Raw genomic sequence first — 72,089 nt, forward strand, 5'->3', positions numbered from 1 at the left:
CGATGATCCGCCCCAGCAGATTTGAAGAGAACTCCTCCAGGAGCGTTGTGGTGGCCTTCGATCGTCAATCTGGCAACTGACGGGACTGAAATTGAAGAGGGATGAAGGAGAGGCCATAGGAGAGAGAGAGAGAGAGAAGAAGGTTTTCCGTCGATATTTCTGCGATTAACTGAGTTTAGGGCTATTTATACTGCAGGATTTGTCGACGAGCAACATCACCTTGTCGACGAGTCTTGTAGAAAGTTCGTCGACGAACCTGCCCCCTTGTCGACGAATTTTAGACTTCCCAATAATCCTCTCTCGGTATCTTCTCGTTGACGAGACGGGACCTCGTCGAGGAGATCCTAAAGAACCCTCGTCGATGAAACCCCTGTGTTCGTCGACGAATGCTTGGAAAATTTTTGGGGTTATTATATCCAAAATGCAATGTCATCGACGAACGCTTCCTCCTTCTGTTACTGCTTCCATATCTCTCCCTCTTTATTATTTAACTAACATTATTCTTCGGGTCACTACATTCTCCCCTCCTTATAAAATTTTGTCCTCGAAATTCACTTATTCATATGATCCTTCATTCTCAAAGGTAAATGCTCTACTTATTTTATTACTTACTCTCACTTATGGCAGAAGAATACCATGATTACATGGATAGTCCTAGGATATTACAACTATAAAAGAAAATTTCCCCCAAAACCAAAATACTACCTAACCTATACTCTACATTACAAATACACTGAACTCAACAAAATAAAATTACCATCCTAGCATATACATCAATACTATAATTCATCAAACAAGTAGGGATATTTCTATCTGATTTCATCTTCAAGCTTCCATGAGGTTTTCTCAATCGCATGGTTTCTCCATAGAACTTTTACTAGTGGTATCTTCTTGCTGTGCAGTTCTTGTTCTTTTCTATCTAAAATGTGTACTAGCGCTTCTTCAAATGCTAAAGTCTCACTGACTTCCAGTCTGCATGGCTGATGATATGGGAAGGATCTAGGACGTATTTCCTTGGCATAAAAACATGAAATACGTCATGAACTCGAAATAGAGATGGCGGTAAAGCTAACTAATAAGCTACTAACTCAATCTTCTCAAGTATCTTAAATGGGCCAATAAACCTAGGGCTCAACTTACCATTCATCCCAAATCTCAAGATCCCCTTCAGTGGAGTTATTCTCAGAAATACATGATCATCTACTTCAAATTTCAATTTTCGGCGGCAAGTATCCGCGTAACTTTTCTACCGACTTTGCGCTGCATTGATCCTGTCTCGAATAAGTCAGACTTTATCATATGCTTGTTGAATTATCTCTAGAACCAAAACTCTTCTTTCACCTACTTCATCCCATAAAAGAGAAGATCGGCATCTCCTACCATATAATGCCTCGTAGGGTGCCATGCCGATGCTAGTCTGATAACTGTTATTATAAGCAAATTCAACTAGCGGCAAAAACTGAATCCAATTACCTCCAAAGTCTAGCACACAGGCATGAAGCATATCTTCTAATGTCTGGATTGTCCTCTCAGTCTGACCATCGGTCTGAGGGTGGAAAGTAGTGTTGAATGCTAACTGAGTCCCCAAAGCCTTCTGTAGACTCTTCCAAAACCGTGATGTAAAACGAGGGTCACGGTCTGAGACTATGGATACCGACACTCTATGGGGTCGAACAATCTCCTGTATATAAATCTCTGCTAACCTGTTCATAGGGTAGCTAACTTTAATGGGTAGAAAATGCGCTGTCTTCGTCAACCTATCACCCACCACCCAAATAGCATTCTGACCATGCGGCGCTGGCGGCAACCCAGTAACAAAATCCATGGATACGTGGTCCCACTTCCATTCGGGAATGAAAAGTAGCTGCAACTGACCAACTGGTCTCTGGTGCTCAGCCTTAACTTGCTGGCACATCAAACACTGCTGCACAAATTCGGCTATTTCCCTCTTTATGCCACTCCACCAGAAATACTCCCGCAGATCCCTATACATTTTCATACTGCCTGGATAAATAGTGTATAGAGATCTGTGTGCCTCTTCTAGAATCATTTTTCTGATGTTGACATCCACAGACACACACAATCTGGTGCAAAATCTGAGGGCCCCATCATCGGCAATATGGAATTCCTTTCCCTGACTATCCTGTATTCTGGCAAGCACCTCCACTAACTCTGGATCATCTCTCTCGGTAGCTTTAATTCTCTCATATAGTGGAGGTTGTATCACTAAACTGACAATAAGCACCTGAGGATCATCCTTTACTAATTCCACACCGAACCTTTCCAAGTCCATCTGAATCGAGTGCTGAATTGCTACTACTAACTGCGCTGTATCCTCTGCCTTATGGCTCAAAGCATCTGCTACCACATTTGCTTTACCTGGGTGGTAACTGATGGTGCAGTCGTAATCCTTAATGAGTTCCAACCACCTCCTCTGCCGCATGTTCAACTCTTTTTGTGTGAAGAAATACTTTAGACTCTTGTGATTAGAAAATATCTCACACCTCTCACCATAAAAGTAATGCCTTTAGATCTTCAGTGCGTGTACAACCGCAGCTAATTCCAAATCGTGAGTAGGGTAGTTCTTTTCATACTCTTCAAACTGCCTGGACGCATATGCTACCACCCTACCATGCTGCATCAGTACACAACCGAGCCATTTCAAAGACGCGTCACTGTAGATAACATAACCATCACCTCCCGATGGAATCATCAGTACTGGTGCAGTGACGAGCCATTGCTTTAATTCCTAGAAGCTCCGCTCGCATTCTTCATCCCATACAAACCTGACATTCTTCCTGTTCAAACGCATGAGAGGTCCTGATAAAGCTGAAAACCCCTCAACAAACCGACAGTAATAACCAGCTAGTCCCAAGAAACTTCTGACTTCCTGTATGTTCTTCGGCCTAGTCCAATTTACTACTGCATTGATCTTGCTAAGATCCACTGAAATATCGTCTCCTGAGATCACGTGGCCTAAAAATGCAACTTTCTCAAGCCAGAACTCACACTTCCTAAACTTGGTATAGAGTTTCTCTTGCCTGAGCATCTGCAGTACCTACCTCAAATGCACCTCATGATCCTCAAAACTCTCGAGTACACTAGTATATCATCAATGAAAACTACTACAAACTGATCTAAATACTGGTGAAAAACTCTATTCATCAAGTCCATGAACACGACTAGGGCATTTGTCAAACCAAAAGGCATAACGAGGAACTTGTAGTGCCCATATCTGGTCCTGAAGGCTGTCTTCGCGATGCTTTTACTCTCACTTGATGATACCTAGATCTGAGGTCGATCTTGGAATATACCTGTGTACCCTAGAGTTGATCAAATAAATCGTCTATACGGGGTAGAAGATATTTATTCTTAATAGTAACCTTGTTGATTTTTCTATAATCGATACACATCCTCATAGACCCGTCTTTCTTCTTTATGAACAACACTGGAGCTCCCCACGATGATAAACTGGGTCGTATAAACCCCTTGTCCATCAAGCCTTGCAACCGTTCCTTTAATTCTCCCAATTCGTCTAGAGCCATACGGTAAGGAACCTTAGAAATCAACGTGGTCCCTGGAGGTAAATCTATAGGAAAATCCACCTCACGCACAGGAGGCAACCCAGGTAACTCCTCTAGAAAAAGATCTGGAAATTCTCGTACCACTAGGGTGCTGTCAATCTTCAAATCATTTTTGGGTACTTCTTTCACAAACGTTATAAACCCCTGACCTCCGTCCAGGAGTAATCTGCTTGCCTGCACGACTGACACCAACTGCGTTGGAGCACGTACCCGTGAAACAATGAATCTGAATTCCTGCGTACCAGGGGGTCTGAAGATTACCTCTTTCCGACGACAATCAATGCTGGCGTGATTGGCAGCCAACCAGTCTATACCCAGTATTATTTCAAACCCACACATATCAAATACAATCAAATTAGCTGGTAACACTTTCCCTTGAATTTTTATCGGATAGCCCCTAAGTACCCTCTGACATCTAATCACTGACCCTGATGGTGTAGCTACTGACAATGCTATATCTAATGACTGGGTCTCACTCTTAGATAATTTAACATAAGATGCAGAGATGAAAGAATGAGTAGCACCTGAGTCAAAAAGAACAATAACTGGATATGATAAAATAGTAAATGTACCTGTCACCACATCCGCAGCAGCCTCAGCATCACCTGGTGTCAGAGCGTAAACTTGCGCTGGGGCTACATTCCTTTGCTGGCCTCCACAAGGCACCTGATTTCCTCCCCAAGCTATCTAATGTCCTCCCCGATAGGGCCTGGGAGCTGGAACCTGGTGCTAGAACCCTGGGCATGCACGTGCCATATGGCCGAGTCTCCCACATTGATAGCATATGCCTCTCCTTGCCAGGCACTCCCCCGAATGACGTCTCCTACATGTTTGGCACACTAGGAAGGTTTGCATACCCCGATACTCCCGAGGTCCTACCATCTACCTCTGGTCTCCTCTATCACGGCCTCCTCTCCATGGACCCCTACTGGAGCCAGCCTGGAAACCCTAAGGTGCAGGCCTCTTCCTTTGATTCTGAGCCGCTATACCCCTATGTATACCACTCTCAATGATTGCAGCTCTGTCTACAACCTCCGTAAATGTCTGAGCTCTGAAGCCAATCACCTGATCAAACAAGTTCTGCCTCAATCCCTCTTCAAACTTCCTAGCCCTTTTCTCTTCATCAAGTGCTAGATGTGGAGCAAAACATGAGAACTCAATAAATCGAGCTATGTACTGGGATACAGTCATCTGCCCCTGTACTAGATGCAGAAACTCTGTTGCCTTCGTGCTCCGAAAAACAGAAGAAAAATATCGCTCGAAGAACAGCTCCTTGAATTGATCCCAAGTCACCGGCACTGGAATCGGCTTCTGCTCCTCTATCAGTCGCGCTGATCTCCACCAGCGATTTGCCTCCCTTGTCATTTTAAATGCCGCATATACCACTTTCTGTTCATCTATGCAAGGAAGCACAACCAATGTCTCTTCAATATTCTGGACCCAATTTTCAGCTATAATCGGGTCATCTCCTCTAGCAAAGGATGGGGGCTTCATCCACGTAAACTGCTCGATCGAACAGCCATGCTCCCTAGAGCTCCTGGCCATCTCAGCCATCACCTGCTGAGTGACACTGCGCAGAACGACATCAGTATCAGCACCTCCCATATTGGAAGGTCCTACTTAATCCCTCCCAGCATTCATACCACTACTTCCTAGATCCATCCTGAAAAATAAAAACACACTTGAGAACCTTATCTTCTGCACATACCCTATCTATTTCATGCTACTCAAATCCTATATTTATAATTAACTACTCTCCCCAATCTTAGCTCAAAATCCAGTTCTGTAACTTAGACACACGACCCGACGATAGTTTACTATGATTTTCCTGAAATCGTCACCCTAGGAAAAACACAGAAACCACCATGGAAAATCCTGTACCCAGACCACTGAATAAACCTCAAATTCTTCCCTATACTCTGGTATTACTTCCGTTGTACTCTAAACTCTACAGAACCTAGCAACCTAGGCTCTGATACCACATTTGTAACAACCTCCTTATAAAGATAAATTCTCTACTATTTTAAATTAAAACAATTTCCTACACAGCGGAAAGCAAGTAACATGAAACACAACCTTATATATATATATACAATACCGAAGTGTCTAAATATTCCAAAAATATTACATATTATAATGTACTCTCAAGAAATGCTCATACTAATACCAGGGTTAACAAAATTAAACCCCAAAACACTCACCCTTAAAAATGGCAGACTAATAGCTCCTCTATCTGCGAGCCTGCTTCGCTTGCCTAATTGGCTCACCTGAAAAATAATTCAACACTAGGATAAGCCAAAGCTCAGTAAGACGAAACATGATATCACTAGTGTGTGGCTACTGAGATGTAGATCTGTAAAAATTAATTCGAGTTAAGAGTAGTACAAATAACTAAAACTGAAAATGCTGATACTATATAACATATTATAAAACCTTTAACTACATAATTTAACATATCAAGCTGTATGAAATTTCTTTTCATAATAATACTACTATTCTAGAAAATCTGATAATACTATAATATCTAAGAATATTTCCTTGATTGGCTGTATGTCATGATTTAACTCCTTATGACAGGGTTGTGCGGCGTGAAGGCTGGATCTATCTTGGTTGGCCTACCAGGATAAACCACTCTACTCCTCGGTTAGATCGGCCCTCGTCGACCCATATCTGATGAGGAGCCTGGCCATAACTAGGCACGATCGACCTCATAACACTTACTATCCGAGTTAAGTGGTTGCACTCTGAATTGGATATCTGTGTATCTGTAGCTATGGTACCGTGCTCTACTGGCTGATCCATCAGGGTCTAATACTATATAATACGTTTCTATATATAACTAATTATTTTACCATGATTCTATAATAATTGTATCTTTCTGAGATAAACTGTAAATCTACCTGTTATGGTGTTGTAAAATTGTAAAATCATGGTATTCTGAAAGATACTGTAAACGCATTTCATTGTCTATATATTTTGTAAAACATATTCTTGAAAATACTATATAAACATGTTTCTATACTGTATTCATACTCTCATGCCACACAATAATTTAAAATATTTTAACCTCAATAATAAATTACATAAATTTCTGCTCTGAATAATAATTTGGTAAAAACATAAGCTTTATATTGAAATCATACTAGGTTTTCCTAGCATAGTATGTTTCCCTTACCTAATTGTCGAAAAGCCCTTATCGTATATTGGTCCTACACCCGTAGGGCATCCTATTCCACACCTTGAAAACCACATTTGCCAGAACATAATATCAATATTTCTTGACCTACATCATTTCTTATAACTGCCAGAAGGCCAAAAATTGAATAAAAGACCTTAACCTGATTCTGGGGAGAAATTTTACTCAATCCCACCAACGATCCGCCCCAGCAGATTTGAAGAGAACTCCTCCAAGAGCGTCGTGGTGGCCTCAGATCGTCAATCCAGCGACTGACAGAGCCGAAATCAAAGAGAGATGGAGGAGAGGTTGTAGGAGAGAAAGAGAGGAGAAGGTTTTCCGTCAATATTTCTGCGATTAACTGAGTTTAGGGCTATTTATACTGCATGATTCATCGATGAGCCAAGTCACGTCGTCGACGGGTCCTGTAGAAAGTTCATCGATGAACCTGCCCCCTCGTCAATGAATTTCAGACTTCCCAATAATCCTCTCTCGGTATCTTCTTGTCGACGAAACCCCTGTGTTCGTCGACGAGTGCTTGGAAAATTAATGGTGTTATTATATCCAAAATGCAATGTCGTCGACGAGCATGAAGCGTTCGTCGATAAATTCTACTACCTCCTTCTGTTACTGCTTCCATTTCTCTCCCTCTTTATTATTTAAATAACATTATTCTTCGAGTCACTACACCGCAGCAGTAGGAGAGCATTCGCATCTCCTAACACTCCACCCGATCTCCCGAAAAACCTACCTCGTAAATCCTCGAGGCACAGTAGGAGACTCGTCATTGGCAGTTTCCTCGGAGCCACTTCCCAGGTCGTTATCCTTGGGCTCCATGATGCAACACAATAGAGTTCTATCAATACTCCTATAACACGTACAGACATATAGTTAACACAATTATCTATCCCTAATCATGTTAACTAGTCTCTGTCAGGTCCAGGTCTATCCCACCACACTAACACGGAAGTCATCAATGGTTTGCCCTGCTTTTACTGAAATTGCCATTCCAAGAAAAACACGGAATACTGCCGACCAGTCCCGGTATAGCAACGGAACAACCCTCAACCAACTCTACCCACATCCAACATTCTACTTTGGTATGTACTCACAGCTAAGCCGAACCAAGTCTACAAGACCTAACAACCTGGTTAGCTCTGATACCAAGCTGTCACACCCTGAACCCGATAATTAGACCTGGGGGTGAATTAGTAACCTAACTTGTCCCTGTATCATACAAAATACCATCGATACAGTACAATGAATGAGGGTCCAACTCAGTGGGGTTCCCAGGCACCCTATACACATCCATACACAACTGAATATACGCAGCGAAAAAAGGTCTTTCTATATACATACAGTACCATACCAGAGTCTATACTGTTAGCTTTAGAGGCTATGTGAGTTTAACTGCATTGTTTTGATGATAACAACCCATTAGTGGTTCTAGGTAAGCTTATCTTTGCATATCAAGCCATGATTAGTATAAATATAAATGTAAAAATTAAGTATATTAGTAATAGGTTAGACATCATAAAAAAGGGGGAGAATGTTAGCTTTAGTGGCTACACCATCATTGTTTAATGTGTTTTGATGATATTAACCTATATGTTGTTCCTAGTGTTTTCCTATCTTTGCAGATCATGTTTAGTACAGGTACTCGTACATGAATTATTGGATCAAAGGCAAAGATCGGACCGAGTAGACGTCAAGAAGGAAAGATCAAATGGACACGTACTCGGAATGACCCAAGCACAACCAAAGAAAGCTTAATTGTAGAATTATTTGTAATAAGAATTGTGTGAGGTAGTATGTTTTGTAACTCTTGCGAGTGTGTTTCTTGCATAATTTCTGAGTAAGAGTTAAGCAAAGCACATGCATACTAGGACACATGAGTTTATAGGATTGCATTAAAGACATAAACACAAACTCACCTTTCATAACTTTCTAAGTTAAAACAAGAGTTTGTCAAATGAATCCTAAAACTCAAATATGTTTTCAAAGGGACAAGTTTTTAACATCCTAGTTTTAAGAACATTTTTATACTTAGTCCCGATTGTGTTAAAACAAGTTTAATGTCCTAAAGGTTCAAAGAAAGTAGAGTATATTTACAAAAGGACATACTAATCATATAAGATATCAAAATAGGTTTTCAAACGTGTTTTATTAATTAAAATATCTTATATTCAAAAAGAAACTCATTTGGACAAGTTTTAATCTTCATTAGACTTAATATATTTCATATAATTTTGTCCAAGAATGATTTGAGTAATTAAAACACTTTTTGACAAGGAAAAACAAAGTAATCGTCACTGCCGTAGTGCAGTCTTGAGTCATGAACACCTTACGGTATTTTGGGCATAACTTTTTATAAAAAAAAGTCCAAATGGGACGATCTTGGTGTCCTTGAAAAGCTAAAACAAAATTCCACAACTTTCATTTTGGTGACTTTTTCTGATTCAGGGACCTCGTCGATGAAATTCAGATTTCGTCGACGAATTCTGGGCAGAAGCGCTCCAACAGGCGGAAAACGGCTAGTTTGCCAAATAAAATATTTTTTCTTCCCCCCAACGGCTAGTTAATGGCTCCTAAGGTTCTTGGGCTATAAATACAAGCTATTAGAATTGTATTAACAAGGTTTTGAAGGTCTTTGATCATTGTTAGTAAAAAACATCATTTTATACAAAACCTAGCACATTGCATATTAGTTCTTCATTACATGTGCTCATACTTTCTTGCTCACTTATTGTGTTTGATTCAATTCTTGAGAGAATAGTGCGAGGTTTGAGTTGTAAATCATATTTGCTCATTATAAGGAGCATTCTTTGTAATCTTCCATCTTCTTGTGAAAGGTTCTTTGTGAACCAAGTTGTAAGGTTCTTTGTGAACTGAATCGGTAAATGCTCTTTGTGAGCGGTAGGGATTTGTTCTCAAGTTTGTAAGGCTTGCTTCGCTGTGGAAGGAGCGATTATAGTGGATTGTAGAATACTTGGCTTGGTGCTAAGGGGTGGATGTAGGCTTGGTGCCGAACCACGTAAAAATATCGGTGTTGTTCTTTCTCTCCCTTACACTCTTTATTTTATATCTTGTGCATGATTTATATTTATATTGCGATATAATTTCTTGTATCTTGCCAAGAGTTTTTATTTTGTAGAAAAATACGTATTCCGCGAAAAGAGTCTATTCACCCCCCCTCTAGACTATATACTCCGGGTTGGGACTTCCAACATATACAACAGGAGTCCAAGCTCCATAGCCCAAAACATAACCTGGTTATCAACTATACTCCAACACGACAACCCGAGCACAAAAGTCCTAACACTTACCTAAGCACTATCCACGGTACACCAACCACTACGCTCCTACACCAAGAAGCTTGCTCTGGTTACTTGAAGGACTTGAAAATATGTACGTACAGCAGGGGTGAGATACCTTTCAGTAAATAAGAATACAGGTTATATCGGTGTGTGGCATTCGAGTGTTATCGTGATACACAACACATACACAGTTAAATGCAGTTCCAGTACTAGTTTCACAATAATGCATACAAGCACATGCACACATGATCAAGCAACTCGGTGTCATCACACCCTTTGGCCAGTAGCCGGTCCGCGATACCTAACGTCAGCCCGGCCGACCCACAATACTTAGCGCCACCGGCACAAGGCTAGTCCCAAACTCCCATGGCATCGTACCGCACAAACTGGTGGATGTGGCCCTTCGGTGATCAGATGGTAAGGCTCATGCCCTTAAATATAGAGCCAGAAACTCCTACCAAACATGGCCTAATGATTTCATTCGCCCACGGATATAGAGCCGGACACTCTTAGTACCTGGAACAACTTAGAACCAAGTTCCAATTGCATTCCACAAAACATGACTATGCATGTTCATATAACCAAACATACCACACCCATTTGGTAATCTAAAAATCATGGTTTTCTAAACATATATAATTTAAATAAAGTCAAGCCACAGCCATCCCTATTACACATTATAAATCATCATATACATACGGTTTTTCCAACAAAACCAGGGATGCAACCCAATACCCCCTTTTTCCAAAAACTGTAATCATGAAAAACTCATAGTTTTACCTGTTAGATCCTCCCAAGTGAGTAATCAAAACGTACAGAGGACCGTGAACCACAGTTCTACCTAGTTCGATTTCAAAAATAACCAACATAAACATAATTCCCCTTACCTTTTCCCCAAATGGCAAATCCCGAACTCCAAGGCCCCTAAACAGGGAACCGAGTTCCAAAACCTACAACTTACAGTACAGAAAATACTCACAACACTATTCTCTACAAAACTACTAGATCAGAATTGAAAATCGAGCTTTACCTCAATTTTTCATCAAAACCCGAGAATGCCCGAACCGAAAATCCGATCCTTAGAACTTGTAGAGAACCCTTCCATGATCCTCGTGGTAACTTCGGATTAACGATTCTCGTGATGAACGACAAAGAAATCTAGAGAGATGGAGAGTAGGAAGAGTTTCTAGAGAGTTAGAGAGAGAAAATGAGATTTCTTAGTTGAGAAGTAATGAAAATATCTATTTATAGCCTTTTGACTCGGTCACTTCTCGTCGATGAATGGCGTCCTCGTCGACGAGACCATATAGACAACTCATCGACAAGACGATGGCCTTGTCAATGAGCCTAGGATTTCTGATTTTTTCGAAACCCCTCGACTTTCTCCTCGTCAACGAGCCTCTGAATTCATCGCACTCCCAAAAACCTCTCGGCTTCTCCTCGTCGACGAGAAATGTGAGGCCTTCGTCGACGAACTCAGGCTTCATCGACGAAGCCTGTTCAATTACCATCTCGCCCCTCTCTTAATTAATTAAACCCACCTATCATGGTTCGGGTTCTTACAGAGGAGATTACAAAAGTTCTTATTAGTTCAATTGATTCTTTTCAATATCTAAAAAGCTAACACAGATTATTGAAAAAAAGGGGAGGACGAGGGTGTAACAATCCCAAAAATATTTATACAAAATTAGTATAGTATATAAGAAATATTTATATTATTTTATAAATATTCCCTTAAAGTAATTCACATTTCACCTTTATTTTATGGTTCCAATAACCACATTGAGTGATAGTTGTGATTATTTACATTTCACATTAAGTGCACTTGATGGTTATTTATCCAATGAGTGCATGAATTAATAGTCTTATTAGTGATAAAGTTACAAACTCTTCATATTTGTTCCTTAATGGATGGAACTAATGAGGGAGCTCAAAAGTCATAAGAGTTATGTGAAGGGTCCCTAGTCTTGCCTATAAAAGGGGTTGTGTATACCATCAATCCATCCCATCAAGTCTAAGCTAAAGACTAGAAGACACTTCATAAAATTATAGTTCTCTTTTCTAGAGATTGAAGTAACTCTTAGTAGTATATTTACAAGTCAAGCACAATGGACGAAGGTACAAATTTTTCCGCTACTCATGTTTTTTACATGTTATTCTGTTTGATATTCTTTCATTTGGTATCAGAGCCAAGCCTATTAGCCTATACTTGATTTGTAATATTGACTCTATTTGGAATTGTTTTGGGCTTAAATTTTTTTTTCACCCAAGAATTCCTAATCAAATATAAATGTCATGTGGCTTGATTTAAAATTTCGGGAGTAGCCATAGCATCCCAATAAAGCAAATCAATTTAAAAGTTTGTGTTACAATATGATTATTGATATCAAAAATTGTAATTAAGTTATGAAATCAGTGACCTGACCTTATGGGAAAGTTGTTGATTTTATAATTTAGTTAGCATGAGAAAGTAAATTTATCAATGTGGTGAGGTTGCCCTAATGCCCTTACGATAATGGGTAACTCTTTGTCATATTAATTAAATTTATTTGTCTTACTAGTAAATTTATGCGTTTTGCAACCTTGGCCCATAGGAAGGTGGAGTTTACTATATAAAGTTTTAATATTTTATTTCATAGCATTAAAGTCATTTCTTGGTTTTGCAGTTTTTTCTTTAGTTAATAGTGCACAACATGTTCCAATGCTTGAAGATAATAATTTTTCTGACTAGAATGATTCCCTTCTGTTTACTCTTGGGTACATGGATCTCGATTATGCACTTTGAGAAGTGAAACCATCTATCCCTAAAGATGGTGACGCACAAGAAGTCCTTGATAAGCATGCATGGTGGGAGCAAACCAAATTGTTTAAGTCTAATGATCATAAAGCCCCGTATGGGAAAGAGCATTAGAAATGCGATTGGTGAGCATTAACATGTTTTGAACCTCAAAAAAAAAAATTCTTTGTTTCACGACACGAGTTATTTGATGAAAATCAACACCACTTCAGCTTGTCCAAACTCGTGCTTTCCGTGACAAACCATAAAACTCAAGACAATCACAAATGTCTTCCTTTCTTCTTCGATGCTCAGCTGCCTGTAGTGCCACAACCAATGTTGTCCGATGTGCAAACCTCACCGTTGCATTTGGAAAGTTCACCTGCCATCATTGCCTCCTCCTTAGGTAATTTTGAACACCCTCATGAAAAACTAAATGGTTCTTCAAATTTGCAATTATAGACTCATGATTCAAACCTAGGTCCAGATCATAATTTCCCAAACCTGAATTCTACAACCCTTCGCGAAACAAATAATCCTCCCCAACGCACACAAAACATATCCACAAGATCAATGAACCAAATTTTCAAACCCAAACAAATCCATACCGTGTCCAAATATCCTATTCCCCAAACCATTAAGCCAACGAGTGTGCGCCAAGCAATATCTCAACCTTACTAGCGTGAGGCCATGTCCAATGAGCTTACTGCTCTAATGAAACACAAGATTTGGGACTTCGTTTTATCATCTTCAAATTGTAAACCAGTGGGCTGTAAGTGGGTATTCCAAGTAAAACAGAAAGCCAATGGATCAGTGGATAGATTCAAAGCTCGTCTAGTTGCTAAGGGCTATAATCAATGTCCTAGTGTTGATTACAGAGAAACCTTTAGCCCTATAGTTAAACCCGCAACTATTTGAGCTGTCTTATCAATTGCAGTCATGAATGGATGGGATTTGAGGCAAATGGATGTCAACAATGCCTTTCTAAATGGTGAATTAATTGAGACTATGTTTTTGGAGCAACCCCCAGGGTTCAAAGATTTGTCCAAACCTAACCGTGTTTTCATGCTCAAAAAGGCATTCCGTGGGCTTAAACAAGCTCCATAGGCTTGGTACATAACACTTAAAAATGCCATTATTCAGCTGGGTTTTTCCAACTCCAAAGCAGACTCCTCTCTCTTTATTTACAGACAAGGATCAACCCTTTGTTATTTCCTGGTTTATGTTGACGATCTTATAATTACGGGAAATAATTCAACTTTTGTAGCCTCTATTATTAAGCAGCCAGGTGACATGTTTTCTCTCAAAGATATGGATTCCCTTCATTTTTTTCTTAGGAATTGAAGTGATCCCTACTCGGGCAGGATTATTCCTATCACAACATAAATATGTTCGTGAACTTTTGGCCAGCACAAGTATGAGTGGTGCAAAATATGTCTCAACACCTCTCTCTACAACTCAATCTCTTCAATTAGTTGATGGCACTACTGCTGTGGACAGCTCAGAATCCGTAGAATCATTGGTAGCCTTCAATACCTTTCCCTGACACACCCAGATATCTCATTTGCAGTCAACAAACTATCTCAATTCATGCACAAGCTGACTACAAATCATTAGACAACAACCAAGAGGCTCCCCCACTATTTAAAACAAACCATTTTTCATGGTATTCAGATCACCAAATCTAGAACTTTGGTATTGAAGACATACTCCGACACTGATTGGGTTGGAAATATTGATGACCGCACATCAACCTCTGCATATATCATCTTTTTAAGATCTAATCCCATTTCTTGGAGCTCAAAGAAACAAAAAGCAGTTGCACGATCCACAACAGAAGCTAAATATCGGGCACTAGCAAATGTGGTTTTCGAGATGATGTGGTTGTCCACTCTTTTCAAAGAACTAGAATCTCCAGTCAAAGACTCCCCTCAGTTGTTATGTGATAATCTCAGAGCCACACATCTCAGTTATAACCCAGTCAATTATTCGCGCATGAAACACATTCAAATCGATATTCATTTTGTGCGCGACTTAGTGCAAAACGGAAGCCTCCAAGTCAGATATGTACATACTCAAGATCAACTAGTTGATCTGTTAATGAAACCCTTGTCAAAACAACACAAGGAAATACTCCGCAACAAGATTGGTCTTGCCAATGGAAGCTCAATCTTGCGGGGGTGTATAGGGGAAGAATGCATGAATCATAATCAAACCAAAACAGAGCATATCTAGCCTAAAATCATGTCACATATTCTGTCATAATTCTATATTTGTGTAGTAATCCAAATCCAAAAAATAAAAGAAAAATAAATAAAAAGAAAAGGGAAAATAAATAAAAGAAAAATTTCAGGGCTGCATAGCAGGACCTCGTCGATGAGTGCCCTATGCTCATCGATGAGGAGATCCCGAGACTAGGAAAATTACAGGTTTTAATTGATTCGTCGATGAACCTAATGTTCTTGTCGACAAATGTCCTTCTTTGGTTCGTCGATGTACCCTTTAGACTCGTCGACGAACGCCAGCCTATAAATGGTTCTGAAATACTTTCTTTCCGCGAAAATTTCCTCTCCCTCACTTTCTCTCTCTAGGTTATGGCCAACCCACCTTCTCTTTTGGTTTTCGGCTTTGTTGTAACCCGATTCGATGATGAAAAACCACCACGAGGTTTCCTAGGGCAATTCTCTCCAAGTTAACCGGAGTAGAATCTTGATTTGGAGTTATTGGGCACCACTCCAAAACTAGGGTAAGGGAATTATTTTTGAGATTTATTTAATAGTATGGGCTAAGAAATATTAGAATATTAGGCATTCTGGGGTTGAACTGACTAAGTGAGGATTTTTGGAATACAGGGTCTTGTTTTCTGTTCGATTTAGGCAGAATTTCTAGGAACAGGTAAGGGGAAATAAATTATACCAGGCTTTATTTTAATTTTAAACCGGTTACCTTTGAGTATAAAAGTTGTATATTTATAGTATGATTTTATGAACAGTTTAGCAATTGAAAAATAAAGTTTTTGATTATACTATATATATATATATATATATAGGAAAAACTGTGTGGCATGGGAAAATCCTTTATAATTAACTGGTTGTTAATAACTGTTGGTTCAGAATACCGTTGCTTGTGAATATTGTTCAATTGAGAATGCTTGATTTAGAATACTGCTTGATTGAGAATACTGTCTGGTTGTGGTTTCTATCTGGTTGTAAATACTGTTTGGTGGTGAATGATGTTGTATATGTCTTGGATTTGTAATGTGGTTCATGTAAATTGCGATATAGCATTGGTAGTGGTATGAGAAGGTCATTATATCGTACCTGATATAAATCACCATATAACGTTGACAGTGGCATGAGGAGGTCGTTATATGGTCATTTATATAAAGGGGGTAAAACATTGGCAATGGAATGAGGAGGTCGTTTTACCGATTTACTATGAACAGGGTTGTGCATGTGGAATGGTAACTTGTGTGGTTATGAATCCTGTGTGGATATAGACCCTGAGTGGGTGTCAATAAAGTATGTAGTATCCTGTGTGGATGGGTGAATCTTGTGTGGATGTGAATGGAATGTATTGTATCCTGTGTGGATGATTTATGTGGAATGTGATGGATATTGGAATATGTGTAAATACTAGTATGTGTATTTAATTACATGAATATTTATGGCAAAGTAAAACTCTTCGCCCAAGGCCTTACTAAGTAAGGTAAGTGCCCTGATCAGTATTAGTTGTAGTCACGCCCCAATTAAAGGGTAAGGTTACAAACGGTATCAGAACAGAGGGAAGGTGCATGTATGAGCATGTTATCTTCCCTATCCTCGGTGTTGGCCAAACGAGGCTTTTCAATCTTATTTTGATGATAAAAAATGACACTGGTATAACTTGCTTGTTGAGTGATTTTGTTTCAGGAATATATATCTCAACACAAAAGAAAGAAGCTATGAATTAAAGTATCATCAAGAGAACAAGCTGTGCATTTTTATCATGTCAAGAGAAGGCTTCAACAAATCTTTTCAAGCAGTAAAGAAGAAGACTTGAAGCCTCAATACTTAAAAGCTTAAAGATAAAAAGGGACTTAAAGTCAAGAGGCTTATCAAAGACTTAAAGCATCATGTTTAAGAAAAGCTTGATGTAAGTACTTCGTATCAAGTGACAATTTAGAAAATATGAAGCTCTTTAAGGGACCAATATGAACTTAAGAAACTCATTTTTAATTCCTGAAATATTTTATGAAGAATCAAATCATAGGTGTAAAGCTGAAATGAAAAAATCAAAAAGAAAAACTAGTTTTTTGTCTGCCCAGCAGACTAACCTAACCAAGGCAAAATTACCCAGTCAACTGACAGTCAGCCGACTGACTCAAAATGAACTATGTTTTTCCAGCCGACTGACAATTTCTTGAAATAATTATTTAGAGATAGAATGGTGCCAGTCGCCTGTCCAGCCGACTGACCCTGTGATTTTTGAACTACCCAGTCGCCTGTCTAGCTGGCCAACTCCACAGATTTTATTTTTTAAACCCCAACGGGAAAATTTCAAAATTTGATTTTTCAAAATATGAACGTTGTAAAAACTTGGAAACTACTCAAAGACTCTTGGGGAACAAGGAAACTAAGCCAAGAATGCCTATAAATACTCCTTTAAACTCAAGAATTCAATCATCCAAGCAATTACTCAGCTCTCTTGAAATTAAAGCATTCAATCTCTCAAAGCTTTCTATTGCTCACACTCCATCTGGGAGAAAAGTTCTGAAACTCTGCTGAAATATCAAAGCCAAGATACATACTCTGAGTTTGATTATTCAAAACAAACTCTGGGTAATCTCTAAACACTTGAGCTCCATAGTTTCTTTATTATTTATTTGATTGAAGCATTGATTGTGCTCTAACTTGTACAACTCTACTCTGTTTTGAGAGTCTCTTTTGTACACAGATCATTATAGCAATCTCTTTGTATTATTGACGGTTCAAGGCTTGTTTGGATTGTTGTACCGAGTGAGGATTGTTCACTTGGAGAGGTTTCTCTACCTTAAAAAAAAGAAATTTTTGTAAAGGCTTGCTCTGCCCAGTAAAGAGCTTACTTAGTGGAATCCTTTGGTGGAATTGACCAAAGACGAGAACGTAGGCTGGGAATAAGCCGAACCTCATAAATCTTGGTGTTCTTCTTCTCTTTACTCTTATTACTTTCCGCATTATATACTGTGTAAATCAAGTGCAGGTTGCAGGGCTTATACATCATATTCAAGGAAGTCTCTTGATTTAAGAAAGTACGTTTTTATTAACCATTTGCGGAAACCCAAAAGGGAGTACGTCGGTTGATTTGCGGAAATCTTGGTTAAGAGAAAAAGCAATAAAAATTCATTCAAAACAGGCTTTGCAAAATAGCTGCAGGACTTCTATCAAAGGAAAAAATTATTCTTGAATGATTGGTTGAGTTTTATATTTGATTGGATTGTATTTTGTTTTAAGTTTGTGGTGTGATTTGGTTTAAATTGCAAATTGATTAATTAACTTTTAGAGTCTTGAATTACAACAAGTAAGAATAAAAAGAAAAATAATAAGTTTAATCTAAATAAACCAATTCACCCCCCCTCTTGGTTGCGCCCAAATTAAAGGGTAAGGTTACAAACGGTATCAGAACAGAGGGAAGGTGCATGTATGAGCATGCTATCTTCCCTATCCTTGGGAACTTTCGATATAAATATTGGTTATGTTTGTATGACTATAGACTATATGCACCTTGCTAGTTGTGTTGATTAATTAATGAATATATTTTGTATCTACTAAAAACCATTTTGCCACACATTGTTATAGTTTACTTCTTTTTTACTGAGAGGTGTCTTATCCTGGCGTATTATTATCATTTTCAGGTTCTTCAGGTGATCGAGCTTAGAAGGTCCGGGCAGGGTTGGTTTTTTGGTAATTTTGAGTGGTGGGAAGATCAGTTATATGTATAGTTTATGTTTTTATTTTTCTCGGGTGATGTAATATGGAGAATTTATTATACTATATTTGGGTTGTAAATATATAGTACTCTGGTATTTCTTTTGAGGTTGTTTTATTATTTCCGCTGCGTGAATGGTATCAGAGACGTAGGGATGGTCTCATCACACCCCGGGTTCGGGGCATGACAATTTGTAACTGATTCTAAGTTTGGATTCTATAATTGTACATTGTAACAGTAGCATAGGTTTAGCTTCAACGTTTGTATAATTCCTAAATTAGCTCCTCAACTATTGTGTATATAAGATATAATTGTTATCAATGAAATGTGTGGAAAATTATTCATTGAAACTACCACAACATCTATTTCTTTACACTTTCCATCCATCTTCTACATTTGGATTTTATCATCCTCAATGTATGTACCTTCCCTTTGTTATAGCCATACTATTTGAAAAGCTTTAAGCTCAAAGTAATAACTTGGTTTTCTAAAACCAAACAATTCATCACTTTAAAGTTCAGGCATAAATCCAAACTCCCTTTTTAGAATACAAAACTCAAGGCTTGAAACCCCCTCTCGCCCCAACCCCAATTACCTATAATAGATGACAACTCTCTTGGGACAAACTTCTTATCGTTTGAATGACTTGAAAGCCTATTCTATTTGTGTAGCTTGGAATACTTTGACACTATACCATTTTTGACTTTATATCAAGGAGGAATTAGTAGCTTACCTTGCTTCAAGCAAGGCGAATGTGTGGTTGGAATGAGACATAAGGTTATAGAATTGGAGATTGGTAGGTTTTGTGACAAACAAACTTTGAGCCTTAACCACTACAACAAGAATGCTCTGTAGTGGCAATTATTTAGCAATGATTTCTCAATTGCTACTAATTATAATATTAAACGATGGATATGACAACAAAATAAATAATTGTCGCCATTTAATAACTTTTAATGGCGATTACTATAAACTATCCCCGACGAATTGCCACTAAAATCCTTCATTTTTATTATTTTTGGTTTGCCCACACGATGTTTTACTTTCCCTCTGAATCCCATGCCTAAGATTTCCTTTTCTCTATATATATGAAGCTTGCCTCAACATATTTCCCCTTTCCCCTTTATTTTTGTGCACAATCATACCATGTAACCTACCTTGCTGCCATCAAGCTATAACTGTGAATAGGGTTGCAAACAAGTCAAGAGTAGCCAAGCTTTAACATATTCAGGCTCGGCTTGTTAAAGTTCAACTCAAAAGAAAAATAGCTCGACTTGAGCTCAAGTTCAATTAATTCGAGTTGCAAAACTAAAGCTCCAGCTCGACTAAAAAATTTATTCATTGGCTCAAGCTCAACTTGAACTTGGCTCGTTTTCAACCACTAACCAAGGTAGCCCAGTTTAACATTTGAAATTTTAGAGGCCATTAATGGCAAATTGGGCTTAAAATTAAGTACTCAAGCCCATCATGAAACAGGACCAATATATAACTTAAAAAACCAACGAGGAACCTATAATCATATAAGCCCACAACATTAATTATACAATGGCTATGCAAAGTTGACAATGTGCTGGTACGCAACTGTGTAGGAAGGTGGATGGAAGGGGAAGCTAGCAAGGGATTTTATGAATTGTTAAGAAGGCTAACATTCTTTGTATTTCCGAAGTAGGACAAAAATGCAGCCTCCAGTTCTTGGCCTCTCTCCCCCATGCTTTCTCCCCACTTCAACCCCTTATCTTCATATCCCACATCGGAAGATTGAACTCTTTTTGGGTCTCTCATCTTCTATATTAGACTCATTTTCCACATTTGCTTAACTTAAAAATAATAAATAAATTAATAACTAGTAGGTGTTATGAGTTTTTTTTTTTTTTAAATATTTGGTTGATTTTTTTGTGAACCAATAGTTAACTAATTAATTTTAAAAAATAAAGAATGATGTTTTAATTATTAAGTATAAAATCGAGCTCATTATTGAGCCTAATGGAGTTGCTCACGAGTCAAATTGAGTGGAGCCCAATTGTGTTTAGGTTCGATTCGTTAATTAATGAGCCTAAAAATTAGGCTTGGGAGTTGCTCATTTAAATAATAAATGAGATCTTACCGAGCTTAACTACCAAGCAGCTCATAAGTGGCTTGGTTCATTTGCAGCCCTACCTATGAAAACCTCTCAGCCATCTAAGCAGTGAAGCCCTCGTTGCCCTTTTTCCTCTCCTACACACAATCCTTACCTATAATTTGTTTTGAAGCCTTGCCATCTGGAATCCACCGTGAAATCTTGCTGCCATTAAGTTAGCACCATGAAGCCCTCTTAACCATAATCTCTCTCGATCATGAAGTGCCCTCTCAGCTATAAACTTTTGTAGTCATGACCCTTGAACATGCAGCTGCTACTTAAGGTGTGTAGCCCCAAATTCAAAGCCCTAAAGAGAGATACCCTGTTTGATGATCTAATGACAACAAGGAAAGAAGAAGCAAACTTCAATCTTCTTCCTCAAGTTTTATTTCTCTTGTGGAGTCTTCTTTAAGAACCAATAGGATGGAGAAACTTTCTCTCCAAAGTTTGGACATTTCTTCGTCTTATCTCTCTATTTGTTTGTTTTTTTTTGGTTGCACTCTCAAATTAAGTGTTTAAGCAATTGAATGCATCTCCCTTCACTTGAACATGTGTGTCCTAAATTAAATGTGTCTATGTGGGGGTGGGGGGGGGGGGGGGGGAACCCTTAACTTCCTTCTTTATAGAGAAAAAAAGGAAGGCGAGGTGTTGCCCTAATGTCCTACTTCCTAAAATGTCCTTTGAAGACAAAGAAATCCTTCCTTCTCTTATAAAAGGTATTTAGAAGCAAATCCCTTTCTATCATAAGGGAAATTTTTAACTCAATTAAGGATAGCTCCCAAATTAAAGCAATTAAAACCCTAAAAGTAGAAATTGAGAGTTCCAATTTTGAATTATACAAAAAATATCCTAGAGAAGGGCAAAGAGACATCAATCAATTGCTTCACAACCAATTAATATATTTTGTATCCTTCAATTAACTAAGAAATTCCAGAGCTTAATCAAATGGCCCCATAAAAAAATTAGGCGTCTATAATGATAATGAGCAAATGATCATGCTATTTATTTATTTTTCCTTCTATATTTTTAATTAATCTCATAAATTTTCAATTCTAAGAAACTATTTTCTTCCTATATATCTTATTCTCTAATTTCCATTAGAAAGAAAACACAACATTTTTCTTCATAGATCAAATATAAATTCTATTAGGTAGGGGTGAGCATAATTCGGGGAAAACCGAATTAACCGACCGAAATTGGTCGGTTCGGTTCGGTTAAAAAAACCAGTTCGGTCGGTTCGGTTATACATTCCAATATTTTGGGGAATCGGGTTTCGGTTCGGTGAATAGAAAACATTAATTCGGTTAACCGATTAACCGAATTAATAATTAATTAAATTTTAAATTTAAATTAGAAAAATTCTTGTTATCTTCTATATTTCCATTCCCTCTCCGCCTCTCGGCTCTCACTCTCCGTCTCACTCTAAGTGCTCTCAGAAACTCAGAAGTCAGAAGGCCGCCTTTCTCTCGCTCACCCGAGCTCAATCCACGGCAGTTCGCACCACCATCTTCACGCGATGCTATCGCCGGCGACCATCACCATCGTCATCGCTGGTCATCGTCACCGGCACACAAGCTCCCTCTCATTCTCATTTTTATTCTCTCACAGTCTCGCGCACAGAGCAGTTCACTGAGAACCACCCCGGCTCTGCGGCTCCTCCTCACTGGCATCAAGCTCGCCCGAGCCCAATCGTCTCCCTAACCAACCACCTTTCCTCCACATCAATCTCCACGTCTCAGTTCTCCGGTTCTCCCTCTTCGCGAATCGCCTCTTCCTAGCTTCGCAGCTTCACCTGAGCCCCTCTTCCAGTCTTCCCAGTTCGTGACCCATCCCGATCCCGAATCCCTCTTCGATCGGCTCTTCCCTCGCGTGGGCATGGCGATGGATCAACACTCAGTGACTCAGGACTTCAAGGTTTCAACCTTCCCCCACCTTTCCTTGTTTAAGACGGATACACAGTCCAGTACACCTTTCCCCCTTCCGTTCCTCGTTTCACGGTTAAAATCGGTTAACCGAATTACCCGAAAATAAATTCGGTCGAGTTCGGTTCGGTGAGACCAAACGGTTCAGTCGGTTCGGTTAACAGGATTCTTTAACCAAAATTTTCGGTTAATTCGATTAATTAACCGAATTTAGCCGAATCGACCGTTTGCTCACCCCTACTATTAGGCATATTATAAGCATGCCCTTAGAAACAAAGAACACTTAGCATTCTTGCTTCAAAAATATTATAGAAATTATAAATTTAGATAATGTACCAAATAGTACAAGATTTGTAGATGTGTCAAACCTAATGTGTTTCTACTCTCAAAACTTTTGGAATCAATTCAATCATTTTAGATCATGATATGCCAGCATAGAAACGACAAATGCTTGTGCAGAAATGATAAATTTTTTATAGTAAATATTACACTTGAGCACATAAAATATGAAAAATAAAAGTGGACTCCCGGAAGAATCAACACAGTTAATAAGATAATAATTTAAATAAATAACAAATTTAAGGGTATTTTTCTTTTTTTTCTTTTGGGCACCTCATGCTATTCAGTTGTTCCACACTAAAAGTTGGAGAATACCTTTTAATTATTTTCTAAATTTTTTATTTCTTTTCTCTACAATTGGAGGCTTGAAATTTAAATATTAGATTTGGAATTTACATAAATATTTACAAAATGTGATATAAAATCATATTTAATTTATTCTAAATCTATATAAATTCAATTTCAAACGCAAAATTCATGTCCCAAATACTACCTTGTATATATATATTTTTTAAAAATCAAAATAATTTTTTTTGAAATTAATTTTAAATTTATGAATAAAAAATATTCTGCACAAATAATAAATATTTTATTTTTTACTTTTTAATGCCAATATTGAAAAATTAAAATCTAATGTGAAATTTGTATTATTTTTTTTAGAAAAATGGAAATAAAAAAATAAAACTATTTCCTATAATTAAACGGGCCCCAAAAGCCAAAATCAGCTCATAGTTATACGCCCAATCTATATATAGGCTTGCAAAACCCTAACCCTAAATTTTTCTCTCCCTCGCGTGCAACTGTAGGAAGGTCATTCTCTCCCGGAATAGTGCGAACTCTTCTGAAAATCAGCAATGGGTAAGTTCAGTAACCTTCATTCGGATCTCTGATTCAGTGTTTGATTCAGTTGTTGGGCTGTGAGATTTGTGCCTTTTACTTTCTTGAGTCTAATCGTCTCGCTAAATTGGGGTGTTGGTCCAGGTAAGGTTCACGGATCTTTGGCTCGTGCCGGTAAGGTGAGAGGGCAGACCCCGAAGGTGGCCAAGCAGGATAAGAAGAAGAAGCCCCGTGGTCGCGCTCACAAGCGCATGCAATACAATCGCCGATTCGTCACTGCCGGTAAATTTTTTCCCTTTTTTTACGATCTATAAATCTGGGTTTGTACCTGTTAAATCTCTAGCATTCCTATACTTGAAATTCGTGAGTTGAAATTTCTGAAGCATGGACTGCCGTCTCTTATAAGTTCATATGAGCAAATTTAAGATTTATATTATATTAGACGTGCTAGTTCTGAGGAGATTTTAATTAAAATCCTTCCTGAAGTTGCAAATTAACCCATTATCAAGTTATTAAAATTTCTATTTTGAAGATGTTCGAGTCTTTTTGCATTGGTTAAGTCTGTTTGCAGAAGTCTTTAGTTGACAAGAGTGTTACTAAGAGCTTATGAGCCCCTCATGCTAGGAAAAATTATAATTTGATAAGATTTAGAATGTTCTAGACTTCTAGTTTATTATTGAAGACATTGTTGTCTAGATTCTTGTTTTTCTACATCTTCGTTTGTTCTTCATTCTCTTCCAACGCTGTGTTCAATGCATAACTAGAAATAACTTATTTTGTTTGTAAATCTAAAGCACAGCTTTCAATCTTCCATATTCCTCTGCAAGCAGAAGTTCTAATCTAAATGCTGTTCGCATGCTCGAACATTTATTTTTAATGATAATTTCAACAAATAATTATTTCCAAAAATTCAATTTTTTTAGGAATTAATTCCAACAGCTGATTACCATCAAAACTTTAGCACAACACAATTAGGTTCTATGTCATACCCTCAAAAGACCTCAAGCATAAAGCTACTATATGGAAACTGAAGAACTTGAAGAGCTTTTTTTCTGACCTCAAGAAATGACTTATAATGTTAAAATCAATGGAGGAAGTTCAGTTAGATCTTTATACAGCGTAACGATATGGCATTATCTCAGACTTGTTGAAATACAGACTGTAAAATAATAAGCAGGGAAGATGAAGTTACCAAAGTTTTGTTCAGGAACATGAATTTTGAGTATTAGATTTGGATTTGTGTTTATTTGCAGGGAGCTTAATACAATTTTGTATTACATTTTATTGAAATACGCATAAGTCCAACCCTAGGTCTGAAATTTAGGCTCTCAAAAAAATGACAAATTAAATTATAATCTAGAGTTCTGCAAATTTTGACCCCGTATTATCAAACTATGAAATGCTTTAATTTGGTAATTTGCAAGATTCAGAATGACACTCACTCCACCTGTTGTGTTTAGAAAATGCATTACTGCTAAGCAAGATAATATTTGGTTAGCGTTTCAGAAATAATTTATATTGAGAGCCATAAGTGTGATTAAGTGCTAACCAACTCTACAGTTTGAAAATTATTATCATTATTATTATTATTATTATTATTATTATTATTATTATCAATTTGTGCAACCTATCATAGATATTCTAAGTGTTACATTTTCTTGGTTTCTGTTTGTAGTGGTTGGCTTTGGGAAGAAGAGGGGACCAAACTCTTCAGAGAAGTAAACCTTGATAAGATGAGCTCTGAGGGTGCATGCTAGTTGGATCTTCCCATGAATGGACGTTTTGAATATAAAATGCTATTGGCAATGTCTACATCTCATTCCTATTGCATTTTCTTCCCCGCTTTTTTGGGACTGAACTATTTTATAATTGTGCCTTTTATTTCTTAGAGACAAGTAGCCTGTGGTCATACATGTTTATGTTTAAGTTTAATCTGCGTTTGGATTCTTAATTATGTTATGCTTAGTATTTTGAACAAATCCTTTATCTGTGTGTGTGTGTGTTTTTGGAATTTTAGTCTTTTGGATGTGTTTTATGGATTGACTTAACAAAATGGCACTTGTAGCTTATGACTCAAAACATAAGCAATATTTCTTGGCCGCAGTTGCCATATGTGACTCAAATGAGTAATATCCTTGGCTGTTGAAATTAAAAAAATGTTATTTGAATCAGAAGTTGCGTGCCTCAATTTTATAAATAATTTCAAATAAGAACTCTTCGATTTTCGGCTGCTGGGGGCTGATTTGGTGAGGAGAGATCACACAATGGAGCCCTGGTATTAGATGGCAATCCTGTGCTGTGTTTTACCTCTGTTAAGACGATTTCATTGCTGTTGGGAATGGCTCTGTATGATCAATGGCCTCAATGCACTCAGCAACCAAAAAGAGTTTAGAAAGTGTATTCTTGGTAGCAGTGCACCGATTTTCCAGAAATAATTCAAAAGGAATACAATACGAAGGGTAGTTTAAAGGCTCCTTTGACATTTATATTGCCCTTCATTTGCAAGAGATTCATATTTCTTATAGGGGTTACTAATTAACAAATGAGATAAGATGTTGAGAAGAGAAAACGAAGCAAGAACATGACATATTTTTACATGTTTTAACAATTTGTCTTTCTTTGCAAATTTTCTATAGAAGCAATACTGTTTTAAGGTTTCAACTTTCAGCCATTGTTAAAGGGATCGAGGTCCGTAAACCATCAAATAAATTGTGTTATTCGCCAGCCGATTGAAAATTCGGAATTCATTCGCATTGAATATGAGCTGCACAAAGCAATTTCAATCAGTTATAGAGAGAATTGTCCCAGAGTCTTAATTCTCCATCCCAAGGAAGAAGAGGTAGCCTGGAATCACCTCCGTGAAGAATGCAGAGTCTTCCGCTCTCATGGACGGCTGCACATCCCTGATGCTTTGGGCACCTAGCAAAGCAAAGCAGCCCCCACACTTGGGAACACTCTTTTTTTTTTTTTGGATTACGCATCGGGTATCCACGTGTCCGTTTTACGGTCTGTGTGACTAGTTTTGCGCCCATTGAAGTTGATCCCACAACTCCAAAGGAAGGGTAAATTCAGGAGTCCAGGGGTGGAAACGAGTCCGAGAGGATTTAAACACCTGACCTCGTGAGAGATATTCCCGCTGAACCACACCCTGGGGGTAGGGAACACTCTAATTCCTCTTATACAAAGCAGTTAAAAACTGGCGCTAAAATTAAAATCACGAAAAAATTTAAAATGTTAATTGAAGAAGTTAATTATGAAATTTAATTAATTTGCTAATTAGAACATATTAATTGTAAAATTGACTAATTTTTAATTATAAAATATTAGAATGTTTATTAAAGGTGTTGAGTAAAAGTTTTATATAATTTTTATTAGTACACAATGTTGAAATTTTTTACCTAAAATGTAATTAACATAAATATTAAATTATTTTTAATTAGAATATATTTAAAATTTTAATTACAAATACTAGTAAGAAAATACTAGTTAAAATTATTAGTATTTTGTAATTATGATTCGTAATTAAAATTTTAAATATTTTATTATTAAAAAATAAATTAATATTTATGTTAATTACATTTTAATAAAAAAATTTCAATATTGTGTACTATTAAAAATTATATTAAAATTTATACAACTTTTAGTCAACACCTTTAATAAGCATTTTTGTTAGTCGTCCCACCCGAGAGTACATATAGTCCAAGAGGGGGGGGGGGTGAACGGACTCTTTTTGCGTATTTAAAATTTTATCTACAAAACGAAATTGTTGGCAAGATTCAAGCAATTAAATCATAATATACAAAATATAAATCATGCATAAGACAAATAAAGTAAATTGTAGGGAGAGAAAAGCTTAACATCGATAGTTAACGTGGTTGGACAATGAGCCTATATCCACGTCTTAGTACCAAACAAAAGATTCCACAATTCATTATAAATACTCATTCACTAGCGGAACAAGCTTTACAATTCGGGAACAAATCCCTACACTCGAGAACAAATCTCTACCCGATCACAAAGAGGCTTCGGTTCACAAAGAACCTTCACCAACAATGGTTCACAAAGAACTTTTACACTAATAAGATGATTTACAAAGAGAATGCTCCTTATTAAGCTGATATCAAATACAATTCAAACCTCACACTACTCTCTCAATGAATGATTCAAACAAGATGAATGAGTAAGAGAGATTGAGCACTTGTGAATAAAAGACAAAGATGCATAGTCGTAAGTGCTTAGGTTTTGGATAAAATGATATTTTTCACCAATATGATCAATAATGCTTAAAACCATGTCTAAACATATATAATAGCTTATATTTATAGCCAAAGAGCCAATATGAATGTTAACTGGCCGTTGGGAGCGAATCCCATGTATTTTGCTTGAGAACTAGCCATTTTCTAATCATTAGCGTCATTCTACCCATTAGACTTGTCGACTAGTGCCCTACACTCATCAACTAGTGTCAACTAGTGACTCGCCCCCCACTCGTCGACGAGTGTCATGAATAAGAAAAAGTCATCAACATGAAAGTTGTGAGATTTTTTCTTAACTTTTTAGGGACACCAAGATCATTAATTTTGAATTCTTTTAACAAAAGTTATGCCCCAAATACCAAAAAATGCATTTGTTCAACTCTTACTTAAAAATCATGTAAGAAACAAAACTAGTAGGAGTTACAAAATAGACCACTTCAAACACATTTCCATTACATAAAATACAACATTAAGCTTCCTTTGGTGTGCTTGAATCCTTTCGAGTGAGTGTCCTTTTGATCTTTCCTTTTTGACTTTTACTCGGTCCGATCATTGCCTTATAACCAATACTTCATATATTTGTCTTTTGAACCTATACTAAACATAATCCGTAAAGATGAGAAACACTAGGAACCACATATAGGTTAATATCATTAAAACATATAAACTATGATTATGTAGCTTACCAAGGCTAACAATTTTAATATTTAGTAATTAAAAATTAGTCAATTTTTGTAACGACCTCAAAATTTATATCATTTTTTTTTTCATATTATATATATATATATATATATATATTAACTATTCTGATACCCTCTGCTACGAAATTCGGGCCTTAGCAGGCACCAGGATAATCCTGAATACAATGTTCATACCTACGCAGCGGAAACATAAACCATACATCCATACATACTATATAATATCAGAATTCAATACATTCAGACCATAGTCATATAAAACAACTCCCTCCAGTATCACCTATCCCAAAAATACAAAACTCAACTACAAACTCACCCTAAAACCAGGGCTATCAAGAAATCACTCTATTTGCTCGCCTGATCTGCTCGCCTAGCTGGCTCACCTGAAAAATGGTAAAATAATAGGGTGAGATGACGTTCAGTAAGTGAAAATATGCTATTACTAGTGTGTGGCGACCGAGTCGTAAAACTATAATAGCAGTATGTAAAACTGCATGATTTGGTAAATTTGTAAAAGCACATATAACACATGTATAGTAGCTTAAAATATATGTATCATCTGAACTTTCTATCATTCATACTGCTAATATCATATTATATACAACAAAGCTATAAAATTGTATACATATACATAACTGTGTTTTATCCCTGGAACTCTGTATATCATAATTTGACCCCTCATGATAGAGTTGTGCGACCTGTAGGCGAGACTTAATCTGGTCGGCCCTCCAGATAAGTCAATATACTCTACACTACCTCAACCTAGCCAAACTGCATACTCTCCTAGGCGCGGGACTGGCTGCTACCTCGCCAAACTGGCCCCCTCAACCCAGCGAACTGGGGAGCTACATACTCTCCGAGCACAGTTTGATGGTACCCACACACTATTTAAGATATGTGGTTGCACTCTATCTGTATATAGCAACGGTACCGTGCTCTGTATTCTTTATCTGTATCTGTCTGTAATCATTCCTTAGGGACCTGATACTATATATATACATATACATATATATATATATATATATATATATATATATATATATACTCTTTTACTATTTTCATCATGTTTTCAAAATTAACATAGCGCTGTTTTTCTGTACTGTAAATTCTGTAATCTCTATATTCTGTATCTGTAGCATCTTGATGCTATCTTTGTATATCTTTCTATAAAATAAATCTCTATATACTCTAAATGTTATGATAATAGGAAACATGGCATACTGTATATGCTATATATGCTGATCTGAGTAAAACTGTAACATACTATTTTGGATAAACATCTGTAATATACTGATCTGTATAAAATTATAACATACTGATCTGAGTAAACATCTGTATACATATATATGTGTGTGTGTGTATATATATCTGTTTTGTGAAACTATTTGAATAAAAGCTGTATATGTACGTATATCTGTCTGTATAATCTTTGTGAATATCTGGCTATATCTGTATGTTTTGTATAACTTCATATACTGGAAAAACTGTATAAAGTTCTACATCAAATATTATCTACTTAGGCTACACATACTTTAGAACACATATTCTGAAGAACTACATTATAATTGGCATACATACATGTTGGTAAAATTTCTATTAACATATTCAAATTTCCTAGCATAACATATTTCCCTTACTTAGTTTATGAAAAGCTCCATGTTGAACTTTAGCCCTACACCTACCGGGTTCTCTACTCAACACCCTGAAAATGACATTCTCCATAACAAAACATCAATATTTTTCTGCATATAACATTTCTTATAACTGTAGGAAAAACATATTTTGAATAAAATGCTTTATCTTGAGTTTGGGATGAATTCCAAACCAACTTCTTCAACGATCAGTTCCGGAAGACTTGTAGAGAATTTTGCCAGAAGCGTCGTGGTAGTCTCAAATCTTCAATCCGGTGAGAAACAGAGCTGGGATCGAAGAGAGAAGGAGAGGGGTGCGTTTTAGAGAGAGAAAGGGAGAGTTTGCACTGAAAATTCATCCAAAAATCTGGGTTTTCACTATTTATAGAGCTGGATTCGTCAACGAGACACGTCATTTTGTCGATGAGTCTTTAAGTAATTTCGTCGACGAACCCTACCTCCTCGTTGACGAAATTCAGACTGTCCAAAAACCTCTCTTGGTATCTCCTCATCAACAAGGCATGGATTTGTCGACGAGGCCTACTTATGCGCTCGTCGACGAACTTTCTGTATTCGTCGACGAAACCTATTGCCTCATTCTGTTTCTGTTTCTGTTTCCATATCCCTCTCTCTTTATTATTTAAATACCATTATTCTTCGGGTCATTACAATTTTATAATTAACATGTTCAATATTTTTCTAATTAACAAGTTAATTAAATTTCATAATTAACTTCTTTAATTAGCATTTTAAATATTTTCTAATCAACATAATAATCAATACTTATGTTTTGATTTGAATGTTTTCTATTAAATAAAACAATATATTATTATTTTTTAATTTCAAATAATATTATTGTTAATTTACGCTTTTAATCTTATTATTTTTCATGATTTGTCATCATTTTTTTTATTAATAAAATGACCATCAAATTTTTTATTATCAAAATGTCGCAAGACACTATCCAATACATGCCACTTCAAAATTTGAAGGTAGATCAAGTGAAGTTAGATTAGTAGATACGTAATAGTGTAAACATTTAATTACAAAAATTAATTATAAAATACTAATATAAATTATCAGCATGATTACAAATTTAATTGAAAATGTCAATTAAAAAGTCAAAAAATGTTGATTAAAATTGTTAATGAGGATAGATATTAATTGAAAATATCAATTAAAAGTTTTGCTAATTCTATTAGTTCTAAAAGTTGATTTTCTGTTGACCTGACCCTCCCATAAATTCAATACAAATTTTTAACTTTTTTGGAATGATAATCGGCTTTTTGAAAAGTCGATTATATGTTGACATGACATCTTCATCGACAAAGAACTAAAACTGACTTTCTAAAACGTTTTGGTTAAAATTGACTATCGGAAAATTAGTTGGATTTATTTTCATAATTATTTGGTCAACTACTCTATAAATATATTTATTTTATTTTAATTTTAATATTTTCATAAAAAACTCAATATACTAATTATAGAGTGATGGTTCCAAATTACTCTTATAAATGCATGAACATATATTTTATTTTTATCAATATTTTAAAAATTAATTTAATTTTTATGCAGTGAGATCAGAAATTATTTATAAAGAATAATAAAAAAATTTAAGAAAAGAAAAGAGACTTGCCTATGATTTTACGACCTAATTAAAACTAATCTTTGGGCTTTAGAGTAAAAACTTATATGAATTGAGAATTCTAATTGACTCAAGCCTATCGTCTATCTTGCGGGGCAAAAAGCCTTAAAAAAACTGTATTTTCCAAAGTAAACCCTTCCGGTCTTCTGCACATATCCAAGAAAATATGGTCATTTATTTTTTTTACAAGGTTATTATTGTCATTAACTCAACGAGTTGAGAGGGCTATGTTCTGTCTCTAGAACCTACCAATGAAGGGCGCGCCCAACTTTAAAGACCTTGGAAAACCCCAGCAGAAGGCTGCCATTGACGCCTGCTAAAACCCTAGCGACTCTTAAACCCTCTCCTCCTTGGTCGCTGCGTCGATCGTCTCACCATGGCGACATCGCTGCTTCTGCAAACCTTGAGGCGCCGCGAGCTCCATTCCTCTTCTTTAGCTGCTTTTAGATCCGTACGTTTCCTCTTTCTCTTCCATAAGATCCTTGGTGATTGTATCTAACAGCTGCTTCCGACTTGTTTTTTTGTGTTTTCACTTATTGTTTTTCAATGGAAGATCGATTCTTACAAAATTTCTATGTATGTTGGGATTGTTGTTTTGATATTTTTGTTTGCTTATGCTAATATTTGTGTTCTTATTGGACGTTTTGATAGTGAGTATGCTTTCTGTATGTTTTTTTATTAGCTTCCTTTCTTCTTCATACACTTGGTTTGTTCTCAAGGCGGAGTAGGGCGCAAGGAGAACGCTTTAAATTTGCTCCATCACCCAAGCATAATTTCCCGTTCTCATTTTATTCTAATACCCAGCAGATAATGTAGAGTACTATAATTATTTTGCACTCTTTTAGAGTGAAATTGATTATACAGTGTGCTCTTGTCTCCCGTTTCTGGTGTCTTTTTAAGGTTGGATTTTTTCCATGTTGCATTTGTTGAAAATGGTCTCTTTTATCTAAAATTGGTTCGCTTTATAGCTTACTTTCAATAATAATGATAATATAATAATGTATGAACAAGAATTATTTAAGGCAGTTCTATCCTTCATATTGATGGCCTGATCCATATTGCTTAGAAGTGATGATGCCTTAACTGGGTTTATTCAGCTACCCAAGAGAACGTAGTTGGTTTTATGTATCTAAATTGTACCATAGCAATTGCCAAATACACTGAGATTGCTTTATATATGTTTTGACAGTATTTCTAGTGCCTCTGTATTGTTGAATGCAGATTGAAACGAGAATCTTATAATATTCTTTTATTGTATAATTAAGGCTCAGTTTGGAACTGGGAAAATGTTAGAGAAAGGAAAGGAAAACTAACTAATATTATTGATCAAACTACATTACAAGAGAATAATGAAAAGACTGGAGAAATCACAGCCAGTTATTTTGGGGGGGGGGGGGGAGGGAAGGAGTATTGTTTCAATTCTGCTCCTGGTTGCACTCATTATGAATTATACTTGATGATAGTGATTCCTAAATGAGGAGATTTTTCTTCATGATGAGTTTCTTTCTCTTCTGTTGTAGCTAGTAGCCCGCTCAAGTCCCCTTGCAAAACTTTTGTTATTGGGTTCGCCATACACTTCACATGAATCTCTTGATTATCTCTTGTTACACATTATTGTCTTTTCCATTAGCTTTTATTATTCTAGATTATATGTTATTACTCAGTTCCTCACATGTATAGTTTAATAATAGATTCTCTTTCTATATTGCAACTTATTGGCATCCCTCTCTCTCTCTCTCTCTCTCTCCTTCAGTTGACCAACAATGGCAAGACCTCATTGGCCACCTCCCCCTTAGGTCATAAATTGGCATGTCTGGCAAGACCTTTTAGGTACTGTTTTTTTTTTATGTGTTGTATTTTGTGTTTGCTTAGAAGCATTTTGTTCCACTTATATTGTTGTTTGCTTTGATACAGCACAAGGCCTCCAGGGAATGATGTTATTGGTATTGACTTGGGTACCACTAATTCTTGTGTTGCAGTTATGGAGGGAAAGGTTAGTTTTTTATTTTAGAGAAATAATAAATTAGGTTGTTTTTGATTTAATTTTCATAGAAATGTGTTTCATTAGTTTTCCCAAAATTTCCTCTAATCGTTGCTCTGATGTTTAATGCAGAATGCTAAGGTGATTGAGAACTCTGAAGGAGCAAGGACGACACCATCAGTGGTCGCCTTCAATCAAAAAGGAGAACTACTTGTAGGAACCCCTGCCAAACGTCAAGCAGTTACCAATCCAGGAAACACATTTTTTGGGACCAAACGTCTGATAGGGAGACGTTTTGATGATCATCAGACTCAGAAAGAAATGAAGATGGTCCCATATAAGATAGTGAAAGCTCCCAATGGTGATGCCTGGGTTGAGGCAAATGGACAGCAGTATTCTGCAAGCCAGATCGGGGCATTTGTTCTTACTAAAATGAAAGAAACTGCAGAGTCTTACCTTGGGAAAACTGTGTCCAAGGCAGTCATTACTGTCCCAGCTTACTTTAATGATGCACAAAGACAGGCAACAAAGGATGCTGGGAGGATAGCAGGCCTAGATGTACAGAGAATTATCAATGAACCAACTGCGGCTGCACTTTCATATGGGTTAAATAACAAGGAAGGTCTCATTGCTGTTTTTGATCTTGGAGGTGGAACTTTTGATGTTTCAATTCTGGAAATATCTAATGGCGTCTTTGAGGTAAAATTTGTATTTTTATTTTATGCTTTTTAAAAAAAAAAAATTCAGGCATGTCATTTATTTGTGTTTTTGTCCATCAGGTAAAAGCAACAAACGGAGACACCTTTTTAGGAGGTGAGGACTTTGACAATGCACTACTAGAATTCTTGGTTAGTGAATACAAGAGAACAGAGGGGATTGATCTCTCGAAGGACAAGTTGGCACTACAGAGGCTTCGTGAAGCGGCTGAGAAAGCCAAGATAGAATTGTCATCAACATCTCAAACTGAGATCAACCTGCCATTTATAACTGCTGATGCTTCTGGGGCCAAACATTTGAATATAACCCTTACCAGATCAAAATTCGAGAGTTTGGTGGATCACTTGATTGAGAGGACAAGAAACCCATGTAAGAATTGTTTGAAGGATGCAGGGATATCCATCAAGGAAGTGGATGAAGTTCTTCTTGTTGGTGGGATGACCCGTGTACCTAAGGTACAAGAAATAGTTGGAGGGATCTTTGGGAAGAGCCCAAGCAAGGGAGTTAATCCTGATGAGGCAGTTGCAATGGGTGCTGCAATTCAGGGTGGCATTCTTCGTGGAGATGTTAAGGAGCTGCTTTTGTTGGATGTAACTCCTTTATCACTTGGCATTGAAACTCTTGGTGGTATCTTCACTAGGTTGATCAATAGAAACACTACCATCCCAACAAAAAAATCGCAGGTACGTTTTTTGCCCTGATTTAAACTCTGAAGGATTGCAGAAAATTTGGTCTACAAATTTATGAAACTATGCACTTAGTATGCAGTTGGTTGCCTACTTCTCGATCAAACCTCCGCTGATTGTGTAATAAGTGCTAGCGAATTGTCCTAACATATAGTGTGGCTCATGCATTGTTCATATTTAACATAAAATTCACCTCAGTAATATATATATTTTAAATTACTGTTAAATTAGTTGGGAACATAGAGTTTGAGCCTTAAATTTCGACTTGTTTGAATTTGGATATAATGGGGGGAAAAATTGAAGTGAGTCCTATTAAATTGCACATAATTCAAAATCAAAGATATAGACTCCATACTTCCACTCACAAAAGTAATCTATAGTTTGTTTATTTCCTTCTACAGCTGGTGATGCATATGGTAATTGTCATTTTTAGCAGGTGCATAGTGCATTTTGGCATAAGAGGAATTAGCATTTACGTTTGGACCAATTAGTTGTATTAGAACGTAGTTAATTGCATACGTGATATTTTTAGTTTGGGAATTAATACCATACCTCATTAGGACATTTTATTAATGTGCTAACATGATGTTTGGATAATCAGGAGGGAAAAGAAAAGAAATGATAGTTGCTTCTTATAACAAAGAGAAAATGAAAAAAAAAGTTAATAGTTAGAGAGGAGAGGTATTTCTCTCTTATATTGTTTGGATAACTACAGAGAAATGAAAGAAAATGTATTGATTTCTCTCCAATGTTTGGATAATTGAAGAGAGAAGACAGGATCTAATATTATTTTACTAAATAGACCTTTCATTTGTTAACTAAGATGGTAAACATTCTTCTTCTTTTTTTGAGATTTTTTTTTTGGTATTTTAAAAAATATAAGATATTTTTTCCCTCCAAAATTCTCCACTTTTGAAGAGATCAGAAAGAGGGTTATGAGGGGTTTTACTCGCTCTCCTATTATCTCCCTCTCTCTGTTTTTTTATATAACATGCAGTCCAACTGTCCAAATGAATCATTTAAAGTCTCCTTTCCTCTTTTCTCTCCAAATCACTCAATGCAGCAAAAAGTGTAAAAAGAATTTCATTTGACACTGATGATGTACTGCATGTTCTGCTTAATGATCATTGTTTCCAAAAACCTTGCCCAATTTATTCATTTTGTGATTGGACAGTTCACTATCAGTTTATCAGTGGTGGTACTGCATGGTATATGCGCAATTTTGCTGAGATGTAATTTGGAAGTAAACTCACCATGTCTTTATCAGTGGTGGTACTGCATTGTATGTGCGCAATTTTGCTGAGATGTGATTTGGAAGTAAACTCACCATGTCTTATTTGTGTGCCCAGGTTTTCTCCACGGCAGCTGACAACCAAACTCAAGTGGGAGTCAAAGTGCTTCAAGGTGAGCGTGAAATGGCAGCTGACAACAAGCTTCTAGGTGAGTTTGAGCTTATGGGTATTCCACCTGCCCCAAGGGGCATGCCACAAATTGAGGTGACATTCGATATTGATGCCAATGGGATTGTTACTGTTTCTGCCAAGGATAAGGCAACTAGTAAGGAACAACAGATTACAATCCGATCATCTGGAGGTCTCTCAGAAGATGAAATAGATAAGATGGTAAAGGAAGCCGAGCTGCATGCCCAGAGGGACCAGGAGAAGAAATCTTTGATCGACCTCAAAAACAACGCTGACACAACCATTTACAGCATTGAGAAGAGCCTGAATGAGTACAAGGACAAGATTCCTGCTGAGGTTGCAGCAGAGATTGAGTCTGCCGTGGCGGATCTGAGGAAGGCAATGACCAATGAGAATATTGACGAGATAAAGGCAAAGCTGGAAGCTGCAAATAAGGCTGTCTCGAAGATAGGACAGCATATGAGCCAAAACTCTGGCAGCAGCTCCTCCTCGGAAGGAGGGTCCCAGGGTGGCAGTGATCAAGCACCGGAAGCAGAATACGAGGAGGTCAAGAAGTAGAGAGGCTGGGTCAATCCGCTGACACAGAAAATTATGATTTTTTTTTTTAAATTCCATTCATTACCAAAGGATTATGCTACCATCAAAAGTTTATTTGTAAGTTTGTAACACAATTGGATTGGTCTTGAATTTAAATTATTGAATAACTTTTGGGCTAATGTTATTCGGAAAGCTTGCAACAACAAATGTGCGTGATTTCCTGACTCTATAGCTTGTCAAGATACCTCTGGCTGGGCATTGAAGTAGTATGCATACAATGACAATTATCAATAAATTGTGAGTTCGTTTAAGCACGCCATTAAAGCATTCAATTAGATTAGTATTTTCGTATGTTTGACCACCATCATGATATTGTGAGGACATGTGAAAGGGGATTTCTTCAAAAAAAAATTTCACAAGTGACCCACCTTACTTAGGTTCCTTTCCATTAAACTATTGAATTCCTAACTTGGTGTTTTCATATAGCTTTCTCAAGCATCCATTTCAATTTCGTATTCTGTACCCTCTTATTAAAGTTAGTGACAAAGTGTTGCAAGAAAAACCTAGTGTGCTTGAGGTGGTTGCTAGTCAACATTAAAATGAGACACCAATAATATCAAGGTGTCTGTTTGATAAAAGGCACAGATTATTGCAATCAGTCACTTCATCCCAAATGAAACCAAGACCCCATTGGCAGACTTTTTTCAACTAATGCAAACGCTACAAGCAATATTTGTTGGTGCAAATTAGAGGTCGTTGTAATTATTAATTTTCTTTTGTATTTCTTGTATAAGTGCGTTTCATCTATATAGAAAACTAGAGGACAATGATGAAATCCCTCAATTGACACAACAAACGACCAAAAAACACATGTGAACACTGCAGAGTTCGTTAGCATCATGAATATCTCTCCATACTCACTTCACCTTCGTCCTAGGATTTGACTCACACATAACATGCATTCACTTTGGCATCATTTGATATGAAATATGTGACGACCTGTAATTTATTCTCTAGTTTTTTTTTAATACTATGAAATTTACAATGCTCTCATACCTACTAGATTAAACCAAACCATCAATTTAAGCAGCGAGAAGCGGAATTCATATAAACACAATCAAGTAAATATACAATACCAGAGTGCTAAAATGTTCTTAAAATATACACATACGACTGTTTCCTAAAATACCCTCAACCGAGTAACCTTCCTAAAATACTCACTCTACTGACAGGCCTGAACTGTAACCTCCTCTATCTGCGAGTTTGATCTGCTCGCCTAACTGGATCACCTGAAAAATATTAATTTAATGGGATGAGACGACGCTCAATAAGACGAAATATGCTATTGCTAGTGTGTGCCAAATGAGTTACAATACTATGAAAATCTGTTTCTATATAATCATGAACAACTGAATCTGTAAATGTAGTACAAGTAATATAAACCACCCCCATTCTTCCATGTTGCTTAACATATCTGTATTTTAGATTTCTATACATAATACTTTTAATATATATAAGTATATTCCTTGTTTTTGTGAAACTGTACATACATAATAATAACTAAAAACTTCCATAGATGGATAACTATATGTTATGATTTAACCCCTCATGACAAGGTTGTGCGGCCCATAGGCGGGATCTAACCTTGCTGGTCGATCAGGGTAGGCCACTATACTCCATCAGTTTGATCAGCCCTCCTCAATCCATATCTAGTGGGGAGCCTGTCCACACGTGGGCACGATCGACCTACTTACCATGTATTATCTAAATAGGTGGTTGTACTCTATTCTGTATGTAGTTACGGTACCGTGCTCTGTAAACTGTATCTGTAATGTCCATCAGGGTCTGATACTATATAATACATTTCTATATACAATTATATGCTTTACCATGATTCTGTAATAACTGTATTAACCATAACGTTGTGATAAACTGTATCTGTATCAACTGTATTTCTGAAATGAACTGTAAAACTGTATATCATGGTACGGTAAACTGTATAATCGTGATATTCTATAATTACTATAAAACATATCCACTATTTGTATATTCTGTAAAACATAACTCTGAAAAATACTGTAAACCATGTTTCTGTACTATATCTATATTCTCAAGCCACACAGTAATTTAAAACATATTAAACATACTTGATAAACTGTATAAATTTTTGCTGTGAATAATAATCTGGTAATAATGTATAATTTATATTGAAAACATACTAGAATTGCCTAGCATAACATATTTCCCTTACCTGATTCCTGCTAAAAATCCCCTACTATGTCGGGTCCTACCCCCGCAGGGTTCTCCACTCAACACTTTGAAAACCATATATCCTAGAACAAAATATTACTATTTCTACGTTTATAACATTTCTTACGACTATTGGAAAGTCAAATTTCAACAAAAAAGCCTTACCCTAAATCTGAGATGAAATCCAACTCCGTCCCATCGACGATCTGCTCCGGCAGTCTTGAAGAGAACTTCTCCAGGAGCGTTGTGGTGGCCTCAGATCGTCGATCTGGTGACTAACGGGGCCAAAATCGAAGAGAGAAGGGAGAGTAACCAAAGTGGAGAGAGAGTAAAGTTTTTGCTGAAAATTTTGCTTAAAATTTGAGTTTAACACTATTTATACATTGACCTTCGTCGACGAGCCACATCATCTCGTCAATGAGGTCACGAAGAAGGTTCGACCTCGTCGACGAACACCATCTCTTCGTCGATGAAACTTGTCTTCGTCAACGAGACCCTCTTATACCCTCGTCGACGAATCCCCTGTGTTCGTCGATGAGGACCTGATAAATTTTCTTGGGTCATTACATCCCAAAGTGCAACGTCATCGACGAACGCGAAGCGTTCGTTGACGAAGTCGGCTGCCTCTTTTTGTTATTGTTTCCATTTCTCTCTCTCTCTCTTTATTATTTAAATACCATTATTCTTCGGGTCGTTACATTCTCCCCTCCTTATAAAATTTCGTCCTCGAAATTTACTATTCATATAACTCATTATCTCTTAAAGGCAAAATGGTCTACTTATTTTATTACCTGCCCTTACTTATACCGGAGGAATATTGTGGTTACATGGGTAGTTCTGGGAGATTACAACTATAAAAGAAAATTCCCCCAAAATCAAAATACTACCTATCCTATACTCTATATTACAATTACATTGTACAAAACAAAATTATCACAACTTTAATTACACATCCCTACTATTACCCACTAAACAGGTGGGGGTATTTCTGTCTAATCTCATTTTCAAGCTCCCACGAGGCTTCTTCTATCGCGTGATTCATCCACAAGACTTTTACTAGTGGTATCTTTTTACTGTGTAATTCCTGTTCTTTTCTAAGATCTGTACTGGAGCTTCCTCATATGCTAGATCACCACTGAGTTCCAACTTTGCATAACTGATGATATGAGAAGGATTTGGGATGTATTTCCTTAACATAAAAACATGAAACACGTCGTGAATCCTGAATAGAGATGGCGGTAAAGCCAGCTGATAGGCAACCGACCTAATCTTCTCGAGTATCTCAAACGGGCTAATGAACGTAGGGTTCAACTTACCCTTCTTCCCAAACCTCATGATTCCCTTCAGTGGTACTATTTTCAAAAATACATGATCACCCACTTCAAATTCCAGTTCTCGGCGGCGAGTATCCGCATAGCTTTTCTACCGACTCTGTGCTGCACTAATTCTATCTCGAATGAGTCGAACTTTATCGTACGCCTGTTGTACTATTTCTGGTCCCAAAACTCATCTCTCACCCAACTCACTCTAGTATAAAAGGGAACGACACTTCCTACCATAAAGTGCTTCATAAGGAGCCATGCCTATGCTAGTCTGATAGCTTTTGTTGTAGGCAAATTCTACCAATGACATATACTGAGTCCAACTACCCACAAAATCCAATACACACGCTCGCAACATATCCTCAAGTACCTGAATAATTCTCTTTATCTGTCCGTCTATCTGAGGATGGAAAGCGGTGCTGAATGATAACTGAGTCCCTAGTGCCTCCTGCAAACTCCTCCAGAACCGCGATGCAAAACATGGATCACAGTCCGAAACTATGGATACCGGCACTCCATGGGGTCGAATAATCTCCTGTATGTAAATCTATGCTAACTTGTTCAAAGGGTAGCTAATCTTAATGGGTAGAAAGTAAGCTGTCTTCGTCAACCTATCAACAATTACCCAGATGGTATTTTGACCATGTGGCGCCGGCGGTAACCTAGTAACAAAATCCATGGATACATGATCCCACTTCCATTCAAGAATGAAAAGTGGCTGCAACTGACCAGACGACCTCTGTTGCTCAACCTTAACTTGCTGGCATGTCAAACACTGCTGCACAAATTATGCTATTTCTCTCTTCATGCCACTCCACCAGAACTATTTCCGCAGATCCCTATACATTTTCATACTACTAGGATGAACAATGTATAGAGATCTGTGTGCCTCTTCTAAAATCATTCTCGTAATGCTATCATCCGCAGGCACACATAATCTGGTGTGAAATCTCAAAGCCCTATTGTCAGAAATGTTGAATTCTTCTCCCTGACCATTCTGTATTCTGGCTATCACTTCTGCCAATTCTGGATCATTCCCTTGAGCGGCTTTAATCCTTTTATAAAGTGTAGGTTGTACAACCAGATTGGAAATGAGTGCTTGAGGATCATTTACTACCAATTCCATGTCGAGCCTTTCCAAGTCCATCTGAATTAGGTGCTGAACTACTGCGGCTAGCTCTGCTGTATTTTCTGATTTACGGCTCAATGCATCAGCCACCGCATTTGCTTTACCTGGGTGGTAACTGATGGTGCAGTTGTAATCCTTAATAAGTTCTAACCATCTCCTCTGGCGCATATTCAACTTTTTCTGTGTAAAGAAGTACTTTAGGCTTTTATGGTTGGAAAAAATGTCACATTTCTCACCATATAAGTAATGCCTCCATATCTTCAGTGCGTGTACCACTGTAGCCAATTCCAGATCGTGAGTAGGGTAGTTCTTTTCATATTCTTTTAACTGTTTGGACGCATACACCACCACTCTACCATGCTGCATCAGTACACAACCAAACCCTTTCAAAGACACGTCACTGTAAATCACATACCCATCACCTCCTGATGGATCGTTAGTACTGGTGTAGTGATGAGTCGTTGCTTTAGTTCCTGAAAACTCTGCTCGCATTCTTCATCCCACACGAATCTGGCATTTTTCCTGGTTAAACGCGTGAGAGGTCCTGACAAGATTGAAAATCCCTCCACAAATCGACGGTAATAACCTGCCCGTCCTAAGAAACTTTTGACTTCTTGCACATTCTTCGGCTTGGCCCAATTCACCACCGCGTCAACCTTACTGGGGTGTCCATTAAAACACCATCCCCTGAGATCACATGGCCTAAAAACGCAACTTACTCAAGCCAGAACTCACACTTGCTAAACTTGGCATAAAACTTTTCCTCCCTGAGTGTCTGCAATACCTGCCTCAAATGCACCTCATGATCCTCAAAATTCTTCCAGGACACCAGTATATCATCAAGAAAAATCACCACAAACTGATTTAGATACTGGTGAAAGACTCTATTCCTTAAGTCCATGAACACAGTTGGGGCGTTTATCAGACCAAACGGCATAATGAGGAATTCATAGTACCCATACCTAGTCGTGAAAGCTGTCTTTGCAATGTCCTCTGCTTTTACCCTCACTTAAAGATAACTTGATCTGAGGTTGATCTTGGAATACACCCGCGTACCCTGGAGCTGATCAAACAGATCGTCTATACGAGGTAGAGGATATTTATTCTTAATAGTAACCTTGTTAATTTCCATGTAATCAATACACATCCTTATAGTCTCGTCTTTCTTCTTCATAAACAACATTGGAGCTCCCCATGGCAATACACTGGATCGTATAAAACCCCTATTTAGTAAGTCTTGCAACTGATTCTTCAATTCTACTAATTTAGCTGGAGCCATACGATAAGGAACCTTAGAGATTGGCGCTGTCCCTGGAGGCAAATCTATAGAAAAATCCACCTTGTGTTCAGGAGGCAACCCTAGTAGCTCCTTTGGAAATATATCGGGAAAATCTCGCACTAATGGTGTACTACTAAATTTCGATTCATTTTTTGTCACTTCTTTTACAAAAGCTACAGACCCTTGACCTCCATCCAGGAGCAATCTGCTCACCTGCATGGCTGATACAAGCTGCGATGGAGCACGTACACGTGAACCCGTAAATCTAAATTTTTTCTCACCAGAGGGTTAAAAAACTACTTCTTTCTGATGGCAATCAATACTGGCGTGATTAATTGCCAACCAATCCATTCCCAATATTACATCAAACCTGCACATATCAAACACAGTTAGATCTGCCGGTAGTACTTTCCCTTGAATTTCTTTTTGATAGCCTCTGAGTACCCTTTGACATCTCATTATTGACCCAGACGGTGTAGCTACTGACAGTTCTCTATCTAATAACAGAGTCTCACTTCCAGATAATTTAACATATGATGCAGAGACAAAGGAATGAGTAACACTTGAATTAGATAAAATAATAACGGAATGTGATAAAATAGTAAAAGTACCTGTCACCACATCCGTAGCAGCCTTGACATCACTTGGTGTCAACACGTAAACCCTCGCCGGGGCCACATTCCTTTGCTGACCTCCACGAGGCGCTTGATATCCTCCTCGATAGAGCCTGGGAGCTGGGACCTAGTCTGGTGAACCTAGGCATGCATGTGCCATGTGGCCGGGTCTCCCACAGCGATAGCAAACATCTCTCCCAACTCGACACTCCCCCAAATGACGTCTCTTGCACGTCTGACATACCGGGACAATCGACGTATCCTGATTCCCACGAGGTCTTGTCATCTGTCTTTGATCTCCCCTAAAACGACCTCCTCTCCATGGTCCCCTATTGGAGCCAGCCTAGAAACCCTGAGGCGCAAGCCTCTTCCTCTGACTTTGAGCCGCTATACCCCTCTGTATACCACTCTCAATGACTGCAGCTCTGTCTACAACCTCCATAAATGTCTGAACCCCGAAACTAATCACCTACTTAAATAAATTTTGCCTCAGTCTCTCTTCAAACTTCCTTGCCTTTTTCTCTTCATCAGGTGCTAGATGTGGAGCAAAATACGACAAATCGATAAATCGAGCCACGTACTGAGATACTGTCATCTGCCCCTATACCAGGTGCGTAAACTCTGCTGCCTTCGCGCTCCAAATGATAGCAGGGAAATACTGCTCAAAGAACAGTTCCTTGAATCAGTCCCACGTCACTGGCACTGGAACCGGCCTCTGCTCCTCTATCAATTGCGCTGATCTCCACCAGCGCTTCGCCTCCCCTGTCAGCTTAAATGTTGCAAATACTACCTTCTACTTATTTGAACAAGGAAGCACTGCCAACATATCTTTGATGTCTTGGACCCAATTCTCAGCTACAATCGAGTCATCTCCTCTAGCAAAGGATGGGGGCTTCATCTGCGTAAACTGCTCGATCGAACAGCCACGCTCGCCAGAGCTCCTGGCCATTTCAACTATTACTTGTTGGGTGATGTTGCGCAGTACTGCATCGATATCACCACCCATCATGGAAGGTCCTAGCCTGTCTCCCTCAACATTCGTGCCACTGCTTCCCGGTTCCATCTTGAAACAAGAAACACACTTAAGAACCTTATCTCCTACACAGACCTATCCTATACTAATTCAAAATTAACTACCTTTCCTGACCTTAACTTAATAGCCAGTTCTGTCACCTAGATACACGATCCGACAATAGTTTACTATGGTTTTCCTGAAATAGTTAGCTAAGGAAAAATATAGAAACCACCATGGTAATCCTACCTTGACCACAGAACAACCTCAAATCATTTCCTATACTTTGGTATTGCTTCTGCTGCATTCTAAAGTCTACAGAACTTAGCAACCTAGGCTTTGATACCAAACTGTGACGACCTGCTATTTATTCTCCAGTTCTATTTTTTTTTAATACTATGAAATTTATAATGCTCTGATACCTACTAGATTAAACTAAACCATCAACCTAAGCAGCGAGAAGCGGAATTGATATAAACACAATCAAGTAAATATACAATACCAGAGTGCTAAAATGTTCCCAAAATATACATATACGATTGTTTCCCAAAATACCCTCAACTGAGTAACCTTCCTAAAATACTCACTCTATTGACAGGCCTGAACTGTAACCTCCTCTATCTGCGAGCCTGATCTGCTAACCTAATTGGATCACCTGAAAAATATTAATTTAATGGGATGAGACGATGCTCAGTAAGACAAAATATGCTATTGCTAGTGTGTGCCAAATGAGTTACAATACTATGAAAATCTGTTTTTATATAATCATGAACAACTGAATCTATAATTGCAGTACAAGTAATATAAACCACCCCCTTCTTCCATGTTGCTTAACATATCTATATTTGAGATTTCTATACATAATACTTTTAATATATATAAGAATATTCCTTGCTTCTGTGAAATTGTACATACATAATAATAACTAAAAACTTCCATGGATGGATAACTATATGTCATGATTTGACCCCTCATGACAGGGTTGTGCGGCCCATAGGTGGGATCTAACCTGACTGGTCGACCAGGGTAAACCACTAAACTCCATCAGTCTGATCAGCCCTCCTCAACCCATATCTAATGGGGAGCCTGTCCACACGTGGGCACGATCAACCTACTTACCACGTATTATCTAAATAGGTGGTTGCACTCTATTCTGTATGTAACTACGGTATCGTGCTCTGTAAACTGTATCTGTAATGTCCATCAGGGTCTGATATTATATAATACATCTCTATTAACAACTATCTGCTTTACCATGATTCTGTAATAATTGTATTAACCATAACGCTGTGATAAACTGTATCTGTATCAACTGTATTTCTGAAATGAACTGTAAAACTGTATGTCATGGTACGGTAAACTGTATAATCATGGTATTCTATAATTACTATAAAACATATCCATTGTCTGTATATTCTGTAAAACATAACTCTGAAAAATTCTGTAAAATATGTTTCTATACTATATCTATATATTCTCAAGCCACACAGTAATTTAAAACATATTAAACATACTTGATAAACTGTATAAATTTCTGTTGTGAATAATAATATGGTAATAACGTATAATTTATACTGAAAACATACTAGAATTGCCTAGCATAACATATTTCTCTTACCTAATTCCTGCTAAAAATCCCCTACTATGTAGGATCCTACCCCCGCAAGGTTCTCCACTCAACATCCTAAAAATCATATATCCCATAACAAAATATTACTATTTCTACGTCTACAACATTTCCTACAACTGCTGGGAAGTCAAATTTCAACAAAAAAGCCTTACCTTGAATCTGGGATGAAATTTAAGTCCGTCTCACCGACAATCTATTTTGACAGACTTGAAGAGAACTTTCCCAGGAGCATCGTGGTGGCCTTAGATCGTCGATTCAGCGACTAACGGGGCCGGAATCGAAGAGAGAAGGGAGAGTAACCAAAGAGGAGAGAGAAAGTAAAGTTTTTTCGGAAAATTCTGCTTAAAATCCGAGTTTAACACTATTTATACACTGGCCTTCGTCGACGAGCCACGTCGTCTCATCGACGAGGTCACGAAGAAGGTTCGACCTCGTCGACGAACACCATCTCATCGTCGACAAATTTCAGAGTTTAGAAAACAGCCTCTTGGTATCTTCTCGTCGAGGAAACTTGTCTTCATCGACGAGACCCTCTTGTACCCTCGTCGAAAAATCCCCTGTGTTCGTCAACGAGGACCTGATAAATTTTCTTGGGTCATTACATCCCAAAGTGCAATGTTGTCGATGAATGCTTCTGCTGTTTCTATTTCTCTCCCTCTTTATTATTTAAATACCATTATTCTTTGGGTTGTTACAAAAGATCTCAATCTCCAAAAATCCTCGCAACTGCCAATTACTCCCCAAGCCATACCTATTTATACGATACATGATATTGATACTTCAACTGCATGTGTGCTTGTGAAGTTGCAATTGAAGCACCAACATCACTCTTGATAATTTATGTTATTTTGTCCACAACTAAGGACGACTTCGATTGTGGGTGGTCTTGTGAAATAGTCTCATTGATGCATGTATAGGGGCCTCTATATTGTGTAATTTCAAAAACCCAATGCCACGCAACCTCCAAGTGCAACTCTTGTGTGCATTGCACCTAACAACCCATGTTTTTGGACTCAATTGCGCCACCTTGATATTGTGGTGTGTTTGCGCATGGTACATGCGCACAGAGTATCAAATCATCATTTGTGTCGAAAATCATTCCCTTACAAAATTCTAAAACACCATCCCATCAAGTTCCGCAAGGGAACTCTCAAATTGGTTTTTGATATCACCAGCTTCGATGTTGATCATGTACGCTAATGGCGGCATTATGCCGCGTACCCATCTCTCTCCCGTAACTATGTTCTTAGGAGGCATGACAACTTCTTCATGCTCAACCCCATAATCGTCCAGTCCACCCACCTCATTTACCCCACATTCTACTTCTACAAAATCCTCCTCTAAATTGTCTTCTTCCTTTAATTCACAGTCACACTCAATGTCAGGTTGCATTGGATTGATTGAGTTCACCCCCTCTCGTTCATTATAATTGATGGAAGCATTTCAAAGTCTGGTATGGACAGAGATGTGCTGGAACTTTGATCACGCCTATACTTAGTTGATGGTAGTGGTTCTTCATGAAAATTGGGCCCAACATTGAATCCATGCAAATTTGTCTCCTGACCTGTGAACTTCGTTGACAAAAATTCTAGCTGAAACCATGTACGATGCATGTCATTCAAACCCAAAGTTGTCGTCACTTGTGAAAGGTGGTCACACATCCTATCCGTCTCTGTAGCATTGAATTCATTATATGATTGATGATGAAAAAATGTCTCCCTCTGCACAGTTGAAGCTCCACCCATATTCCTACTTCAGTGGGTGCATTCAAAAAAAAATTGGCTATATACACATCATAACAAGAACTCTGCGGGTCCAGTGGAATTAGCACAGTTGAATCATCCTTTATCGACACATCGACATACACTACACTTCCATCACCCCCTCGTTGGAGATATCTCGAACTCAATTGTAATATGTAATCATTCTGATTAATGTCTAATCCGTCATATATTTTCTGTTTGAGACTTTCTAATTTTATCCTCCTTCTAACTCGAATTGCCTTCATTGGCCCAATACTTTGCTCAATACCGGTCGACCCATGTATAATCAATCTCATCAAGGTATAATAAAACCGTACTTTGTTAGCTAATGAATTTGATGCCATTATAAATTTTCAATACCATATCTCTATCACTTCTCAATTTTATGTAATAGATTCTTTTCTGACCAAGGGCGATTGCTCCTTTGTGACTGGTCGGTCATGGGTTCGAGTCCAAGAAAACAACCTTTCTACATAAAAGTAAGGGTAACGTTGTGTACACTGTGATGACCCTCCCCTTACCCTTGCGAAGCAGGAGCCTTATGGTGAGGGAAGCCCTTTATTCTTCTTTGATACCATTATGAAATTATAAACAATAAATAATTATTGCTAAAACACAATTACCATAATTAATTACTAAGTCATGAAGTCACTATTTAATATAATACTACTTGAAATCAAGAATTTTAATTCCGTAATTTGAAAACAAATTTAGATATTTAAATTTTCAACTAAACTAATATTTTTTTTCTTAGAAAAGCTAAAAATTTATAACAACTTACATTGTAATGACCCCAAAAATTCTATGCATGGAAGTGTAAAAAATAAAATAAAATAAAATAAATAAATAAATAAATAAATAAATAATAAGAATTATTAATTTAATATATTAATATATTAATATATTGATATAATATAATATGATATTATAATATTATATATATATATATATATATATATATATGTAAAGGAAGATTTCACTTCTTGAACATTTAGGAAGTGAAATTCACTCTAGAGACCCCCCCCGGCCAAATGCTCAATTTCTCTCTCTCTCTCTCTCTCTCTCTCTCTCTCTCTCTCTCTCTCTCTCTCTCTCTCTCTCTCTCTCTCTTCAATTTCTTGGCATTTCTCAATCGGATTGAAAAACAAACATCATATTTGAGTCCTAACTCCGCTCCTGAACACTTTAATCGGAGTAGATTCATCGTTTGGACGTCGTAGGCACCACTCTAGGGTTAAGGTAAGGGAAATAGATTATATTAGAATTTATTTTAAATATATTTATGATTTAAATTAATTATGTTAATTCAATTATTTCTATATGCCTGAGTTTTTGAGTATTATGGAATTAAATTAAAGTGCGGGGATTTGATCATATTTGGGTTTTTAAATATATTGGGAATTAAATTTAAAAACGGGGAGTTGATCATACCTATGTTATAATTAAATTTACCAATTATATATTTTGAAAATTTAGCAGGCAATTTTGTGAAATTATAATTATTGAATAAATTATGTGGCATGAGTATGACTATTTTCATTGCATAGATAAGTCTGTGGAATATTTTATATTGATACACGACAAAGTATGATTTTATACAGATTTATAAAAAGATAGAATTCAGAAAAATTTATGATTATGATATAATTATAAAGAATCATGAGACGACAGTATTATTCAGAACAATATTATTCAGATTCATGATATGACAGTTTCAGACAGATCTATGATCTGACAGTATACAAACATAATTATGATATGACTGTACTCAGACAGATTTATGATATGACAGCTTTTATGTATGTAGTTGACAAAAGCTCTGTTATTAATACACAAGATACACTTAGTTTTTCAATATGAAACGCAATAGACATTTCCAACCACTCTTCCAAAACTCAGAGTTCAAACCAATCACTTTCAAGATTAAAGATTGTTGTTGATTTTCTTTTAATGATATTTGAGTCTTGGGTGTTAATCAATCAACATACTCCCTTATGGTTTCCACAATAATTATTGATCAACCAACGTACTCCCTTTCGGTTTCCGCAATCCCAATATCAAATTAATTTTCAGCTTTATTAATTTCCAAACCACGCAGTGTATATGAACTGAAAAATAAACAATCAACCATGCAGTTAATATGAACATAAAATTAAATGAGAGTAGGGAAGAAAGTGAGACGAGAGTTTTTACGAGGTTCGGCTATACCCGCTTATGTACTCGCCTTAGGCAACATACCTAAGGATTCAACTATACCACTCCTTTACGAGTGAAGCAACCTTACACACTCCTTTGTGGGAAGGAGTAGCCTTTTACAATCCCTCCTTCAACTAGTTTGGAGCCCCCTCTCTAAGCGACACCCCACACTCGGTACAATGATTCAACAATCCTAAATCGTTTACAAAAATAAGAAACAAATTTGGTGTACAAAGACACTCCCAACAATAGTAGATTAGTACAATAATTTAGCACTAAAATATACTTCAATTCAAAATAATAATTGAAAGAGTTTGAAGCCTTTAGAAGTATATCATCGTGAGCTTTCTTTCTTGATTGAAAGAATTCAGTATAGACTCAGAATCGTGTAAGAGATTCCGAGCAAACCTAAGTAGAGAATTTCATAAAGTAATTGCACAAGAGAGCTTTTGAGAGTAAGAATTGCTAGGTGTGTTTGAATCCTTAGCCTTGGGGAGGTATTTATAGATGATTAATCAAGAGTATTTCGTGTTTCCCAAGTGACTTGGAGTGTTTCCCAAGTTTTCATAACAGTTAGAATTTAAAAAATCAAATTTGGAAAGTACTTGTTATGTTTAAAATTTTAAAATCTCGAAGAGTTAGTCGATTGGGAAATAGGAATTAGTCGCCTGGATCCATTTAAAACACTGAGATTTTCAAACACATAATGAATCAGTCGACTGGGAACACACGAGTCAGTCAACGGTGTCCTCTCGGGTTATTTCAAAATTAGTTCAAATATTTGTCAGTCGACTGGGAAAACCTTGTTAGTCGTCTGGAAAGACCAAAAACTGATTTTTCAATTTTTTTTCCAAATTCTTTTTGCTCTTTTGCTTTCCCCAAAATAATTTAAGGCTTTTGAAAAGTATTTTCCAAGGTTTTTCAAAACATGGTCTCTAAGTATTCCTAATGAGCTTCAAATCCAATCAAATTATCATTTTAGTGAAGTACTTACATAGAGACTCTCTTAAGACATTAAAATATTTTAAGCTTGGAGTCTTCATGCTTGTCTTTTGTTTTGTCCATCTTGAGTTCGAGCTTCAAATTCTCTAAGCTTTTAGCAAGTCCTCTTTGATATTCATGTTCTCATGATCTTTAAGCTTTCATATTCCTTTTCCATGGAGTCTTGCAATCAGCTTTTGTATTCATTTGAACTTGAGCTTAATGACTTGATTCCTGAAGTTTAATCACTTGCAACAAAACATGTTAAGTGACATTTTATTTGTTATCATCAAAAAAAGATTAGTAAGCCTTGTAAGGCCAACATAATCTTCTCCATTGTTATATTTAGGAAAGAGTGTAATGTTGGATGACTTTGCGTACAATATTGGAGTGTGCAAATGTTTGCAATACTAGCAGTTTTCAAAATCCCAACTTTTGGACCATGGCTTGAAGACACCCTATTTCCCTAGGACCTTACGGCTAGTTTGTACTGCTTCATTACCATTTGCATGCATTCTAATGAGAGGAGAAGCCACTCGCAACATCTCCATGAGTTTGGCGCAGCAGCTGTTCCATCTCCGCTTTCTAGTTTTTTAGAGCTTCCAACATTATTTATATGTATTAAAACAATCTGGACGCATGTGGTACAATCGTTTAAGAGAGTACATTGTGAAAAAAGGAATCATAAATGATTCAACTTTCTATGCGTTTTTATTAAAATATCAGAATTCGGATTTGCTATAATTGCTGTTTATGTTGATGATTTGAATTTAGTTGGGACTCTTGATGAGCTCACTAAAGCTGCTAATTATTTAATGACATGATTTGAGATGAAAAATTTAAGAAAAGCAAAATATTGTCATGACCTAAAGATTGAACATATAAATAGTAGAATTATTGTTCACCAGTCTAAATATACTGAAAAGATATTAAGGCAATTCTATATGGACAAAGTTCATCCTTTGAGATATCTAATGATGGTGCGATCACTTGATGTTAAGAAGGATCCATTTCGACCTCATGATGAGGAAGAGGAATTACTTGATCTTGAAGTACCATATTTAAGTGCTATCGGCTCTTTGATGTATCTGACCAATTGTACAAGACCCAACATTGCATTTATTGTAAATCTACTTACAAGATATAACTCTGCTCCTACTCGGTGATACTAGGATGGAATTAAGCACATTCTACGCTATTTGAGAGGTACATATGATTTGGGTCTATTCTACTCATTTGATTTCAAATCTCAACTAGTAGGATATGTAGATTTTGGATATCTATCTGATCCTCACAATGCTAAATCTCAAACTAGATATGTATTTCTTTACGAAAAAATTGCTATTTCTTGGTAATTAATAAAGCAAACGGTTACAGAAATATCTTCCAATCATTCTGAAATACTAACTATCCATGAAGCTAGTAGAGAATGTGTGTGGCTCAGATAAATGATTTCTCATATCCAAGCAAATTGTGGTATTCAATTAATCAAGGGTATTCCAACAATTTTATATGAAAACAATGCTGCATGTATAGCTCAATTAAAAGGAGGATACATAAAGGGTGACATAATAAAGCATATCGCTCCAAAATTCTTCTATACACTTGACCTCCAAAAGAATGGTGATATAAATGTTCAGCAAATCTGATCAAGTGATAATCTAGCAAATTTATTCACCAAAACTTTGCCTACTACAATATTCAAGAAATTGGTTCATCTCATCGGAATGAGACATCTTAAAGATCTTAACAGAAGGAGTTAATATATGGGTGACATTGAAGAGGAAGTGTTATGAAAACCATAAAAATTAATGGCTGTCACCCCTTCATTTTCCACCTCCATAAATTATGTCCCTTTGTTTTCCACCACCATAAATTATGTGTTATCCTTATTGCCCTATAAAACCTCTCTCCCTCTCATTTTGACATACACATATAAGGCTTGGTGTAGGCATACAAATAGAAAGGATGAGAGAAGAGGAGAGATAGAAAGAAGAGAGATATTTTGTATTAGGCTGGTTTCAAATCATCTTGTAATTCCTCTCAAGATAGTTCCTATCTGTTAGAGATTTATACTGAACGACATGCTTTATGTAATCAGTTTTATTGTTTATTAATAACATCAGTAATTCCATTTTAATGAAAATCTTTCTGACCAATGTTTGTCTGACATTATCTATTTAATGATTATGCATGTGTGTCTTTTATTCTATATAGTAGGTGATCTAGTGTGTAGAGTACGACTTACACACAGAAGATTAGATTATCAGTTCTTATAGAATATAAGTTTATTGTTCACAATCTTAAATCGAATTGGATACACCATTGGTAGGACTGTAGCACAAGGTTTTAATAGGTCTGTCTTGATTATGGGGAATGGTATAGTTCCAACTCCCTGTGCTAGTACACTTTGTGTGTATTGAACATGACCATCTTGGGGTAGTTGTTTTATACTGACTATATAAAACAATTAATACCTCATGATTATTATAAGTGCTTATGCTCTTAATCTTGATATGATTATTGGACACGTGTATGCAGTGTTTAATACTTTGATTTATAGAAGAGTGAGATTCTTTATGGGTCAATAAACTCAGTGAGTTGGGTAGTGACATTATGTGTATGGTGAACATTTATTATTGATGAAATCTACGTCCCGGTATTGGGATTGATGATACCTCCTTAAGGAAGCTTAAAAGTTTTGATTGTGTCAAACCCTGTAGGTGGATTTTGAATCTGACACATCAAATAAGTTAAGTGGAAGGTCTCCAGGAATTAATATATCAATTAATTAAATTGTCAGTAATTTAATTTAATTGATAGGTATCTATAATCTTTACGTAGGGAGATAAATAAGCATTTAATAATAGGAGCTCGAAATTTAATTTCAAATATGACAGGGAGTGCAATTATAATTCTTTAGTGGTATGAATTGTAGCGACCTCAATTTTCTAAATAAGAAGTATAACATAGTAAATGGAAAAGTCAACCCGAACCCGTGGGTAATGGGGACACTTGTCAATCACAGTAGAAACCTAAGCAGTAGTAAAATAAAATCTCAATTATTCAACCATGAAACATAATACCAGAGTTATTTATATTCCCAAAATACTGTATTTATTTACAATTTTCCAAAAAGTCAAAATATACTAGGATCGTACGACAAAAATCTCCTGATCCTAGTTCAACGCTTACCCTTCTAGTAGGGAAGCTAAACCCACTTAACGGCGGCCCTGACCCGCCGGTCCCTCTGGGTTTCCTGAAAATCATTTAATATTCGGGGGTGAGTCACTTCTCAATAAGGGAAAATAAACTAAATACAGCTGTGTGGCAATATGAATATTTAAGGCACTTATACGTATACAGTACATTTCATAACTCTGTAAACATTCATCATATCATACTGGATAATCATATAATTTCATATTTATTAATAAATCATAACATACATAAAACATATGCTAAAACTGTAATACTAAAAATATACCCAGGATGAATAGCTAGCTGGTGTCATATATTACCCCCCATGATGGGTTGTGCAACTCGAAGGCGGGACCCGACAATGGTTGGCCGATCACTGCCGAGTCAAATATGTCTGTAAGTATGATGAGCCCACCACACCCTGGTCTGGACTGCCAGGTGGACGTCCACACTCTACAGAAAGCCACATCGACTATCCATCTCCCATCCCCTCGTGGGATGGTTAGTACTAATCTAAACGTAGATATCTGATCTACATATAGCTACGGTACCGAGCTCCTGAACTGAACTAAACTAACATCCGGGTTCTGATAACATATAGTACATGGTAATATAGCATCTTTCATAATTTCATAATTACGGCCTCGTACCGAAATCATACATAAATATGGCTTCGTGCCGTTATCATAAATACGGCCTCGTGCCGATAACATAAATACATGGCCTCGTGCCAGAATCGTTTCAGGTATATACATTTTGAAAATAAATCATTTATCATATGTTCATCAAATTCATCACAACATAACTCGTCTTTTCATAATACCTGAAAACATGCTTTACTTGTAAAATCTTTCATGTCATAATATATTTCACATAAAATAATATTCATGCCACACATGTGCTGTTAAAAATCATACTTCATATTTTAAAATCGTGATTTTCTGGCATCTCATACATACATATACATTTTAATCATCATAACAATATTTTCCCAATCGTACATTTCATTCATAATAAACAAATATAACATATGCTTTTCTGAAAATAGATTTACTCATAATTAATAATAATTTGTATGAAGAATAACTGCTTTAGTTTATTCCCTTACCTGACTACTGAGAAAGCCCCCAAAACAATCTAGTCTAACTCCCGTAGGATTTCTTGACCAATACCCTGAAACTGAAAATTCCCAGTATTAAACTTTAATATTTTCATTCGTACATCATTTCCTATAACTATCGTAAGACCAAATACTGCTTCAAAAACCTTACCTCAACTCAGGGATGATTTCTAACTCGATTTCACCAACGATCCGCTCTGGCAGATTTGGAGAGAACTTCCTCAGGAGCGTCGTGGTGACTTCAAATTATTGATCTGGCATAAATCTGACCCGAAATCGACGAAATAAAGAGAGAGAACCGAAGGGGGGAGAGAGAGAAGAGAGATGGCTTCTTTTGTAAGTTAAAAATCGGATTTTTATGTATATATATAGAACTGGATTCGTCGATGAGCCACGTCCTTCGTTGACGAATCCTTCATTAATTTCGTCGACGAAATTCATTCCTCGTCGACGAAATTCAAGCGGCTCTGAAATCTCTCTCGGTGTTTCTTCGTTGACGAATCCCCTGTATTCGTTGACGAATTTTCTTAAGCCTTCGTTGATGAATCCCCTGTATTCGTCAACGAAGCCCTGATGACCTCCCTTCAGTTATCCCTTCCAAATTTCAATGTCGTCGACGAATGCGAATTGTTCGTCAACGAAGTCGACTACTTTCTTCTGTTTCTGGTTTCCATTTCCCTTTCTTTTATCATTATTTAAATACTATTATTCTCTGGGTCGTTACATGAATTGTAATTAATGTAATTAAGGATTAATCCGGGTTGGATTAGGAATTCTTAATTACGTTGGAAGCCTTAGTCATATTTGTCCAGAGGTCCCTGCTGTTGTAACATCCTCAAAATTCTATCCATTTATATATATATATATATATATATATATATATATATATATATATATCCATACCTAAGTAGTGGGATCATAAATCATATAACCATTCACATATATATACTATACAATACCAAAATCTAGTGTATATTCACCATAGCCATACAAGACTAACCCCTCCAGAATCATCTACCCAAAAATATACACAACTCCGTAAAAAACTTACCCTATAACCAGGGTAATCAACACTCTTTCTATCCGTAAGCTTGATCTGCTCGCTTAACTGGCTCACCTGAAAAATGTTAAATTAATGGGGTGAGTCGACGCTCAATAAGTGGAAATATGCTATTACTAGTGTATGGCAACTAAGTTAGAAGTACTTTTAAATAGTAATTGAACTGTAATGAAATGAATAATCTGTAAAGCATATCTTTCTTTCACAATTTAAAATATACTATATCGTCTGTATTTTCTACTTTTCATACTAATAATACCATACTATACTTCTCATATACTGTAAAACTGTATACATATACATAACTGTGCTTTATCCCTGGGACTTTGTACGTCATGATTTGAGCCCTCATGACAAGGTTGTGCGGCCCGTTGGAGGGACTTAACCTGGTCGGCCCTCCAGGTAAGTCATCATACTCTACACTACCTCAGCCCGGCCAAACTGCATCCACTCCTAAGCGTGGGACTGACTGCTACCTCGTCTAACCGGCCCCCTCAACCCAGCATACTGGGGAGTTGCATCCACTCCGAGCACGTTTAGACAGTACCCACACATTATCTGAAATATGTGGTTGCACTCTATCTGTATATAGCAACGGTACCGTGCTCTGTAACTGTATCTGTCTGTAATCTTCTCCCACAGGGATCTGATATTATATACATATATACATATATACTCTTTTACTATTTTCATCATGTTCCCCAAAATTACCATAACGTTATCTTTATGTACTGTAAATACTATAAGCTCTGTATACTGTATCTGTAGCATCTTGATGCTACTTCTGTATCTATCTGTATACTCTGTCTATATACTTTGTATGTTATGGTAATAGGAAAACATGCAATGCTATAACACTGTACATACTGTTCTGTATAAAACTATAATATATATACTGATCTGAGTAAAACTGTATACATGTATATGCATATATATATGAATACCTGTATCATGAAACTGTTCATATAAAAGCTGTATATGCATGTAAATTTCTCTGTATAATCTTTGGGCATTCAGTATAGTATGATACATTATAAAAGCTATATAAATTCTTCATCACGTGAAAATCTACTCAGGCCACACAAGCATTTAAATTCATATTTTGTAAATACTATATAATAAACTGGTATAAATATTTGTCGATGAAATCTCTAATAGCATTATGAAAACTCATAGCATAGCATATTTCCCTTATCTTAACTTTGAAAAGCCCTTATAAAATTCTAGCTCTATACCCGCAGGGTTCCTAACTCAATATCCTGAAAACACAATCCCCCCGAACAAAATATCAGTATTTTCTTACCTATAACATTTCTCATAACTGAGGGAAAGACAAATATTGAATAAAATTTCTTACCCTGAGATTGGGACGAAATCCAAACCAAATTTTCCAACGATCAGCTCTGGTAGACTTGTAGAGAACTTTTCCAAGAGCGTCGTGGTAGCCTTAGTTTTTCGATCCAGTAAGAAACAGGCCCGGAAACGAAGAGAGAAGTGAGAGAGAGACGTAAAGAGAGAGAGGAGCGCTGTAAATGGGTAAAAATCCTGGTTTTTCACTATTTATATTGCTAGATTCGTCGACGAGACACGTCACCTCATCGACGAGTCCTTCATTAAATTCATCGACGAAACCCTGTATTCATTGACGAAATTCAGAGCAGCCTATATCTGTCTCTCGGTATTTTCTCGTCGACGAAACCCTATATTTGTTAACAAATTTCCTGGAAATTCTTTGAAATTATTATTATTATTATTATTATCTCCAAAATGCGATGTCATCGACGAAGTCTACTGCCTCCTTCTGTTCCTGTTTCCATTGTCCTCTCTCTTTAATATTTAAATATCAGTTTTTTCCGGGTCGTTACAGCTGTAGCCTATATACACGTGCTCTATTTAGCGGCGAGGGTTAGATGAAAACATACACATAAAGGCAAACATTTTCGTGAGAAGCAAGCCCTAGTTGCTGCTAACGAGTCCAATCTTTGAGGAGCAAGGTGTGTTTGAGGAATACAGTAGAAGATCCCTGGTTGTCATCAAGAGTTCTTCTTCGATCTCACAGATCTGGGAGTTCCTCTTTGTGCTTGTAGATTCGAAAGTTCTTCTTCGTGCTTGCAGATTCGAGATCAAACAAGAAAGATCTCACAGGTATGATCCTAATCACATAATTAGGATTTGCAAGATCGAATTTTTGTTTAACCCAGGTATGCAAGATCCTTTTTTTTTTTGTTATCCATATGCACTACAGCCAGATCTTAGGGCTATTCCTTAGCAGGCCCCTTCAATTGGTATTAGAGCCTCGACTGATACTGTATATGAATAATAATACCATGTTCTTCAGTTTTTGAACTAGTGCATGCGAAGGGTAGAACGTGTGGATGCGCTAACTTTTGTTTTGCAGCGTTCTACCCTATTATTATGGTCATTTTAGTTACCAATATTAGAATATTAAATTTATTGGAATATTAAACACATGCAAATTTGCATCCCTCATGAATTAAATAACTAAGTTGGTGAGGGAATTTACTACGTATAAATTCCATGGTTTCCATCACTAGTTTATAGGTGATGTAATTAATTTTATGAGTTGATATTAGTATCTTCCTCCCCATCGGATGGAATTAATTACAAACTCACCAAGTATAAACTCTAGTAATTGTTAGTAATGTGTCACCTCTCCATTTGGGGGATTCACTATGGGACAATAGGTCTAGTGTTATGTGATAGTATACACTTAGCTATGAATAATAGTATTCTCACCATCTGAGTCACTATTATTGTTTATAGGACCAAAGCAAAGTCAGCAGTTTTATTTTGATTGGCATAGTCACTTGCCTAGATGGTACAATTAATAGGTCCTCACCTTTCTACACAAATGTTGAGTAATAGACGACCTTCCCATCGAGGCATATTACTCACGGTGTGCTAGGTTTTTGACAAATTCTTTAAAATAAAAATATTGGTAGAGGGAACCATCTTCTTTTAATTAAATTAAAAGTTTATTATTGCTCATCATATTTTGTTATAATATGTGATTCTCAGTATTAAAATGACTTTCAATCCCTTGGCTGTTATTGTCAAAGAAAACAAACTGGTTGGACCTATTTATATTGATTGGAAAAGGAACTTAGATATTGTACTGACCGCAGAGGAGTACAAGTATGTGCTCACAGAGGTATGTCCATAGAAACTTGGTGAGGGGTAACCGATGAGGAAACCCAGGTTTATCGGAAGTGGATTAAGGCTGATGAGATGGCGCGGTGTTACATTTTGGCATCTATGTTGAATGTTTTGCAACATCAGCATCAGTCTATGCCTTTTGTCTATGATATAATGTAGAACCTCAAAGAAATGTTTGGGGTTAAGAAGTCCCCAGACCACCCAACACGTATATCTCATTCACTAGTAGTTGAAACATGTTTAGCGATGATATCTACCAGTACCTAGTGTGTAGATATGGGAGCCACTAATCATGTTTGCAATTCTTTGCAATGGTTCCAGCAAACCTGCCAGCTAAGTGATGGGGAGATTTACGTATTTTTGGGAGATGGCACGAGAGTGTCAGTAGTTGCAGTAGGAGATATTCGCATTTCTTTTGGTAGAGATAAGATTTTAATATTGAAATACTCTTTTTATGTACCTTCCATTAGAAGGAATTTGATTTCAGTTTCCAAGTTGGTGGATAATGGATATTCCGTTTATTTTAATGACTCAAATGTTATTAAGTTAAATAAATGTTTTATCTGTTCTAGTACATTGTTGGATGGTCTTTATATTATTAATCATGCTTCTCCTATAGTACAACTAAATGAATTGAATAACACTCATAAACAACCATGTAAGAGAAAGAAACCTTCTGAATTGAACCAAACTTATCTTTGGCACTTACACCTAGATCATATTAATTTGAGACGGATGTCAAGGCTAGTTTAGAATGGGCCATTAAGTTCATTAGAAGTGGAGGGACTACCGGTCTGTGAATCCTGCTTAGAAGGTAAGATGACCAAGCGACCCTTTTCAGCAAAAGGCTATAGAGCAAAAAGAGGCATTAGAACTGGTTCATTCTGATTTGCGTGGCCCCATGAATATTCAGGCTAGAGGTGGTTTTGAGTATTTCGTTACATTCATTCATGATTACTCAAGGTATGGGTATATTTATTTGATGCGCCGTAAGTCTGAATGCTTTGATAAATTCAAGGTATTTAAGGCAGAAGCGAAGAAGCGTTAGGGTAAATGTATCAAGACACTACGATCCGATCGTGGTGGCGAGTATCTCTTAGGAGAATTTGTGGATTACTTATCAGAGGAGGGAATTGAATCCCAATTGTCTGCACCTGGTATTCCACAAAAAAATGGTGTAGCTGAAAGAAGGAATAGAACTCTTATGGACATGGTCAGATCTATGATGAATTATTTAGATTTGCCTAATTCATTTTAGGGGCACACACTAGAAACAACAACCTATATTCTGAACTTGGTTGTCACGCCCCGAACCCCCAGATGGGTCCCAGGTGTGATTTTAGTAAGCTAACCTGTCTCTATATCATTTAAATATAAATGATACTACACTGAATGAGGGTCCAACCCGTGGGGTACACGTAAACCTTATACACAATCGCATACATATCCATACACATCAAATACATAGCGAAAATGTTCTTTCTAATACATACAACGTACTATATGAGAGTTTATACATGACTAGAGCCTACACTCCAAAATATAGTACATACCCTGGGTGTCTACAAAACCCAACAATGACAACCCGATTACAAAAATTAGTACTTACTCAAGTACTATACATAGTTAACTGACACCCACACTCCCAAACGCTAGGAAGCTAGTTTCGGCTACTCGAAGGACCTAAAAAACATTTGTATATTCGGGGTGAGACACCTCTTAGTAAGGAAGAAAACATGTTATATCATTGTGTGGCATACAAGTGTTATTTCGACATAAAACATAACACGATACAATTCCAGTATTTTCACAATCTAGTTCTAGTACATACGATGCCAAACATATGGTCAGTGTCGTCACACTCAAGCACCCGATACCCTACAATAACCGAAGCCTCATAGTGGTATCGTTGTTAATATGGTGTCCACTCACACCCATCGATGACCAGTCGGAACAAACAGGCAATATTTCACACCCTCAGATATAGAGCCGGACACTCTCGCCCATGGTATTTAGCTGAGACATGGTGTTTGCCCACGATAATTAGCTGAGACAGGGAAAATTTCACAAAACTTGGAACAATTTTGGAACTTATGTTCCTATACCCATCAGCTTATGGTAATTAGCCATCACAACTGCTTTACAAAACTTGGAACATTTTACATACAACAGCTCATTCCACACTTATTTGAGTATACAAAAAATCATATCGTTTTCAATTCGAGAATACAGTTTAATACAAATACGGGTACGGTCATCTTATTACTACAATTTTATACAACATACGATTTTCCAACATAAACAGAGATGATACCTGAAACCCCCAATTTTTCCCAAAACTATAACCGGAAATCTCGCATTTTCACCCGATAGATTTTCCCAAAGAAGCAGCTAAAACATACATACAATCGTAAACTAGATGTTTATCGATTCTGATTTCAAAAATAACTTATATAAATAGAATCTCTTTACCTTAACCCAAAAACCAAAACACGAACTCTACGGCTCCAAAATTACGAATCGAGTTCCCAAAACCTAAACAACGAAGAACAATACTTCCTTACAATACTATTCTCTACAGATTTACTGAAACAAAAACAAATTTAGAGCCTTACCTTGATTTTTGGTCAAAACTCGAAAATCCTCAAAACAAAATTTTGATCCGCTATACTCAAAGAGATTCGTCTCCTGATCCACGTAGCAACATCAGATCATTGATTCCGGTAATAGATGACCCGAAATCATAGAGAGAGAGAGTATCCGAGTTTTAGAGAGAGAGAGGTTTTTGGTTTCTTAACCATTAAGCAAAGCCAAGGATACTTATAAACAAGTTGACCCGGCTAGACTCATCGACGAGACGACGTCCTCATCGACGGGCCACAGAAGGAAGTTCGTCGACGCCAAGGTGGTCTCATTGATGAGCCTAAGATTTCAAAATTTCCTAAAATCTCTCGGCATCTCCTTGTTGACGAACCACTTATCCTCGTCGCCGAACTGCACAAGGGACTTCGTTGACGAGAAGAGAAGCCCCATCGATGAGCCCCGCTGATTTTTTACCCTTTTTAATTTTCCTTGTCTTTTCTTATTGATTTAATACACCTATCTCGGGTTGGGTTCTTACAACCTCCACTCCTTACAAAATTTTGCCCTCGAAATTTGTAATCTCTTATTTACCAACTCCACAACATACCCAAACTCATACTCGACTTTAAAAAGAGCCGGCGGCCACACACATAGCAGTCTCGTCCCAAATACATATATGCCCTCACTTATGGCGGAGGAATATCGTGGTTACATACAGACACTATCTTGGGAGCTCACAATATCACACACTCCCCTAGAGACTAACCACACAACATTACTACAATAGCAGAATATTACATACATACATACATGCCCATACCGATCCTACTATCAAAACTACTACTCAGAACAACTGCGGATATGTCCGGCATATTTCCTTCTCTAATTCCCAAGAAGCTTCCTCATCCGCCTGATTCTGCCACATTATCTTCACTAACGGTATCTCCTTGGTACGCAACTTCTGAACTTTACGGTCTAGAATTTGAACGGGTATCTCCTCATATGCCAAAGCATCCTTAATCTCTAAAGATTCGTAACTAATCACATGTGATAGATCCGGAACGTACCTCCTCAACATGGACACGTGGAACATATCATGGATCCTCGAGAGCGCTGGGGGTAGTGCAATCCTGTAGGCCACTGGACCCACTTGTTCCAGTACCTCGAATGGTCCGATATACCTCGGGCTCAACTTTCCTTTCTTCTTGAATCTCATCACCTCTTTCATCGGAGCGATTCTCAGAAATATCTTACCCCTAACCTAGAATTCCAACTCATGATGGCGAACATCCGCGTGACTCTTCTGCTGACTCTAAGATGATTTAATCCTATCCCTGGTCAAACCAACGTTCTTAGAAGCCCGCTGCACGAGTTTGGGATCCAATATTTGCCGTTCACCAACCTCATCCCAATACATAGAAGACTGACACCTCCGACCATACAATGCCTCGAATGGTGCCATCTCGATACTAGCCTGGAAGCTGTTGTTATATGCAAACTCCACTAAAGGTAGAAACTGAATCCAACTACCACCGAAGTAAAATACACAAGCCTGTAACATATCCTCCAAGATTTATATCATCCTTTCTGACTGTCCATCAGTTTGGGGGTGGAACGCTATACTAAAAGTAAGCTTCATCCCCAGTACTTCCCGTAAGCTCTTCCAGAATCGAGAAGTGAATCTCGGGTCTCGATATGAAACAATGGACACTGGTACCTCGTTCATTCTGACTATCTCCTGCATGTACAAATCTGCTAGCCTACTCAAGGAGTAGCTAACCTTCATCGATATAAAGTGAGCAGATTTGGTCAACCTGTCAACGATTACTCAAATGACATTCTACCCGTGTAGTGCTAATGGTAACTTGGTGACAAAGTCTATGGAAATATGCTTCTATTTCCATTCCAGAATACTCAATGGCTACAATGTCCATGCTGGCCTCTGATGTTCAGCATTTACCTGCTAACACATCAGACATTACTCCACAAACCGAGCAAGCTCCCTTTTCATGCCGCCACTCCACTAGAAAGACTTGTGCAAATCCTGATACATCTTCGGATGTACCGTATACAAAGAACAATATGCCTCTTATAGAATCATCCTCATTATACCCTCTTCGTTCGAAACACACAACCTGGTCCCAAACCTCAGCACACCTCCCTCAGAGATGTTAAAATCTACAGCCAACCCTTGTTGCACTTTCTCCACGGTCTTAACTAACTCTACATCACTAGCCTGCACGACTTTAATCCTCTCAAATAACGTCGGCTGGATCACCAAACTAGCAATGAAAGCGTGATGATTACCACCCACCAACTCTATGCCAAGACTCTCTAGATCCCGTCTGATATGATGCTGACCCACTACTGCAGACACTAATGCATGCTCTGACTTCCGACTCAACGCATCAGCTACCATGTTAGCTTTCCCCAAGTGATAGCTAATAGTGCAATCGTAGTCCTTGATTAGTTCTAACCACCTGCTCTGCCTCATGTTCAACTCCTTCTATGTGAAAAAGTATTTGAGGCTCTTATGGTCCATGAAGATGTCACACTGTTCACCGTATAAGTAGTGTCTCCAGATCTTCAACGCATATACTACTGCTGCCAACTCCAGATCGTGTGCGGGGTAATTCTTCTCGTACTCCTTGAGTTTTCGAGAAGCATAATTAATCACTTTCTCCTATTGCATCAGCACACATCACAAACCCTTTAGTGATGCGTTGCTGTAAATTACAAAATCACCGTCCCCAAATGGGATGGTTAAAGCCGGAGTAGTGACCAGTCGATGTTTCAACTCTTGAAAACTCTGCTCACACTCGTCATTCCAATCAAATCTCATACCCTTCCTCGTCAACCGTGTCAGAGGGCCAGCTAACTTAGTGAATCCCTCCACGAACCGCTGGTAATACCCAGCCAGTCCTAGGAAACTCCGAACATCCTACACGCTCTTCGATTTCACCTAGTCAACCACTACTTCTATATTATCAGGATCAACTGAGATAGCACCCTTCAACACGACATGGCCTAGAAACGCGACCTGATTTAGCCAGAACTTGCATTTCTTCAGCTTAGCATACAACTTCTTCTCCCGTTGAACCTAAAGTACCAACCTCAGATGGTTTCCATGCTTTTTCGAACTCTTAGAAATACCAGAATATCGTCAATGAATACCACTACAAACTGATCCAGGTATTCATGGAAAACCCTATTCATTAGGTCCATAAATACTGCGGAAGCATTAGTCAACCTAAAAGGCATGACTAGAAACTCGTAGTGGCCGTATCTGGTTCGGAAAGCAGTTTTCGCAGCATCCTCCATCCTAACTCTCAATTGATGATACCCTGACCGTAGATCGGTCTTTGAAAAGACCTGTGTTCCCTGTAGCTGGTCAAATAGATAATCTATACAAAGTAACGGGTATCGATTCTTCACCGTTACCTTATTGAGCTCGCGGTAATCAATGCACATTTGCATCGACCTGTCCTTCTTCACTAGATGTGATAAAGCCCTTATCCAGTAGTTCTTGCAATTGCTATTTCAACTCTCTAAGTTTAGTTGGAGCCATCCGGTACAACGCTTTAGAAATCGGTGCCTTACCTGGTAGCAGATCAATAGCGAAATCCACCTTCCGATCAGGACGTAAATCGGGTAAGTCTTCTAGGAATACATTCAAAAATTAATTAACCACTCGAATATATACAAGTTTCAGATCATCCCGAGGTGGTTCCTTCATGCAAACTAGGCACCCCTGACAACCCTCCAAGAGTAACCTTCTCGCTTGTATAGCCGACAGAATCTGTGGTGTTGAACGCACACATAATCCAACGAACTCATGCTTTTGCTCCTCAGGAGGTCTGAGCACTACTACCTTCCTATGACAATCAATCACCGCATAACTAGAGAATAGCTGATCCATCCCCAATATGACGTCAAATCCACATATGTCGTACACTACTAGGTTCTCCGGTAGCAGTCTTCCCTAAATAACCACTAGGCAGTTTCCCAACATCCTACTATAGATCGTCATACTCCTAGTTGGTGTAGCCACAGACAACCACTCACCCATCATTTGGGTCTCAACCCCACACAATTTCACAAAACTCACAGATATAAAGGAATGTGTTGCTCCCAAATCAAATAAAATAACAGCTCTATTTGAAAGCAAGAACATGGTACCTGTCATCATGTTCCCAACATGTTCCGTATCTGCTAGAGTAAGAGAATACACCCTCGCCGGAGCCGTGTTTGCCTGATAGTTTCTTTGAGGCATCTGATTACTTGCACGATTATGACTCTGTGTAGGCATATCGCTCCTCTATGCCTGGTAGTTTCAAGATATGTGGCCTAGTTTGCCACAGTTGTAGCAGTTACCCCAGAACGGCTGGCATTCATCGTCGTGCCATTTATGACACTTGGTACATGGTGCGGAAGATGAATCCCTCTTAGGACACTGTCGTTCGGTATTTTGAAGATAACCCGAACCATAGTTCTTCTTCTTCTTCCACTGTCTCTGTCGAGGACCAGTCTGAGAACCAGAAGATACTGGTCTCTTCTTCTGTTCTTGTACTACCTTATCCTCCTGGAGGTCAGCCTTAATTATGGTGGCTTTATCCACCAAAATAGAAAACTTTCGAATCTGCAGCATACTCACAAGCCTGCGGATGTCCTTCCTCAGACCCTTCTCGAACCTTCGAGTCTTCTCATACTTGTTTGAGATCAAATATGGCGTGAAATGAGACAACTCAATATGTCTGGCAGCTTATCTCTACACCATCAGGGTTCCCTGAGTTAGACTCGAGAACTCATCAGCCTTCGCATTACGAGTGGAAGCCGAGAAGTATCTCCTGAAAAATACCTCCTTGAAGCGGCTCCAAGTCATATCAGATGGACCAGCTCTCTGCTTCTCAAGAAGACCCATCACCGTCCACCATCTTTCAACTTCTCCTGCCAGCTGAAAAGTAGAATAGAGAACCTTCTTCTAGTCAGTGCAGTGTAGAACTTCTAATATCTTCTCGATTTTCTGCACCTAGTTCTCGGCTACTATCAGATTGGTTCCTCCTGTAAATGTCAGATGGTGTATGCGGGTAAACCTCTCTATGGTACAACCCGTAGTAGTAGGAGAATGCTCACGTCTCCTAACACTACACCCAATCTCCTACATAACCTGCCTCGTCAAACCTCGAGCCATAGAAGGAGACTCGTCACTTGCAGTCCCCTCGGAGCCACTTTCCAAGTTGTTATCCTTGGGCTCCATTTTGAAAATATGATAGGAATCGGTTTGAATTCCTATATCATACACAACTAACATAATCATTGAAAGCTAATCATGTTAGCTACAACTCTCACGGGTCTAGGTCTGTCCTATCACACAGACACGAAACCATTAATGGTTTGCTGTGATTTTACTGAAATCATCATTTCAGGAAAAATACAGAACATCGCCAATAAGTCCCCGTCTAGCAACAAAACAACCTTCGACCTACTCTACCCATTTCCTACATCCTATACTCTGGTATGTGCACATAACTACGCCTAACCAAGTCTACAAGACCTAACAACCCGGTTTTGCTTTGATACCAAGCTATCACTCCTTGAACCCGTGGATGGGTTCTAGGTGTGAGTTTAATAACCTAACCTGTCTCTGTATCATTTAAAACATACATGATACTACATTGAATAAGTGTCCGACCCCATGGGGTACACGTAAACCCTATACACAATCATATACATATCTATACAAATCAAATACGCAGCAAAAATATTCTTTTTAATACATACAACATGCCATACCAGAGTCTATACATGACTAGAGTCTACACTCCAAAATACAATACATACCCCAGGTATCTACAAAACCCAACAATGACAACCTGGTTACAAAAATCAGTACTTACTTAAGTACTATACGTAGCTAACTGACACCCACGCTCCCAAACGCTAGGAAGCTAGTTTCGGCTACTCGAAGGACTTGAAAAAAATTTGTATATTCAGGGTGAGACACCTCTCAGTAGGAAGAAAACATGTTATATCATTGTGTGGCATACAAGTGTTATTTAGACATAAAACATGAAATGGTACAGTTCCAGTATTTTCACAATCTAGTTCCAGTAGATACGATACCAAACATACAGTTAGTGTCGTCACACTCAAGCACCCGATACCCTACAATAACCGAAGCCTCACAGCGATATCATTGCTAATACGGTGTCCACTCACACCCCTCGGTGACCAGACGAAACAAACAGGCGATATTTCACACCCTCAGATATAGAGCCGGACACTTTTGCCCATGATATTTAGCTGAGACATGGTGTTTGCCCACGGTAATTAGCCAAGACGTGGCAAATTTCACAAAACCTGGAATAATTTTGGAACTCATGTTCCTATACCCATCAGCTTATAGTAGTTAGCCGTCACAACTATTTTACAAAACTTGAAACATTTTACATACAACAATTTATTCCACACTTATTTAAGTATACAACAAATCATATCGTTTTCAATTCTAGAATACAGTTTAATACAAATACAGGTACAGTCATCTCATTACTACAGTGTTATACAACATACAATTTTTCAACATAAATAGAGATGATACCCAAAACCCTCAATTTTTCCCAAAACTGTAACTCAAAAATATCACATTTTCACCCGATAGATTTTCCCAAATAAGTAGCCAAAACATACATACAATTGTAATTTATATGTTAACCAATTCCGATTTAAAAAATAATTGATATAAATATAATCCCTTTACCTTAACCCAAAAACCAAAATATGAACTCTACGACTCCAAAACTATGAACTGAGTTCCCAAAACCTAAACAACGAAGAACAATACTTCCTTACAATACTATTCTCTACAGATATACCAAAACGAAAACAGATTTAGAGCCTTACCTTGATTTTTGGTCAAAACTCGAAAATCCTCAAAACAAAATTCCGATCCGCTATACTCGAAGAGATTCTCCTCTTGATCCACGTTGCAACGTCGGATTGTTGATTCCGGCAACAGACGGCCCAAAATCCTAGAGAGAGAAAGAGAGAGAGTATCCGAGTTCTAGAGAGAGAGAGAGAGAGAGAGAGAGAGAGAGAGAGAGAGAGAGAGAGAGATAGGTTTTTGGTTTCTTAACCATAAAGCAGATCCAAGGATATTTATAAACTAGTCGACCCAGCCAGACTCGTCGACGAGACGACGTCCTTGTCGACAGGCCTCAGAAGGAAGTTCGTCAACGAGCTTGAGATTTCAGAATTTCCATAAATCTCTCAGCATCTCCTCGTCAATGAACCACTTATCCTCATCGCCGAGCTGCACAAGGGACTTCATCGATGAGAATAGAAGCCCTGTCAACGATCCTTGCTGATTTTTTTACCCTTTTTAATTTTCCTTCTTTTTCTTATTTATTTAATACACCTATCTCGGGTCGGGTTCTTACATTGGTCCTATTTAAGTCAGTACCTACTACACCCACAGAACTGTGGGCTGGGCGCAAACCTAGTTTGCGGTATGTTCGGATATGGGGTAGTCCGGCACACATGCTAAAAAGGGAAAACAAATAAGTTGGAATCAAGCATAAAAGTTTGTTTATTTGTTGGCTACCCTAGAGGAATGAAAGGTGATTTATTTTATTGTCCTAAGGATTAGAAGGTCATTGTTAGCACCAACGCTCGATTTTTAGAAGATTACAATGTAATGAAGCACAAACTCAGAAGTAGGATTGTTCTAGAAGAGTTAAAAGGAGATATACCAGCTATACCGATAGTGCAAGAAGAACCACCACAAGACACATTTATTGACATCTCATCGCCTCGTCGTAGTGGGAGGAATGTTGTAACTCGAGTTGAGTCTGACCCATCACGTGCAGCTACCATCAATATGTCGGTTGTACAACCAGGGTAGAATGATGGTGCACAAGGATCAAGATCAACACAGCAAAATGTGCCTCATCGTAGTGGGAAGGTTGTACTCCAGCCTGATTAGTATATGTTCTTGGGAGAGTTTTATTATGAATCCCTGATGAGCTGGATACCAATTCCTGTAACTACTATGAAGCACTTCAAGATAAAGATGCAGAACTTTGGCTGAAGGCTATGGAATCAGAGATGGAGTCCATGTACTCTAATCAAGTTTGGGATCTTGTAGAGCCACCTAAAGGGATAAAACCCATCAGATGCAAGTGGATCTATAAGAAGAAGAGAGGAGCATACGAGAGGGTGGAAACCTTCAAGGCTAGACTTGTTGCGAAAGGGTTTACTCAGAAAGAGGGAATCGACTATGTGGAAAATTTCTCGGCGGCAGCCATGCTAAAGTCTATCTGGATTCTCTTATCCATTGTAGCTCATTTCGGTTATGAAATTTGGCAAGTGGATGTAAAGACAACTTTCCTTAATGGAAGTTTTGATGAGTGCATCTATATGGTGCAATTAGATGATTTTGTAGTAGTAGACCAACAACACATGTTGTGCAAGTTTAAGAAGTCTATTTATGGACTTAAGCAGATGTCTAGGTCTGGAACATCTGTTTTGATCAAGCCATTAAATCTTATGGTTTTGATCAATGCCCTGATGAGTGATGTGTATACAAAAAGCATGATGGAAACGTGGTGGTATTCTTGGTGATATATGTGGATGATATCTTACTCATCGAAAACTATGTGGGAGTATTATCTTTGGTTAAGGTATGGTTCTCCAGACAGTTCGACATGAAAGACTTGGGAAAAGCCAATCACATCCTTAGGATCAAGCTTTTGTGAGATCACAAGCAAAGGACGTTGGACTTATCACAAGCTACTTATATTAATATGATTTTTGCCCGTTTTAGCATGCAGGATTCCAAGAAAAGGTTACTCCCTTTCAGACATGGAATCTCTCTATCCAAGAATCAGTGTTCTAAAACACCAATTGAGGTAGAGAACATGAAGGTAGTTCCTTATGCATCAATAGCACGAAGCCTCATGTATGCTATGCTTTGTACTAGACCTAACATTTGATTTGTCATAGGCATGGTCAGAAGATATCAGTCTAACCTAGGGCGAGAACACTAGACTACGATAAAACATATAATCAAGTACTTGAAAAGGACTAGGGATTATATGTTGGTTTATCAGGAAGATAGTTTAGTACCCATTGGGTACACAGACTCAAATTTTCAGTTAGATAAGGATTCCAGAAAAGCAACCTCGGGA

At 37.6% G+C, this 72,089-nt stretch overlaps 2 protein-coding genes across 2 annotated transcripts; both read left to right on the forward strand.

Annotated features, from left to right (window-relative positions):
• Positions 1-23,878: 23,878 nt before the first annotated feature.
• LOC131157101 (small ribosomal subunit protein eS30z/eS30y/eS30x) lies at positions 23,879-25,991 on the forward strand. Its single transcript, XM_058110989.1, has 3 exons — positions 23,879-24,033; positions 24,157-24,294; positions 25,688-25,991. The coding sequence occupies exons 1-3, from the start codon at positions 24,030-24,032 to the stop codon at positions 25,732-25,734; spliced, it is 189 nt and encodes a 62-aa protein (XP_057966972.1). The 5' UTR covers positions 23,879-24,029; the 3' UTR covers positions 25,735-25,991.
• A 6,485-nt stretch (positions 25,992-32,476) lies between these two features.
• Positions 32,477-37,791, forward strand: LOC131157102 (heat shock 70 kDa protein, mitochondrial). Its single transcript, XM_058110990.1, has 6 exons — positions 32,477-32,693; positions 33,996-34,072; positions 34,157-34,235; positions 34,356-34,922; positions 35,003-35,623; positions 36,976-37,791. The coding sequence occupies exons 1-6, from the start codon at positions 32,619-32,621 to the stop codon at positions 37,603-37,605; spliced, it is 2,049 nt and encodes a 682-aa protein (XP_057966973.1). The 5' UTR covers positions 32,477-32,618; the 3' UTR covers positions 37,606-37,791.
• The last annotated feature ends 34,298 nt before the right edge of the window (positions 37,792-72,089 follow it).

The sequence above is a fragment of the Malania oleifera genome, chromosome 6 (assembly GCF_029873635.1).
Source record: "Malania oleifera isolate guangnan ecotype guangnan chromosome 6, ASM2987363v1, whole genome shotgun sequence".
In the NCBI taxonomy this organism is placed as follows: Eukaryota; Viridiplantae; Streptophyta; class Magnoliopsida; order Santalales; family Ximeniaceae; genus Malania; species Malania oleifera.

Coding starts and splice junctions, on each gene's coding strand:
- LOC131157101 (XM_058110989.1), top strand. Junction 24,295..25,687: donor TCGCCGATTCGTCACTGCCG/GTAAATTTTTTC, acceptor TTCTGTTTGTAG/TGGTTGGCTTTGGGAAGAAG.
- LOC131157102 (XM_058110990.1), top strand. CDS start 32,619: ATGGCGACATCGCTGCTTCTGCAAACCTTGAGGCGCCGCGAGCTCCAT. Junction 34,073..34,156: donor TGTCTGGCAAGACCTTTTAG/GTACTGTTTTTT, acceptor GCTTTGATACAG/CACAAGGCCTCCAGGGAATG. Junction 34,236..34,355: donor TTGCAGTTATGGAGGGAAAG/GTTAGTTTTTTA, acceptor TGTTTAATGCAG/AATGCTAAGGTGATTGAGAA.